Here is a 50,530-nt window from a genome sequence, read left to right on the forward strand (position 1 = left end):
CAGCAGTGTCTGTTGGAATGCTGTGCAGATTAAGAGCAGAATGCGGTTAGTAAGAATGTTGTAGGGAATAATTATGTTACTCGAAATGGGGTTTTTTGATGAGCAGTGTAGACACGGAGTAACAGCACGTAGACGTGTATGAAAGTGAAAGAGATTTATCGTACTCGCAGCTTGTAGAAGAAAGAGGCAGGGAAGCCAAGCAGGGGGCCATAGGGGAGGAGCACCAAGGGAGCTGGCTCAAACAAGCAGGGGGGGAGCCGAGAGAGTGAGGACGGTGGGCAGAGGCCCTTATGAGGGTCAGTGTGGAGGACACAGGCAAAAGGCTTGAGAGGACTTCACTGGTGTGTTTGAACGTCACTGGGTCACAGTCAGGGCAGGGCAAGAAGGGGAAATTGTGGCCGGGATGAGCCTTCTCACACTGGTGCATCTGGTCTCCTGGGCAGGGGGCTCATAGCCTGTTTGTGGGGCTATTGAGGCAGCAGGAAAATATGAAGTTTAAAAAATTTACAATACATTAAGGAACTCGGGCTTGGAATGAAATAGACTTAGGTTCATATCTATCTACCTTTTCATTTGACAAAGAGTTACTAATCGCCTCTCATGTGCCAGACACCGTGCTGGGTCCCCAGAGGTTTGTCGATAGCCACACCCCAGGTGGTCTCATTCATTCCAATGGCTTCAACTATGAAATCTATACTTCCAGCCTAGACTCTGCTGCCTGAGCTTAGTCTAACCCATATATCGAACCGCTTCTGGGACATCCCTCCCCATTTGGCTATCTCATAGGTAACGTCAAAGTCAATCTGTTCAAAAACGAATTCATCATCTGTAAACAAGCCCTGAATCTGCTCTTCTTCCAGCGTTGCCTGTATCTTACGGAATGGTCTCAGCAACTCAAGGTAAACACCTGGGAGTTCTCCTTGACCCCCTCTCTTCCCCAGCATCCACCCAATGCAGTACCAAATTCTGTCTGTTCTACTACCTTAGGATAGACACATTTGTCAACTGCATTCATTTATTATTCATTTTTGCATTTATTCAATGTCTTTTTATGCCAGAGCCTGGGGAAATAAAGACAAACCAGTGCTTCTTAAACTATCTGTGGTGAAGGACGATTTCTTTTTCTTTTTCTTTATTTTCAATCAGTCATGGATGGATTCTTTTGTAAAATACAATGAAAATCAATTACTAGACAAATAAAATGCAAAAAGGAGATACAAAATACAAGCTTTAGGGGCCGGCCCGGTGGTGCAAGCGGTTAAGTGTGCGCGCTCCGCTGCGGCGGCCCGGGGTTCGCAGGTTTGGATCCAGGGCGTGCACTGACGCACCGCTTGTCAAGCCATGTGGGGCGGCGTCCCATATAAAGCAGAGGAAGATGGGCACAGATGTTAGGTCAGGGCTAGTCTTCCTCAGCAAAAAAAAACAAAAAAAAGAAGAGGATTGGCAGATGTTAGCACAGGGCTGATCTCACACACACAAAAAAATTCAAGCTTTAGTTTTTCATTATTAATTCAATAAACAAAAATTACTCACCAATTTGCTATAAAAGTTTCTAAATGCTTCTCTCAATTTCTGTACCTATCTCATTGCAGACTGGTACAGTTTGCAAGCTGATGTCATCCATGGACTGCACTTTGAGTAGCAGAGAACAGGGAGAGACAAATACAAAACAACAGGGTGTGTATATGTGGGCCTCAGAGTGGGAGGAGGGAAGGCAGAAAAGGAAGATTTTTAAGCAAATCCATAAGAACCCTAGTATCAAGAGTAAAGGCAATTAGTTTTCTGTGCTAAGACGTGGGTATCCCAGGGCAGTGGGAGGCACCCAACCCAGCCTGAGTATCAGGGAAGGCTACCATACAGGAGATGCAAGACAGGTAGGAGTTAGTTAGGTTGGGGATGCTCTAGTCACAGTGGGAAGGATATTCCTGGCAGAGAAACAAGTACTGGAGGCATTAGGGAGCATTCGGCTTGAGGAATTACCTTTCCCATGAGTTGAGGGGCTGCTTTCTCCTGAGCCTCAGCATCAGTTTCCACGTGTATAAAATGGATACGAGAATCCTTTCTTTGAAAGATGAAAGAAGAGAAAGCATGAAAGGTGCCTACAACAGTGTCTGGTGCTTGGTACTCTTGCTGTTTTGTAGAGATACTCGCAGGAATCAGAACTGCCTCCGACAGTGAGGTGCAGTGGGTGGGAGGACAGCTCATTGACCCAGGACTGAAGCCCAGAATGACCCGGCTTCTGGGGAGTGACAGGAAAAACAGGCAGATGGGCCTGCCCCTGAGTCATTCCCAGGTCCGAGGCGTGTCTCTCTAGGATGGTCAGCGGACAATGGGGTGTAGTTTCGGGTTGAGAGAGGAGGCAGGACCCCAAAGTAAGCTCCTCTTCCCCACAAGCCCCTGGAATTCCAGAGGTCCACAACAAAATTAGGCTCTAAATTAAAAAGCTGAAGGGTGGGGCTAGCTCTGTCCTGGGTTTGATGGAATAAAGACATTAATGGATCATTAATAAATCATGAAGCTCATCCTCTCAGGTGCTGGTTGCTAATAAAGAAAGTGAGAATCAGGAAGATTAAATCACAGTTTCCAAAATCTCAGAACCAGAGCCAATGCTGGGATTCAGACCCAGGCCCTAACTCTAGACTTCAGCTCTTAATCAGAGGGTGCATTTAGAAAACTTTTCTGACCACGGCAGTCACGTGGAGATGAAATCCAACTGATCCCTGCGGTTCACCCAAGGACCACTCCTGGGAGAAGGGCGTGGAAGTGGAGCAGGGGCGGCAAAGGCTTCCCGGAGAAGACGACCCTAAGCTGAGCGAGAGGGAGTAGCCTACAGTGGACATTCATTAAATCTTGGTTTAAGAATGTGGAGTTAGCAGATGCAGAAATGGGGGAACAGTATTATTCCAGGCAGAAATAATGCAGGTCACCTGAGCACAGGTGCAGAGGCGGACTCAGATCATTTGCCTGCTTCATTCATTCTGGTGGTGGTCTGTCCCAGGTGCAGGTTTTAAGGGGTGCATATCTGTGGAGAGCTTAAAAATAATATATCCAACTAAAAGTTGGTCTGCTTTTTGTTATTACCATGGGCCAGAAATTTAAAATAATGTCTATGATAAAATACTCTTTTTTTTTTTTTTTTTGGTGAGGAAGATCAGCCCTGAGCTAACATCTGATGCCAATCCTCCTCTTTTTGCTGGGGAAGACTGGCCCTGGGCTAACATCCGTGCCCATCTTCCTGTAATTTATATGGGACGCCGCCACAGCATGGCTTGCCAAGCGGTGCGTCGGTGCACGCCCGGGATCCAAACCGGCGAACCCTGGGACCACCAGAGCAGAGCGTGGGCACTTAACCACTTGTGTCACCGGGCCGGCCCCTAAAATACTTCTCTTTAAAAAATTTTTTGTTGGTCTAAATTCTAAACAATTGCTGTGGATATTATTGAGTTTATTTAGTTTTATTAATACATAAAAATTAGGAAACCATCAACAAAATGAAAAGGCAACCTACTGAATGGGAGAAAATATTTGCAAATCATATATCTGATAAGGGGTTAATATCAAAAATATATAAGGAACTCATACAACTCAATAGCAGATTTTTAATCTGATCAAAAAATGGGCAGAGAAGTTGAATAGACATTTTTCCAAAGAAGACACACAGATGGCCAACATGCTCACCGTCACTAATGAAAAAGTGTTCGGCATCACTAATCATCAGGGTAATGCAAATCAAAACCATAGTGAGATACCATCTCATACCTGTTTGAGTGGCTGTTATCAACAAGACAAGAGATAACAAGTGTTGGCAAGGATGTGGAGAAAAGGGAATCCTTGTGCACTGTTGATGGGAATGTAAATTGGTGCAGCAACTATGGAAAACAGTATGGAGGTTTCTCAAAAAATTAGAAATAGAATCACCATATGATCCAGCAATTCCACTTTTGGGTATTTATCTGAAGGAAAAGAAAACACTACCTTAAAAAGATATCTGCACTCCCATGTTCATTGCAGCATTATTTACAATAGTCAAGACATGGAAGTAACCTAAGTGTCCATCAATGGATGAATGGATAAAGAAAAAGTGGTGTATATCTACAATGCAATATCATTCAGCCATAAAAAAGAAGGAAATCCTGCCATGAGCAGCAACATGGATGGACCTTGAAGGCATTATGCTGAGTGAAATAAGTCAGACAGAGAAAGACAAATACTGTATGATCTCACTTATGTGTGGAATCTAGAACAAAACAAAACACTGAACTCATAAATACAGAGAACAGATTGGTGATTATCAGAAATATTTTACCAAATTTGAATCATACTTTTAAAATGGAAATTTATTCTTTTAAAAGTGTTAGTTGTTTTAAAATGAAAGATGAATCAGGAAAATAAACGTTACATCAGTGGTGCAATTTAGCAGTTTTGGTTTTATTAAAATTCACTTGTTAGTTATTGGAGGATCATTTGCATAAGGCATTATATCAGACTGTAATGAAAGGATCAAAGTTCAAACAATCAGATAGACGTGAAAATGATTAAAATAAATAGTTGTACTTTTTTCATATTTTTGGACCATCATATTAATTGTATGTATTTATTTTACTGGCATGAATATACATACAAAGCTTTGTAAAAGAAAAATTTCACTTCTATATTTCTTTTCTAGCCATTATTATTATTCATTTCATTTCATGATCATTTGAACATATGAAATTTGAATTACAAAAATAATTTTATCCTATAGAGGAATGAGATATTAAAAGATCTGCTCCGTGTGTCAAATATGACTCATTCCACAAATACTTTCTAAGTGCCATGTTGGGAGAAAACTAGGTATACGGGAACCCGAAGAGGCATCAAATGAGAGCCAGAGATGGCCCCAGGAGGAGGTGAGACCTAAGCTGAGACCTGAGTAGGTGTTCGTCATAGAAGCATAGCCACCATTTCTCAAGGGCTTGCTCTCAGGCCTACCCCAAGCTATGTAGCTCGAGACACTAAGATACTTAAGACTCTTGTTACCCCATCTGTTATGATAGAGCAAAAGTCCTTGCTGTCACCAAAAGCCTTCTTGTCATTTGTACCCTGGTCCTGTCCTTTCTTGATTTATCAATGTCACTCCTATAATTAAGCCCTCTCTCTGCTTTGATATCAGTTTCTTTTTACTGGTGGATCTCCATCAGCCTCCCTTCATTCTCCTTTCAACTACCACCTCAATTCTTTGCCCCCATTCATAGCAAAAATTCTTTGAAAGAGTTGTTTACCGACAGTGTCTCAGTGTTTCCACCACATCAACTCCTGTTCTCTTTTCACCTACTCCCATAAGGCTTCTATCTCCTTTGTAACTATTTTTGTCAAAGTCACCCATGACCTCCATCTCGCCCAATCCAGTAGGCACTTACCTGGTTCTTATCTCAGCCACATTTGAGGCAGTTGAACTCTTTTAAATATGTGCTTCTCTTGGCTTCTTCTTTTTTTTTTTTTTTGGAATTTGAATTATTTTATTGGTTAATCCCTATATACAAGGCCCATAATAAGTACATCAAAATGAGTTAATTTGTCTTTAAAACCCAAGGAATAATTTAAGAATCTGTCATCAATAAAAGACAAAAAGCTGCTTATTACTTGCTTTACTTTATGCTTACTCTTAATTGTCTCAAGTGGTTTCTCTTGGCTTCTTAACATATAGTCTCCTGACTTTCCCCTACTTCTCTGGCTGTTACTTCTCAGTCTCTTTGGATGATCTCACTGCCCTGCTGGCCCTTAAATATAGGAGGTCCCGTGGCTGTGTCCTCACTAACTATCTCCCTAGTTGATATCAACCACTCTAAATATAACCAATATCTCTCTGCTGACAACCCCCAGATTTACATTTACAGTCCTGGCATCTTCCTAAGCATATTTAATAGACGTCTCAAAATCAACATGTCTAAAAGGGAATTCTTGTTTCAGCTGCCTCCAAATTTGCTCCTCTTCCCATTTTTCCGTAACACCAAATGGTGCAGTCATCACTCAGTTGCTCAAGCCAATAAATCGAGGAATCATCTTTGATTCCTCTTTTCCTCCCAGCCCTTTACTATTCCAATTCATTACCAAGTCCTGTCCCATTTAATTGTAAAATATTCTCTAATCACCATCACCAACCCCCACCAAACACTGACATCTCTTTCTGGAGAGCTCCTTTAGCTTTCTAACTGGAATCCCTCTTGTGGCTTCCATCTTGTCCCCTGTAATCCATAAGCTTCAAAGGAGCCAATGATTATTTTAAAAACTTAAATTTCCTGCTTAAAATCCTTCAGCAGCTTCCTATCACACTTAGAATAAAATCCAAACTACTTTCCATGGTCTCCAAGACCTGCCCATCTCTGTCCTCATGTCAATCTACTCTTCTAGTGCTCAAATCACTGAGGTCACCTGGCCATCCTATATTCCCTCCCCCATGCCAAGCTCTTTCTTGCCTTAGATCCCTCCAATCTTCCTACGGCTGGTTCCTTTCAGGCACTTGGTTCTCAGCTTACATTTTCCTATTTTGTTTTCTCCATAACGCTCACCACCATCTAAAATTATATTAACTATTGACTTTATTATATTCATTTCTTGTCTGCCCATTTAGGATGAAAATTCCTTGAGAGCAAAGACTTTTTTCTGTCTTGTTTGTCATTGTATCCCTAGTTCCAAAACACAGTGCCTGCCACACAGCAGGTACTCAGTACGTATCACAGAATAAAAACACTGTGCCGTGGTGCACGCACACACGACAGAGCTCTGTCCTACAGCGGAGAAGATCCAGGCCTCTGGGAGCTTATGGCAAGAGCCCTGACCTGGTGGGGTGGTGGTGGAGGCTCTCCTGTCTGCAGAGGCCCTCTCCAGACTCCTTCCCCGTTTCCCCACTCGGAGGTCAACAGGGCTCGGCCGGAGTCTGAAATCTGGGTGTCCCCATCCCCACTTGGACCAAACGGAGATGCTCAGACTGAAGAGCGGATGGGGTAGGTAGAGTGGGGCAGACGTAAGAAATAAGAAGTGGTGAGGGTCTAAGGTCCCCTGTCAGCGACCCTGCTGCGACAGGGCAGAGGACCTCCCGGAGCGGGGCGGGGTGGGGCAGCCCCTGCTGGGTGGGTCGGTGGGTGCGGCCCTTGGCTCCGCCCCCTGGCGCCGCGGGCTGTGGAAGCTCAGCGCGGTGATTGTGGCGTGGTGCTGCCGGCCGCCTGACCTGCGGCGCCGCGGCGGCCCGGCTCAGCTCTGGTCTCATGCGGGTCTGGACCCGCACACAGTCCCGATGTGCAGCTGATCCCAGGCTGAGATGGAGCAGGAGGCCGAGGGGCTGAGCCAGTGGCAGGCGGCTCAGCACCGGCTCGAGGAGGTGAGCACGAGCATCAGCCCGGGGGCCGGGGGTGTGGAGGGTGAGGGTGTGGAGGGAAGCAGACAACATCTTGGGCATTAGGAGCCCGAGGGACTGGGTTGGGAAGGGGAGGGATGGGAGATCGAGGACATAAATCATATGTCGTTTATTCAATTAATAGCCAACCGAGCATTAGCTCCTGTGCTGGGCGCTGGGGGTAAAAAGGTTCCAGGTGACTTCCGGTGGAGAGACTTGAGTACTCAGGAAAGAGACGAAGTTAGGAAGTCAGCGGGGAGCGGCCAGAGAGAAGAAATTAAATATTTATTGGAGCCCTACTAAGTGGAAGGCCTTTGCCAGATCTTGAGAATTGCAATGGTGAATTTAGCGTAAGATATTATACCATTTTATTAATAAATAGCCGAACGATTGGAAGTGTACCGATTGCTGTGAAGAAGTACGAGGGCCCCGGGAGCAAACAGCAGAGGTGTTTGATCCGATTTAGGAGGTGGAACACAGCGGAGAGGATTTGGTCTGGGATTGGAGAACTGGCGAAGGGTTTGCAGGTCCTGAGACCGAGATAGTACGCCTCCACCTTGGAGGACGTGCAAGATGGGACTGTGAGACGAAGGCCAAGAGAGCGATGGGAGTGTGGCCCAAGGGGAGGGGAGGCGGGGATGCCGGGCACCATCGAGGTCCTCCAGGGCTTGAGTTGGTTATTCCAAGAGCAGTAGGAAGCCACCGATGAGTTTTAATGTGATCAGTGTTAAAACTGATTTGCATTTTTTAAAGAGTGCCCCGGCAGACGTGGACAGAATTCAAGGCAATAATTAGAAAGCTATTGCGATAATCCAAGCGAGAACTAAAATGGCGGCCTAACTAGAGAAGTGAGAGTGGAGACGGAGAAAACTGAATAGATTCTGGAGAAGTTTTGGAGGCAGACACCACCAGAATTGGTAATTACTTGGATCTAGGTGGTGAGGGAGGCATCCAGGATAAATTAGCAGGTTTCTGGCTTGCACAGTTGGGTGAGAATAGTGGTGACATTTTCTGAGAGAGCAACAGATGAGAAGGAACAGGATTAATAGTTTTTTTTCCCCCTAGGGGTGGGTGGGTAAGGATGATGGTAAATTTTGGACATACTAATCCATTGAAGAGCCTGTGGGCTATCCAAATGGACCGAGCGTTTGGCAGCTGGAAGATTATGGAGAGGTCTGCCCTGGAGCTATTGATTTAAGAATAATTGGGATATAAACAGAAATGGATCCATTAGCATGAGAAAGATTGCCCAGAGAGTAGCATAAGGAAAACCTGCAAAGAAGATGGAGAAAGAGGAGGGCCAGAGAGAAGGGAAGGAGAAGAACCAGGCAAGTGTGGCAGTGTGTTCCTGAAACCAAGGGAAGGAGATACTTAACGAAGAGCCTCAGAAGCTCCTGAGAGGTCGAGCAAGGAGTCTGACAAGTGTTTGGATTTGGTGACATGGAGGTCATCGGTGACCTTTATGAAAGTTGTTTCCGTGGAGTGATGGGGGCCAGGGTGAGTTTGGGGGAATAATAAGGTGAGGTAGTGGTGAAGGTGTGTTTAGACATCTCCAAAGAAGTTTGCCTGTGAAGGATCAGGAAAATAAAAGAGGACCGTTACTGAGAGGGAGAGAAAAGGGGCTGAGCACTCCAGAAATACCCATCCAATAGACAGTTCTTTGGGGCCTGTATGTGCTTACAATTATGCCAGTTGCTTAGCGTATAGTGGTGAGTAAAACAGATAGGATCTCCCCAATGCTTTTAGGCTTAAAAAGATTAATGATACTTTCTTAACATCATCTTAGATATAATTCTTATTCACATTCTCCTAGTTGTCCCTAAAATGGCCTTTACAGCTGATATGTCCAAATCAGGATCCAATTTAAGGCCACACACTGCATCTGGTTATTATGTCTCTTGAATCTCTTTGAAATTAGAATAGTTTTCTTTTTTCCTGTCTGCCTTTCCATTTTTCATAATCCTAACTTTTGTCTTGCAAGGTATTCCTTTTCCGGATTTGTCAGATTGCTTTCTCATGGTATAATTTAGCTTGATCTTCTTTCTCTTGTATCACCTCTAAATTGGAGTTAGATCTTAAGGCTTAACTGAATTCCAGATTTTTGGTAAGAATGTCTCGTATAAACGTAGGCTTCATCTTGCATTACATTAGGGGACACATCTGGCTCCTCGTGTTTGGTGACACTAGGCTTGGCCCTTGAATTAAGGTAGTGAAAAGCCTGATGGATCTCTCTATTCAAACTTCTCTTTTAGTCTTGTGGTCAGAAGGTAATCTGTAAGGTTCCCTTGGAAGCCTCCCAATGTCCAGTTCCCCACCAATCACTCATCTACTGGTTTCAACCAAATATTAATTTTTCCTCAACCAAAAGTTTCATTAGGGGTTGTAAAATAATGATTTTCCAATTTCACCATTTCTTCTGCGTTTATTAGTTTGTATTCTTCCATAAAGTAATATTTTTCTTAAACAGCTGGAATCACTTGGGTGATTTTGAAATAATAGTTTCCTACTGGAAAGACAGAATAAATGCTTAATTCTTTCACTTCAGTTAGCAATATTCAAAGCGGGGATAGCTGACCTTTTGTCACTTTGGCTCATGAATTTTCATAAATTCAATCTATTAAGATCAACAATCATTATTCTTTTTGATTCTCAAATTGTTACAAATTTGCCCAGTGGGAATCCCTTCCCTGTCCTTTTTTAACATTAAAAAAATTGTGGTACAATCTACATAACATAAAACTGTCATTATAACCATGTTTAAGTGTATACTTGAGTGGCATTAAGCACATTTACGTTACTGTGCAACCATCACCACCATCCATCTCCAGAACTGTTTTCATCTTCCCAAACTGAAACTGCTAAACCATTAAACAGTAACTTCCTAATCCCACCCCCTTCAGTCCCTGGCAACCACCATTCTACTTGCTATCTCTTCGAATTTGACTTCCTTAAGTATCCTATGTAAATGGAATCATACATTACGTGTCCTTTTGTGACTTGCTTGTTTTACTTAACATAATGTCTTCAAAGTTCATTTATATTGAAGCACGTGTCAGAATTTCCTTCCATTTTAAGGCTGAATAATATTCTATTGTATATATATACCACATTTTGTTTATCCATTCATCTGTTGATGGACACGAGGATTGTTTCCACATTTTGGCTGTTGTGAATAATGCTGCTCTGAACATGGGAGTACAAACATCTATTCCAGTCCCTGCTGTCAGTGCTTATAGGTATATACCCAGAAGTGGAATTGCTAGATCATATGGAAGTTCTATTTTTAATTTGTTGAGGAACTGCCATACTGTTTTCCATGGCTGCCCATGCTACATTTCCACCAGCAGTGCCCAAGGATTCCAGTTTCTCCACCTCTTACCAATGCTGTTGTTTTGATAATAGTCATTTTAATGGATATAAAGTGGTATCTCATTGTGGTTTTGATGTACATTTCCCTAATGATTAGTGATGTTGAGCATCTTTTCATGGACTTATTGGCCATTTGTATGTCTTTGGAGAAATGTCTATTCAAGTCCTTTGCCCATTTTGAATTGGGTTTTTCATTAAGTTTTAGGAGTTCTCTATATATTCTGGATATTAGTCCCTTATCAGATATGTGGTTTGCAAATGTTTTCTCCCACTCTGTGGATTGCCTTTATACTGTTGATAGTGTCTTTTGATGCACTAAATTTTTAATTTTGATGAAATCCAATTTTGTGTAATTTTTCTTTTGTTGCCTGTGCCTTTGGTGTCATATCCAAGAAGTCATTGCCAGATCCAATGTCATGAAGCTTCCTGCTTATGTTTTCTTTTAAGAGTTTTATAGTTTTAGCTCTTACGTTTAGGTCTTTGATCCATTTTGAGTTAATTTCTGTATGTGGTGTTAAGTAAGGGTCCAACTTCATTCTTTTGCATGTGGATGTCCAGTTGTTGAAAAGACTGTCCTTTCTGCCTTGAATGGTCTTGGCACCCTTGGTGAAAATCATTTCACCAAATAAGTGGGTTTATTTCTAGGATCTATTTCTTTCTGTTGATCTATAGATCTATCCTTAATGCCAATACCATACTGTTTTGATTACTGTAGGTTTGTAGTAAGTTTTGAATCAGAAAGTGTGAATTTTCCAATTTTGTTTTTGTTTTTCAAGATTGATTTTGGCAATTTGGGGTCTCTTGAGATTCCATATGAATTTTAGAGTGGATTTTTCTATTTTTGCAAAAAGGGATTTTTTGCTTTAGATTGCTTTGGGTAACATTGACGTCATAACTATTAAGTTCTCCAATCCATGAACATAAGATGTCTTTACATTTATTTATGTCTTTAATTCCTCTCAGCAGTGTTTTGTAGTTTTTAGTGATTAAGTTAACCTCTTTGGCTATTTCTAAGTATTTAATTCTTTTGGATACTATTGTAAATTGACTTGTTTTCCTAATTTCCTTTTCGGATTGTTTGTTGTCAGTGTATAGAAACAACTGATTTTTGTGTGTTGAATTTGTATCCTGCCTCTTTGCTGAATTTGTTTATTCCTTCTAACAGGTTTGTGTGTGTATGTGTGTGTGTGTAATATTTAGGATTTTCTACATATAAGATTATATCATCTGGGAACAGGGATAGTTTTACTTCTTTTCCAATGTGGATGCCTATTTCTTTTTCTTGCCTAATTGCTCTGACTAAAAGTTCCAATACAATGTTGAATAGAAGTGGTGAAAGTGGGTATTCTTGTCTTGTTCCTGATCTTAGAGGAAAAGCCTTCACTCTTGCACCATTGAGTGTGATGTTAGCAGTGGATTTTTCATAAATGCCTTTTATCATATTGGAAGTTTCTTTCTATTCTTAGTTTTTTGAGTGTTTTTTTTTTTTTTGATCATGAAAGGGTGTTGGATTGTTTCAAATGCTTTTTCTGCATCAAGTTGAGATGATGTGTTTTTTCCGTTATTTTACTTATGTAGTATATTGCACCAATTGATTTTCGTACATTGAATGACCCTTGCATTCCTGGGATAAGTTCTACTTGGTTATGTTGTATAATTGGCTTAATGTGCTGATGGATTTGGTTTGCTAGTTTTTTGTTGAAGATTTTCACATCTATATTCAAAAAAGGTGGTGGTCTTTTTTTTTTTCTTTGTGAGGAAGATCAATCCTCCTCCTTTTTTTTTTTTTCCCTTTGTCTCCCCAAAGCCCCAGTATATAGTTGTATGTCATAGTTGTACATCCTTCTAGTTGCTGTATGTGGGACGCTGCCTCAGCGTGGCAGGACAAGTGGTGTGTCAGTGTGCGCCCGGGATCGGAACCCTGGGCTGCCCATAGTGGAGCGTGCGCACCCAACTGCTAAGCCATGGGGCCAGCCCCAGTGGTGGTCTATTCTTTTCTTTGCCTGTGATGTTTTTGTCAGGCTTCGGTATCAGGGCAATGCTGGGCTCACATAAGGAGTTAGGAAGTATTCTCTCTTCAATTTTTGGGAAGAATTTGGAGAAGCATTGGTATTCTTTAAATGTTTAGTAGAACTCACCATGAAGCTATCAAGTTCAGGGCCTTTCTTTGTCCTGGAGGCTTTTGATTATTGATTCAGTCTTCTTACTAGTTATGGGTCTATTCAGACTTTTTATTTCTTTGTGATTCGGTGTTGATAGGTTTTGTCTTTCTAGGAATTTATCCACTTCATTTAGGTTATCCAATTTGTTGGCATGCAATTGTTCATAGTACTCTCTTATAATCCTTTTAATTTCTGTAGAGTCAGCAGTAATGTCCTCACTTTCATTTCTGACATTAGTAGTTTGAATCTTCTCTTTTTTTCTTGGTCAACCTAGCTAAAGATTTGGCAATTTCGTTAATCTTTCCAAAGAACCAACTTTTGCTTTCATTGATATTTCTCTATTATTTCCTTCCTTCTGCTAGCTTTGGCGTTAGTTTGTTCTTCCTCTACAAATTCCTTAAGGTGTACAGCTATGTTGTTGATTTGAGATCTTTTTTTTATTGTAAACATTTACAGCTGTAAATTCCTTCTTAGCACTGTTTTGCTGTACCTCTTAAGTTTTTCGCGTGTGTGTGAGGAAGATTGGCTCTGAGCTAACATCCATTGCCAATCCTCCTCTTTTTGCTGAGGAAGATTAGCCCTGAGCTAACATCTGTGCCCATCTTCCTCTATTTTTTGTATATGGGATGCCGCCACACACGGCTTGATGAGCGGTGCATAGGTCGTGTCCGGGATTCGAACCTGCAAACCCTGGGCCGCTGAAGCAAACTTAACCACTATGCCACCGGGTCAGCTCCAAGTTTTTTTATGTGTGGTGCTTTTGTTTTCATTCATCTCTTAAGTATTTTCTAATTTCCTGTGATTTCTTTTTTGACCTATTGGTTGTTTAAGAGTATATTGTTTAATTCCACAGATTTGGGAATTTTCCAGTATTCTTGCCATTATTATTTTCTAACTATCTTTTTAAATCTATTGAGACTTAATTTGTGACCTAACGTATGATCTATCCTGGAGAATGTACCATGGGCACTTAAGAAGAATGTGTATTCTGTTGTTGTTGGGTAGAGTGTTCTGTATATTTCTATTAGATTTAGTTGGTTTATTGTGTTATTCCAGTCCTCTACTTCCTTACTTATCTTCTGTCTGGTTGTTCTGTCCATTACTTAGTGTGAAGTGTTGACATCTCCAAGTATTGTTGTAGAACTGTCTGTTTCTCCCTTTAAGTCCGTCTGTTTTTGCTTCATATATTTTGAGGGTCTGTTATTAAGTACATATATGTTTATAATTATTTTATTTTCTTGCTATATTGAACCATTTATTAATATACAATGTCCTTTGTCTCTTGTAACCTTTTTTGATTTAAAGTCTATGTCTGATGTTAATATAGCCACTCCCACTCTCTTGTTTACTATTTCCATGGAATATCTTTTCCCATATTTTCAACCTATTTGTGTCTTCAGATCTGAAGTGAGTCTCTTGTAGGCAACATATAATTGGATCATGTTACTTTTAATCCATTCTGCCAATCTCTGTCTTTTGACTGGAGAGTTTAAATCATTTACATTTAGAGTAACTGCTAATAAGGAGGGCCTTACTTTTGTCATTGTGCTATTTATCTATATGCTTTTTACCTCTTTTTGTCCCTCATTTCCTACATTATGTCTTTTGTATTTAGTTGATTTTTTATACTGAAACTTTAATTTCCTTTTCATTTCCTTTTGTATGTATTCTGTAGCTGTTTTCTTTGTATTTATGATGGGGATTACATTCAACATCCAAAAGTGATGACACTCTAATTTGAATTTATACCAGCTTAACTTCAGTAGCATACAAAAACTGCCCCATCCAGTTCTATTCCCCACCCCATTTCAGTTACTGATGTCACAAAATTACATCTTTATGCATTGTGTATCCAAAATGTGAACTAATAATTTTTTTATGGATTAGTGTCTGAGAAAAAACTCTCTGACACCAGATGTGTGGTTTTCTACACCAAGCAACTCTGACACTAACTGCCTGGAGTTAGTGTCCAGTCCCATAAGACTACTTTCCTGTCCCCACCCGCCACCACCATTTCAGACACCAGTCGCAAGTCCAAGTTGTTACCTGACTGATTGGCTATAAATCATGGTTCTGGGCCGGCCCGGTGGCTTAGTGGTTAAGTGTGCGCACTCCGCTACTGGCGGCCCGGGTTCGGATCCTGGGCGCACACCTACGCTCCACTTCTCCGGCCTTGCTGAGGCCGCGTCCCACATACAGCAACTAGAAGGATGTGCAACTATGACATACAACTATCTACTGGGGCTTTGGGTAAGAAAAAAAGGAGGAGGATTGGCAATAGATGTTAGCTGAGAGCCGATCTTCCTCAGCAAAAAGAGGAGGATTAGCACCGGTGTTAGCTCAGGGCTGATCTCCCTCACAAAAAAAAAAAAAAAAAAAACAAAATCATGGTTCCTACAACCCCCGCCTTGGGTTCTATAATTTGCTAGAGCAGCTCACAGAACCCAGGAAAACAGTTCACCCACTACTGCTGATTTATTACAAAGGACATTTTAAAGGATACAAATGAACAGCCAGAGAAACAGATACATAGAATGAGGTATGGGGAAGAGGGAAGTACGGGGAAGGGGCCCAGAGCTTTCATGCCCTCTCCAGGAGCACTGCCTTCCAGCACCTCCATGTGTTCAATAACCCAGAAGCTCTCTGAACTCTGCACTTTAGGGATTTTTATGGAGGCTTTATCATGTAGGCAAGATCAATTATTAACTCATTTTCCAGCCCTCCTCCCCTCTCTGGAGGATGAGGGATGTGGCTGAAAGTTCCAAGCTTCTAATCATGGCTCAGTCTTTCTGGTGACCAGCCACCATTCAGGAGCCCACCAAGATTCACCTTGTTAGAACAAAAGATACTCTGTCACCCAGGAAGTTCCAAGGGATTTAGGGGCTCTGTGTCAGGAACCTGGGAAAAGACCAATATATAGATTTCTTGTTTCACAGTTAGTCTCTTAAATCATGTAGAAAACAAAAAGTGAAGTTACAAATCAAATTACAGTAAGACTAGCTTTTAAAATTGTCCAAATATTTACCTTTACCAGAAATCTTTATTTCTTCATATGGCTTCAAGTTACTGTCTTGTTCTTTCATTTCCATTTGTAGGACCCCATTAGCATTTCTTGCAGGGCACAGCTAATGGGAATAAACTCCTCAGCTTTTTTTTTTTTTTTTTTGAGGAAGATCAGCCCTGAGCTAACATCCATGCCAATCCTCCTCTTTTTGCTGAGGAAGACTGGCCCTGGGCTAACATCTGTGCCCATCTTCCTCCACTTTATATGGGATGCCGCCACAGCATGGCCTGACAAGTGGTGTATCAGTGCATGCCCGGGATCCGAACCCCGGGCCACCAGCAGCGGAGCACGCACTTAACCGCTACGCCACGGGGCTGGCCCTAAACTCCTCAGCTTTTATCTGGGAATGTCTTAATTTCTCCTACATTTTTTTTTTCTTGTGAGGAAGATCAGCCCTCAGATAACATCCATGCCAATCCTCCTCTTTTTGCTGAGGAAGACTGGCCCTGGGCTAACATCCGTGCCCATCTTCCTCCACTTTATATGGGACACGGCCACAGTATGGCTTGACAAGCGGTGCATCAGTGTGCGCCAAGGATCCGAACCTGCGAACCCTGGGCCGCTGAAGCAGAGCGTGCACACTTAACTGCTTGCGCCACTGGGCTGGCCCCTCTCCCACATTTTTGAAGGAGAGTTTTGCCCCATATAAGATTCTTGGTTATCAGTTTTTTTTTTTCTTTAAGCATTATGAATATATCAACCCACTGCCTTTGGCATCCAAGGTTTCTGATGAGAAATTTGCAGATAATCTTATTTTGGATCACTTATATGTGATGAGTTGCTTCTCGCTGCTCTCAAGATTCTCTCTTTGCTTTTGGACAGTTTGATTATAATGTTTCTTGTGTGGGTTTCTTTGAGTTTATCCTACTTGAAGTTCATTAAGCTTCTCGTATGTCTATATTTACCTCTTTTATCAAATTTTGGGCATTTTCAGCCATTATTTCTTCAAGTAATCACTCTGCTCCTTTCTCTCTCTTCTTGTACTCCCACAATGCATATGTTGGTCAGCTTGATGGTGTCTTACAGGTCCTTTAGGCTCTGTTCAATTTTCTTTTATCTTTTTTCCTTCTGTTTATCAACTCGATAATTTTAATTCTGCTATCTTCAGATTAGCTGATTTGTTCTTCTGCCAGGTCAAATCTACTTTTGAATCCCTCCAATCAGTTTTTAATTTCACTTTTCAGCTCTAGAATTTCTTTTTGGTTTCTCTTTAGGTTTTCCATCTCTTTAATGAAATTTCCATTTTGTTCATACATCATTTTCATGACTTTGCCCACATCTTTTAGCTCTTTGAGGGTCTTTAAGACAGTTTTAAATTCTTAGTGTTGGGCCGGCGCCATGGCTTAGTGGTTAAGTGCGTAGGCTCTGCTGCTGGCGGCCGGGGCCCGGATCCCGGGCGCGCACCGACGCACCACTTCTCTGGCCATGCTGAGGCCATGTCCCACATACAGCAACTAGAAGGATGTGCAGCTGTGACATACAACTATCTGCTGGGGCTTGGGGGGGAAAAATAAATAAATAAAATCTTAAAAAAAACAAAAATAAATAAATTCTTTGTGTAGTAAGTCCACCATCGGGTCTTTCTCATGGATGTTTTCTGTTGACTTTTTTCCCCTTGAATAGGTCATATTTTCCTGTGTCTTTTTATGCCTTGTGATTTTATTTTTGTTGAAAACTGGACATTTGACTCTTATAATGCAAAAACTCTGGAAATCAGATTCTCCTTCCTTCCTCAGGATTTGCTGTTTTCATTTTTTGTTTGTTGATAGTTTTTTTTGATTGTTGTGTGTTGTGTTTGTGCCAGGATCAGCCTGAGGTGTAGACTTAAGATCTTCTCAGATCTTTTCTGAGCCTGCATCTTTTCTTGGGTATGTGTGGTGACTTGCTAAATTCCCCGGTATGTGTGCTTGTTTCTGAATATCCCAATCCTTGAAAGTCTGGCTCCCAAAGGGGGAAAAAGGGGAAAAATGGAGGGGGAAAGAAACAGGTGCCAGCCCTTTAAATATGCTGAGAGTTTTGTCAGTTGGAGGAGGAAAGTTTTGTGACAATGGCAGTAGGAGTTGCAGCAATGGCTCCCCACCTCTGTGTCTGCACACATGATCAGAAGTAGCAATCAGTGATCAGAACACAGATCCCCAATATTTGAAGCACAAGATTTTTATGGCCCACTCTGGCTCCTGCAAGCTGAGTGCAAGCTGCTCCAGGAACATGTCCATAGTTGCCTACCATGGGACCAGGGGTGTTTTTGGGTAGCCAGGAGCTAAGAGCTGAAATTAACTGCAATTTACCTTCCAAGTCTTCCCCTGGAAGTTGCAAGCCTTTAATAGACTCCATTGTTCCAAAATAGCTACATCAGACAAATTCTTCAGGTGTAATTGTTATCTTGGTGGGGACGTAGATTGCTGGTGCCTCCTACTCTGTCATCTTCCATGGCATCACTTCCTGTGTCCTTTTAACACAGTCCTAATCATCTTTGACAGTTTCCTTATTTTCTGGCACAGTAAGATGTACCCGGCTTACTTATTCCTTCCTTGTTCTAGACTTGGAGTCTGGAGATTCTCCAAGGATGACTCTTCCTTTTAGTAAGGAATGGAATTGCAGACCAAAATCTGAACATAAGAGTTTTGTGAGTTTATTTCTATAGACTATCTCCTATTTAAATTTAGCATCATTTTTACTTCTTTGATTTTTTGTGTGTGTATGAGGAAGACTGGCACTGAGCTAACATCCATTGCCAATTCTCCTCTTTTTGCTGAGGAAGACTAGCCCTGAGCTAACATCTGTGCCTGTCTTCCTCTAATTTGTATGTGGGATGCTGCCACAGTGTGGCTCGATGAGCAGTGCTAGGTCCACACCTGGGATCTGAATCTGCGAATCCTGGGCCGCCGAAGCAGAGTGCACAAACTTAACCACTACGCCACCAGGCTGGCCCCTACTTCTCTGATTTTTATAATAGAATTTTTCACTTATACTTAAAATCCTGATTTCTCACAATATTATTTTAAAACCATTTTACTGTGAAAAAATTACACTCAAACAGAAAAGTGAATACAAGTGTACAGCTTAATGAATCATTACAAAGTAAACACCTGTGTAACATTGCCAACACCACAGAAGCCTCCCCGGTGCCTTTTATCATTGCCCCCTCGTTCCCCTCTGATATAACTCACAGCCTTTTGTCTGGATGTAACTTGAGTTCCTCTATTTCTGCTCTATGATGTTCCTATAATTGGTGTAAAAGCTGCAATTACTTTTTTCTTTATTTGTGTTTGAATGTTGCTAATTTTTCCTTGATCTGTGGCAACATTTTTCTGGTGAATTTTCTTTTTCTTTTGGCAAATTACAATCTTCAGTTTCTGTTTTGATGTGTTAGTATTGTTTATGCATACTGTATTTTTAACTTATGTTTTGGTGTTCATATTTGAATGGATTGGTCTTTTCTGGACTGTCTCAATGGAGAATTGGATGGGGGACGATGGGGTAGCTTTCCCAGTTTCTCAGCTCAAGAGCTCTCTCTCTATTGCTACAATAATGGACATCTTAAAAAAATATTCTATTTGGATTCTTCTTGGATACTATCCTGTTTCAAGAGCTTCTACTACCAACCCCTTCTTTCCTTCCCTTCATACCAGTCATGGAGGGATACTGCTCCTGACTTCCAAGACAATCCTCCACCCTTTTTTAAAGTGCTTTTTATAGTCTGCCTCTTTTCCTTATCTCCCCCAATGTTTGATCTCAGACCTCCACACAGCAGTTCTCATTCAGGTGAGACCCTCTTCTGTAGGTAAATATTTGCAGATGGTTTCTAAGTCTTGCTAAAGCCAGGACCCCTCTGAGGCCTCCATTCTTCCCACTTTTGTGGCTTTCGGCATCCATCCTGCTGGTTTGGGATGTTCTTTCACCCTTACGCTTACATATAACCTGGAGTTTTGAGGGTTTTCTCAGAGTTTTGCTGAAGGTGTAGGTTGTGGGATATTTTATTTACTCTCTTTGTTGCTTTTTATGAAATAAAAAACAAAAACATGCCAAAGAGGAAAAATGACGTGAGTCAGATCTAGGCTTGCACCTTGCTCCCTGCATCTTAGAAAGCCCGAGCTGGAGAATGGCCTGGAGGCAGGATAGTTCGGGCAAGAGATGATGTAGGCCAAGCTTAGGGTGGGATTTGCAGATGGGGAGGAGGGGCATGTGGGACTGGAATTTGGGCTAGGGTGAATTTCACCTGACTCTCTCTTTCCAAGGATACTGAGAAGTTAATGTCCATCTTGGACGTGTCTCCGTCTCCGGGAAGCAGTGGAATGCACACCTCTTGGAACGATGGCCCACCGGTCATTCAACATGTCCCGCAGTGCACAGAGCTGGGGAGGATCCCCTTGGTCTTTGCTGAGGCACCCAGGCAGAATGAGAGTGAAATGGGGCTGCAGTTTAGTATGTCGCTGCCTGAGCATGGTGTGAGCTACTGCCCCCAAGTGACTCTCACTCCTTCCCAGATGACTTACTGTCAGGCAATGTCTCCCTCCCAACCAAGAATGATGACTTTCAAGGGACTCCAGACAATGCCTTTAGGAGAGCCCAGTATTCCAGGGGTGGCCAGGACCTTTGAGGGGAATCTAAGGATGTCCCCCAATGGGCCAGTCTCAGCTCCCAGTGGAACCTCAATGATGTCCCACATCACGGCATCAACAATGCCTTATTCTGGCCCCCCAACAGTACCTTCTAACAGAGACTCCTTAACACCTAAAATGTTATTGTCCCCAACCATGCCTTCCACTGAGGCCCAAGCAGCGCTTCCCTCTTTGGCTCAGATGTTACCCCCTAGAGATCCCCACGACCTTGGAATTCCCCCAACTGGCTCCCCAACATTGCTGGCTTTCAAATGCCAGGACTCTCTTGTGAGCCAGCCAGCCTCCCAGGAAGACCTCTTCCTACCCAAGCAGCCCTTTCCTGCTCCACAGAGAGCAGAGCAGAATTTCAGACCCCAGGAAAGGGCTCCCAGGAGGAGATCCCCGGTTTCAAGGCCTTACCACTGTCAGTATGAGAACTGTGGAAAAGCATATACTAAGCGCTCCCACCTCGTGAGTCACCAGCGCAAACACACAGGTGAATGAGGTGTCAGACAGGTGGGGTGGGGTGGAGAAGTCTCTGGGCTTTAGATTTGTGCTGGACCACTGGTTTATAATGGTTCATCATCCTTCAAGCTTCGGGTCAAGCTATACTGGTCCCACCAACTTGCTTTCCCACAGTCCAGTATGACTGTGTCAAGATGTTGTGGCAGGGGGCACCGCTGATTGTGTTGCCTCCTTACTGCTTGCCTAAGTTTTTCCTTTTGATTCCTCACCCTTGACTGCTCTGCCTCATAGAGTCAGACCCCTTCATTCCTGGCCCATTCCTCTACCTAATTCCTTCTCTGCCTTGTCTCTCCCCCCAGGTGAGAGGCCCTATAAATGCATGTGGGAAGGCTGTACATGGTCTTTCTTTCGTTCTGATGAGCTTGGACGACATACGCGGATACACACCAGATATCGACCATATAGATGTGATCAGTGCGGCCGACAATTCATGAGATCTGACCATCTCAGGCAACACCACAGGACTCATCTGCAGATGCTAGGATCCACAGACCCACAGGACAACAATGGACAGATGGCTGGTCCTCCTGCTCCTGGTCTTTAGGTCATTCTCCTCTTCCTCTCATTTTGGCATCTCCACCCAGATCCTGCCTGCCTCTGACCCTTTGGTAGGTATAGGCTTAGATGAAGACAGAGATTATGAGGCAGTGTTGAAGCCCACATGAGCTCTGGACCCAGTCAGGGACTCTTCAAAAACTGTCTTCTGCCGAGTTAGCCACGTGGGAAGATGAAGCAAAGTGGAGATTGGGAGCTTTATTAAAAAGCTCTTTATCTTATGTCACTCCCCAGCTTGAAACCCTGTAGTGACTCTCCTTTGTCTGCTACATAAAATCCAAGTGCCTCGTCTTGGTCGTCCACAATTTCCAGAGCCAGACTAGGTTCAAATTCTGAATTTACCACTTAGTAACCTGGTGACCTTGGGAAAGGTCTGAACACTGCCATGCTTCCTCTTCCGGTAAATGAGAAGAACGATATTGGACTGTTTAGGACACATCTCATGTACCAAATCAGATTCTCTCTGGCACTTACCAGCCACAGGCCCAGAGTTTCTGTCTCTTCCCACCACTTCCAGACTTGGATGGAATGCCTCACCACAGGGCATGGGATCTGGGATCTCAAGTAGCCACTAGCAACCCAGAAGTGTGGGGGAGTCACTGCTCTTAGGGTAAGATTTGACCAATGGAGATGGGAGAGAGCCAGGCAGATAGAGTCCTTCTTCTTCCCTCCCTTCCGTGAATTGCTGCAAGGCACCATTTCTCCAAACAGTACAGCCAATGGGGAGATCTCCCAAGTAGCCAGGGGACACACCTGCTATGCCTCTTGGAGGCTTGTCATGGATCAGGACCCAACCTACTGTCACCCTGCATTACCCCCAGTTCTTCCCTGCCTCACTTCCTTCTTCTCACTCTCAGTGCCCTGGGTCTGCACCACCCAAATAAAACATTGGTACTTTGTTCTCGTTTTAGGCTCTGTTTTTGGCAGAGAAGGATGAACCCCACTGTAACTTCCCCTGCTCCCTGCCACCAAGTCCAGGTACCTGGACTTCCACATACGAGGTATTAAAGGCCCTGTCCTGCCCTGCTTCTCTGGGGGTGAGGGCATAATGACTATCCTGGCAGTCAGCCAGGAAGTTCAGAACCTCTTTCTGGACTTCTCAGCCAGCCATTTTACTGACCAGCAACTAATCAAAAGGAACTTGCCGAAGCTCTCAAGTGGCAGAGCTGGAATCCCAAACAGCCTCTGTGTACTCCTGATATGATGCCTTTTACAGGTGTTGTCTGCACCCAGTCCAGTGCCAAGCACTGCCAAGTGATGGCCACAGAGAGATGAATCAGGTCTCGCTCCTGTGGTCAAGGGGCCACCTTGGTCTAGGGACTGAGGAGTCCACATAGGTGCAGTGGCCGTGGGGAGGAAGTGCTCCTAGTGGGGAGGTCAGAAAGGCTTTCTGGGGGAGGTGACCTTTGAGTAAGCGAGTGTATGTAACATCTAGTAATCCCTTAAATGTGGAGGTAAACTGAGCAGGTGAATAAAGAGGAAAGAGAATTCCAAGCAGAGAGAATGCTGGACCGAGCAAGTGCTCAGAGTCAACCTGGAAGCTTCCATTCATTCGACGAGTGTTTTTTGATCCCACAATACAAAGAACACCACAGCCATGGGGACTTCAGGGGGCACAGAGACAAGGAAGGGATGTGTCAGAGAAGAAAGACTGGTCAAGGAGGCACCTGAGTCAGAGCTGAGAGCTCATGGGGGTTAGCTGGACCTCCTTTTCCCTCTCATTTCCTGGACGTCTACCCTTGGTCATGCCCTGTGCTGGACACAGGATTCAGAGCGTGACGGTGCCTTGCTGCAGGGCAGAGAGATCACGGACAGAAATTCTGAAGGTACTCAGTGCTGCTAAGGACAGGAGCCGAACCTCTGTGCACTGAAACTTATTCTGGGCATCCGGGGAAGTCCCACAGACTTGGCTGTGCCTGCCCCTGCCCCTCCCACCTCCACCCTGACTCCGGCCTGCACAGCCACCTCGGCCTATTCCCCTAGTGGCCCCAGCATACCTGGGCTGGGCATCCAGGTGCCTTCTACCCAAACTCCGAGCAAGGAGAGTGGACTTGATGAACAAAATAAGGCCAGGGGGTGCTCGTTTGTGACCCAATTACTGGCCTCAGAGACTGAGGTGTTGAGTACCCAAAATCTCTTTCATTCCCACCTAGGGCACTAGGTCCCTTCTGTGGAGCAGGACGTCTCAGGCTCAGTGGGCCAGGGTGGTCTCTGCCTTCCCCATTCCCCAAACCCCCTCCCTACCTGGCTCACATGCAGCCAGGCAGGTAGGGTCAGCAGGCCCGATTGCTTTATTGTTGGAATGCAAGAGAGATCTGTTGGTGCCCCATCACTTTCACTGAGGAATGGAAGAGGGAGGAGCCAGAGAGGGCAGGGATGTGCTATGTACGTTGCAATGGTGGGCAAAACAGGTCTCTGCCCTCGTGGAGGTCAAAATCTCGTGGAAGAGGGATGATAGAAATGTACAGAGTGCTGTGAGGACAAATATCAGAGACTTGCTGCAATTGACCAAGGGAGTTAGGAAGGCATTTCTTGGGAACTGTGGTTTGAGCTCAGAGATTAGGACTAACCAGGAGTTAGGCAGATAAAAGAGGTGAGGGGGTGATTGGAGAAGAAATCAATCTATCCTTTATCCAGCGATTACCTGATGGCAGGCCACTAAGTCTTTCCCGGTATTATCTTATGCAACACAAGGCAAGATGGGAGGTGGGTAAGACATCCCAGGCTCTCAAGTAAGACTAATAGATTTATCCTGTTGCTGCCTTTCCTGGCTGTGTGGCTCTTGAGCAATTCACATCTCTTTGCTTCAGATAGCTAGTGGGGCAAGACTGATAGATTCACGCTGAAGAGAGAGAGTTAGTCACACTTAAAAATGGTTTCTTTGACTGGCTTAGGGTAGAGGGAGGGGTTTCGATGCTCCAGGTGAGAGTGGAAGGTGGCTTCGAGCAGGGTGCAGCTGTGGAGATGGAGAGTAGTAGAAGGACTTAGGAGAGAGAATTAACCCTGGTGATAATTAATTGGATTTGGTTGGTGAGGGGGTGGTCAAGGATGACTCTCAGGTTTATAGTTTGTTATAAGTAACACAGAAGGAGAACGAACATGTTCATTAATTTATTTTTCTATTTTTTATTGTAATACCTATTATATGTGCAAAAAATATTTTGTCTGTATGCTATTTAAAGAATACTTAAAAAAACACTTATTTACCCTTTATGCCACTTAAGAAAAAGAACATACGAATACATTTGAAGCCTTTGAGTTCCCCTCTCTGATCACATCCGCCCTCCTCCTCACAGAGGTAGCCACTATCCTGAATTTTGGTTGATTCTGCCTGTGCCTCTGTTGTTTTTACCATATATGTATCTATTCTTAGACAATATAGTGATTCGTTTTATGTGGTTTTGAACTTAATTCTGTTTGGGGTTCATTGAGCTTCTTCCATCCAAAGGTTTATAGTCAATAAAATTTGGAAAAATTTGACCATTTTCTTGTCAATTTTTTGTCCCTCCCTGTCTCCTCTGACACATACTCTGCCCGTATAATAGATCAGTTGATATTGTCCCACAGGTCACTGATGCTCTGTCCATTTTTTTCAGTCTTTTTTTCTTTCTCTGCTTCATATTAGATGTCTTCAAGCTAACTGATCTTTTCTTCTGAAGTGTATAATCTGCTGTCAGTTCCAACTAGAATGTTTTACTGAATTTTTCAACTTTAGAAATTATGTCTGGATCTTTTTTTTGGCTCAGGAAGATTTGCCTTGAGCTAATATCTGTTGCCAATCTTCCTCTATTTTGTATGTGGGTTGCCGCCACAGCATGGTCACTGGTGAGTGGTGTAGGTCTGTACCCGGGAACCAAACCCAGGCTGCCAAAGGGGAGCACACTGAACTTAACCACTAGGCCATCAGGCAGGCCCAGGATCCTTTTTTGTATCTTCCGTTTCTCTCGTTATCATGCTTATGTTTCCCTTACCTTCTGAACGTATGAAGCATGGTTATAAAAGCAGTTTTAATGTCCTCAGGTGCCAATTCCATCACGTTTGTTCCATCTGAGTCTGTGTCAGTTGATTGGCTTTTCTCCTGGTAATTGTCCTTGCTTTCCTCCTTTGAGGCTGCTAGTTTTTACTGGATGCCAAACAACTGTGAATTTACCTGGTTGGTGGCTGGGTTTTGTTTTATTCCTGTAAATAGTGCTGGCTTTTATTTCTGGTGTGCATTTTACTTTCTTAGAATTAGTTGGATCCCTTGGAGGCCTACTTTTTTTTTTTCTTAGGGAACTTTTATTTATGTGGGGCTTACTTTTAAGCTTTTTTAGGACAAGCCCAGAGCTGCCTTTTTTTTTTTTTTCTGGGGCTAATTTAGCCCCACTACCAAGGCAATATCTTGAGGATTCTGCCTGATCTCTGTATTATGCCTTTGCATTCTGGCTATCGGAAACAAACTATTTCCAGCCCTGTGTGAGCTCCAAGAACTGTTCTGCCTATGTCTTTTCAATGATCTTTTTTCTACTCTTGAGTAATTTCTTCTCATGCTTGGTCAGTACTCGGTCAAAGACTTAAAGGGACACCTCTCCAGATCTTGAGCACTCTCTCTGCAAAACTCTATTCTCTCGAGTACTCCGCCTCATAAATTCTAGCTACCTTCGCTTTCCCGAACTTCAGTCTGTCTCCTCAACTCAGTGAGACTTTTACCGTCTGTTTTGGTTTCCATCCCTCATCTCAGGGGTCACAGTCCTGTTCTGCCTACTGTCCACTGCTGAAATCCACTGCTTCATATATTTTGTCTGGTTCTCTAGTTGTTTAAGGTGGGAAGGTAAATCCAGTGTCTGTCACTCCATCTTTATTTAATTTATTTATTTATTTATTGGTGAGGAGGATCAGCCCTGAGCTAACATCTGCCAATCCTCCTCTTTTTGCTGAGGAAGACTGGCCCTGGGCTAACATCCATGGCCATCTTCCTCCACTTTATATGGGATGCCGCCACAGCATGGCTTGCCAAGCGGTGCGTCGGTGTGCACCCGGGATCCAAACTGGTGAACCCTGGGCCGCCGCAGCAGAGCACGTGCACTTAACTGCTTGCGCCAGCAGGCCGGCCCCATGTCACTCCATCTTTAAAATGCATTTAAGTGGAATCATATTGTAACCAATTCTGTGAATTTAGTTTTTGCTCACAATTATGGTTTTGAGATTTATTAATATGCATGCAGATGGAGATTGTTCATTTTCATTGTTGTGTAGTATTCCATTATCTGAATACACAGTTTATCTATTCTATTGGATCACTTCCAGTTTTTTTTTGTTATTAAGAACAGTGCTGCCCTGAATATTCTTGCCTAAACCTTCTGCTGCTCTTGTGATAAGTTTCTCTTTGAGGCATTTTTCAAAGGGTAGTTGTTGACTCATTAGCGGGTTGTGAGCTGACTAGAGAAAGATAGAGATTGTAGGGCGAGGTTGAGATCCTGGCTGAGCTTGGGGACCATGAATTGATAGAAGTGTCAGTCTTCCTGGTACAGGGACTTTCTCCTGTGGCATGAGTTCCTTCTGTAGTTGTGGAGGAGTTGGTTAGAGTCAGCAGGGGTTAGGGTTTTGTCAGGTGAGTGCCACAGCAGGACAAAGGGATAAGGGAGTGGAGGACAATGGCAGGAGAATCAAGGGACTCTGGAATCTAAGATGGGGTGAGGTGAGGGAATGTGAAGTCCAGAGGAGGCTGAAGAGTAGGCACAGCTGAGCTATTGATAGGTTCCAGTGAAGTCAGATAACTGGTAGATTAGGAATAGTTGAGTGAGGCTGGAAAGGTGGTGGTGGAGATAAGGGTGTTAAGTAGGTATTTTTAGAGGTAGAAGGATGATGAGATCCAAGATATGGCCATAGAAGTGGGTGGCTGGGGTGGAGTAGAGGTGAAGGTTTTGTTTTGTTTTGTTTGTTTTTTTTATACTTTATTTTTTTTGTGAGGAAGATCAGCCCTGAGCTAACATCCATGCCAATCCTCTTCTTTTTGCTGAGGAAGACCGGCCCTGGGCTAACATCTGTGCCCATCTTCTTCTACTTTATATGGGACGCCGCCACAGCATGGCCTGACAAGCGGAGCCTTGGTGAGCGCCCAGGATCCGAACCCGGGCCGCCAGCAGTGGAGGGTGCACACTTAACCACTTGCCGGCTCCGAGGTGAAGGTTTTCGGAAATGCAGAGAGTGAAGGGTGTTATCTAGGTCATTCTTGCATGGTGCCCGGGACTATGGCTAAACCCTGAGTGGAGAGAGAGTACATGAAGCACGTGACAAATTCCAGGAATGAGCAAAAGTGCCCAGGGAGGTGAGTGGAGAATAGTGACTAGGAGCAGAATGGTGGAGTATCCAATGGAATAGGGTTTTGGTGGGGAGGGAGAATAATGGTTTTATGTAGCACTGTGGTGAGAGATCCAAAGGTAGATGGGGTGGGGAGAATGAGAGGTCTCCACAAGGCAGACGTGCAACAGGATATGAAGGCAAGCAGAAGAGAGAGCTTCTTGGAGGAGGTGGAGCATGTGAGAGAGTTCCCAGATTATGGAGCAGGAGTTCCAGAGAGTACAGTGGAATAGTTTGGGAAGGAGTATGGGGGAAGGATGGGAAATAAGAACTAGAAATGGGGACGCTTTCCAAAGGTCTTTGGGGCATTGCCCCTGCCATGTTGGAACTCTCATTTTATTCATTCTCGTTCATCAAAAATTTACTGGGTATCTACTGGGTTCCCAGGGATCCCAATGATGGGGATACAGTGGCCAAGGGGTCAGGTGGATCTTAGCTCCTCCTGGAGCTCTGAGCTAAGTGCAGGGAAGGCTGACTCAGAAACAGATGATTACAGTTGCATTTGGAAATCCCATACTGGTTGCCTTATGTGGAGGATGAATGGAGGATTCTGGGCCGAAGAGTAGGCATGTGCTTATGGGGAAGGTGGCAGATGGTGATCTGCATGGTCAAGCAAAATGTAAGGAGCAGTGTTTGGGATGAGGTATTTGAGCTGAGAAGAACAACTTCAGACTACATTCTATCGGTCCGCCCTCAACCCCAGCCATGATCCCTGGCAAGTCCCCCGGTGCTGAGTGCATATGATGATGATCCCACTTCTGTCAAGAAAGTGCTGGAGGCTGCCTGGCTTGGGGATCTGGGGCTGCAGCTAATGCCCTCCCAAAGGCAACTTCCCTAGTCCTGGCCCAGGTCCGGAAGAGGACACCCCCCTCCTCTGTCTGGGCTGGTGTAGAATTCAGCCACCCTCCACAGGCTGGAGAGACAGTTCTTAAAGAGAATCCTAGGTTCTGGGAAAACTGGGGGATGGAAGCTGCCTTCAGAATGAAGCCCTGAATGGTTACAGAAAAGGTGTGTGGGGCGGGGTGGGGAGGGGCTAGAAGGAATGACATGTGAAAAGGCTTTTAGAAAACACTGGCACATCTAGTCCACGCCTACATATAATGTAGCAAGAAAATAATGCCTCTTCAGTAAGTCAGTCTGTCTCTTGGCTTTCATGTGTTCATTCATTCATTCATTCATTCATTCAATTCTCACTTGCCAACTCATACCTCAGGCTATGAATCATACCTTTACTTGTGCTAAGTATTGGGATAAAAGATAAACAAGCTCTCTAACTTTCAGTTTTCTCTTCTCTCCTTTCCTTCCTTCTTTTCCTTTGCTTACTTCATTAAAAACATTTTAAATAGATAAGATGTACATATAGCACAAAATTCAAAAGGTAGAACATAGCATTCAGTGAAAAGTCCGCCTGCCACTTTTGAACTTCTCTACTTGGAAGTGATGCTACTTTTTGTTATGTGCCTTCCAGACCTATCTATAATACACAAGTAGCACATTATTCACACCTTTGGGTCTCTTGCTGTTTTCACTTATCAGGACATCCTAGAGACTGTTCTGTATAAGCAAATGTAGAACTACCAGAATCTTTTTTAAATTGACACACAGAATTCCATCATCTGGATGTACCATATTTATTTCATCAGTCTTCTATTGAAGGACGTTCAGCTCATTTGCTATGAAACAATACTACAATCTTGAGAAAGTTGTTTTTCTTTTAATAGATGAATTTATTTCCATTGCATTTATAAATAGTCTCACTGATTTATTTTATTGCCATGTGGAGGGCTGTTAAATAAACTTTATTTTAGAGCAGTTTTAGAAAAACTGGGATGATGAGTCCTCGTGTACTCCATACCCAGTTTCCCCTACCATTAACATCTTACATTAGTATGGTATATTTGTTACAATTAATAAACCAATATTCACATATTTTTATTAACTGAAGTGCATAGTTTATTTAGATTTCTGCTCCAGGATTCCATCCAGGATAGCACATAACATTTAGGAGTCATGGCTTCTTAGATTCCTTGTGGCTGTGACAGTTTCTCAGCCTTTCCTTGTTTTTGATGAGTTTTGAGGAGCACTGGTCAGATATTTTGTAGAACATCTTTCCCTCAGTTGGGATTTGTCTGATGTTTTTCGCATGATTCAGCTTGAGTTACATGTTTTTAGGAGGAAGACTGCAGAGGTAAAATGCCATTTCCTGCAAATCATAGCATGGATACACACTATTCACATGACTTATTACCGCTGTTGATGTTGACTTTGATCACCTGGCTGAGATAGTGCTGAGTTTCTCCGTTGTAAAGTCGCTCTTTCCTCTATACTATACTCTTTGGGAGGAAGTCACTAAGTGCAGCCCGAAAGTAAGGAGGGGGGCTTCAGTTCTACCTCCCTGAAGGTGGAGTTTCTACATAAATGATTTGGAATTCTTCTGTGTGGAAGATTTGTCTATTCTCTGTTTATTTATTCATTTAATAATTTATATGCAAATAATATAATTCACATGACAAAATTAATCCTTTTTTTTAAAGCATACATTTGGTGTTTTTTAATATATTCATGAAGTTGTTTAATCATCACCAGATTGCTGCAAACCTTTGGTTAATTTCCTGAGTTCTGAAAATGTTAATTCTAACCATTTTTGCCGCTCTTCTCATTGCTTTTACGGAGGAGAGAATTTTGGGAGGTCCTTATGCCACCATTTTCACTGACTTTGTCATTGCAGTTTTATTTTGCATTTTTCAAATTATAAGTGATAATTAGATTTCTTTTCATATAATTATGGGCTATTAAATCATTTTTTGTGAATTGTCTGTTGATAATTTTGTCCATTTTTCCTCTGGGTTTTGGTGTATTTTCCCCTCAATTTTTAAGAGTTTGCCAGTTGTCTGTTGATTTTATCTCTTTTTTTTTTGCCATTTGTAAGATTTTTATTTTCATGCAGTCAGTTTTACCAACGCTGATCCCTTTGGACTTTACTCTTACGTGTGGAATGAGGTATAGATCGAATTTAGCTTTTGCTAGTTGGTTCAGCAGCTGTCCCAGCACCTTTTCTTTCTTTTTTTTTTTTTTTTGTGAGGAAGATCAGCCCTGCGCTAACATCCATGCTAATCCTCCTCTTTTTTTGCTGAGGAAGACCAGCTCTGAGCTAACATCTATTGCCAATCCTCCTCCTTTTCTTTTTTTTTTTTTTTACCCCCAAAGCCCCAGTAGATAGCTGCATGTCATAGTTGCACATCCTTCTAGTTGCTGTATGTGGGACGTGGCCTCAGCATGGCCAGAGAAGCGGTGCGTCGGTGCGCGACCGCGATCCGAACCTGGGCCGCCAGTAGCGGAGCGCATGCACTTAACCGCTAAGCCATGGAGCCGGCCCCCAGCACCATTTCTTAAAGTTCATCTTCACTACAGTGATTTGAGTTGTCGCTCTTATCATATACTTATTTTCCCTATGTACTTGTGTCTTTTTATGGACTTTCTATTTTATTCCACTGGTCTATTTTTGTCTATTTGTTCACCAGTTCCACATTAGTCATTGACCTTGCAGCCCCCAGCCCAGCCTGGTGATCACCTTCCTGCAGCCCTCTCAATGGAGACACTGCACACTCCAGGCCTCCCACCCACACCAGTGCCCTTCGTCCCTCTGCTAACTCCAAGGTGTCTCTCCTGCCCCTCCCAACACCATGGCCCTTCCATCATGGACACTGTGTGTTCCATGCCTTCTGCTCACACCAGCACCCGCACTCCCTCCCTTGCACCTGGCTCTTGTCTGCAGCTCACTTGCGCCCTGGAGGGTTGCTTCCTGCTTGATCAATGACCGGACCAGGTCTGCTTCTCAAGTGACTACGAACCAACAAACTTCTCTGCCATCCACTTTCTGCAACTGCATATTCTTCAATGAGATCTGAACCCCCACCTTAGAGACAGAGCTCATCTTTCAAGCTTGCCCTTCCTTAGGCACTCTCTCTCAGCCCTAGGGTACCATATAGTGTTCTCTTACATCTTATAGTGACTCCTGTATCATAGTTCAGTCATTCTTTATATTAAACTTCCCCTGTGTAAATCACTGTGTGCTTTCTCTCTCCTGATTGGACTAAGACTGATGCAATCACAGAGTGTGTTTGTTGTGGAGAATGCAACTAGCATCCAATACTGTGCAGTATCATTGCATACTGCACACCACCATGTCTACTAATGAGTTCCTTACGTTTTAAATAAATATGTAATTGAGGGTGTTAGTGCTTTATATAATGTGAAATCCTTGGTGGGTTGTTATATGAACGTTTTGGTGAAATTTGAGGAAAGTGGTTGGGGTTTTTTGGATGGGTTGGGAATGTGTTACTACATTTCATATTTAGGTTAATGTCTAAAAATTCACTGTGCAGCAGATTAGATTTGGATAATGAGGAATGGCTCATATTATCTTTTTCTTTTTATGGTGGTTGCACTTAACATCATACCCAAGTTCACTCTCATATCTCTTTTGTCTCCTCCTCACCCTAGTGTGTTGATAATGCATGGAAGTTTTGTTTGGGGTTGTTATGGAATGTTTTTTTTTGGTCCTAGCAACAACGTAGATGAATCTTAGAAATATAATGTTGAGTTGAGAACAACCCAGTTCCAGAAGACTATATAGAGCTTAATATAATTTATATGAAGCTCAAAATAAGAAAATGTACATTTTTTTTGAATAAATACATTTGTGATAAATCTATACAAGGAAATCAAGGGAATTTCTATATACAAAATTCAGAGTAGTAGTTAATTCCGGAGGATAGACAGAGGGTTGGATGGGGGAAGCACATAGGTAGATACAAAAGTATCAATAATATTCCAATTTTTAGATAAGGTGAAGAGTCTGGCTTCAGGCCAAAAGCCTATGTATGATTTTTTTTTTAGGCCTGACCATAAGTCTTTGACTGGCTAATCTCACGTGAGGGGAAAGCTGCTCTCCTCATACCAGACCTGGCGCACAGCCAGAGCGCTGCAGTTTTCTGCAGGGAGTTGCAAGGACTCAGGGCCCTGGTGGGCCAGATGTGCTCATATGCACATTTGCGTTTTCAGCCCGGTCACCCCCACTCTGAGGCCTCCTTACTGGGGGCCCTGGTGAGCCACTTTTCCTCACTCCGCCTCGGAACTTTCCCACTCCTAGCCCTTCCTCCTCTTCCTCCCCCAGGTCCATAAGAAGGCAGGAGCAGTGAGGTAATTCCCCTGTTGCCTGCACTGATCTGACCTTGCCCTGTGCTGTTCCTCGGGGAAAAATGGAGCATTAGGGAGACAGCACCTTGTTTTCACCTCTCGCTTGTGCTGTCACGGTAAGTGAATAAAGCCTCGATTTTCACCTTCACTTTGGCTTGTTGTCCTGATTAACCATCTAGGCACCCAGCAACTCAACAAATTAATGCAGCGAGCATGGTGGCCAATTGAGCATGAAGCTGTTTTTGAAGAATGAACAGTCTGAGTGTCCCGTGGGGGCACCTCCACAGCCATGCCAATGGGCCTTGGGAGTGCTAGTGGGTTATTTACAGAAACTTTTCTGTTCTGAAGGGAACCTTTGGTCCTCAGCTCCCTGGCTGAGCTTGCCCAGTGGGTCAAATTAGAAATCCAGCAGAGGGTCTCTAGGAAAGCTAAGGAAGCAGTTCCCTGGCTACTGCGCAAGGTCCTGCGGCAACGGGACCAGAAGCTGTCAGAGACTCAGCACGCTGAGCCGCATGCAGTGACTGTCGTTGGCTCTGAGCAGGTCCCTGGTGCCAGCAGACATCCTGCGATGCAGCATGTTGTTGAGACTCATGCCTTCAAGAAAAGGGTGTAGAGTCCTTTGGGATCACTTTGCCCAGTGGCTCAAAGAGACCTTAGAGACTTGGTCAGCTTGCCTCCACAATGAAAAGGATGATCTTGTTACAGTTAGTGATGGAGAGTGGTGCCTTGGGGATGCATTACTATAGACTCGCTTTTTTGAAGTGCCCTGACGGTGGCCACCTTGCCTAAGGAGGAAGAGGGGATGAGAGGGTGCAAACGTCCTAGACTGGGTGCTATTCGGCTCTGACAGCTTTGGCCCACCTGTGACAAGTTCCTTGTTTGGACCACACTTGCAGGGGCTATAGCGTCCTTGCAAGCCACCCTTGTGGTCCCTTGATCTACAATGAGGGATTGAGAACAGTAGATGGTAAGACTGTTAGCCAGACTCAAATACCCAGGTTTGTCTGTGCTGTTCCTGCTGGCGCTGGTCACCAGGCCCCATTAAACCTCCTTGTGAGGTGGGGTCAATCCGTCCACAACAGTCTAAGTCTTAACTGACAAATCCCCACACATGGAAAAAAAAGCGGCCACTGGCAAAATAGCAAAGACTGACCAGGACAAAGGGCAGCGTAAAGGGGCCGGCCCAGTGGTGCAAGCGGTTAAGTGCGTGCGCTCTGCTGCAGTGGCCCGGGGTTCGCCGGTTCGGATCCCGGGCGCGCACCGACGCACCGCTTGGCAAGTCATGCTGTGGCGGCGTCCCATATAAAGTGGAGGAAGATGGGGACGGATGTTAGCCCAGGGCCAGTCTTCCTCAGCAAAGAGGAGGATTGGCAGATGTTAGCTCAGGGCTGGTCTTCCTCACAAAAAAAAAAAAGGGCAGCGTAAGAGTAATAACCTGGCGCCCTCTGCCGGGCAACCTGGGCAAAGGCTTCCCAAAAAGATGTGTGAATTTGATCACTGGATGACAGAGTCTCAAAGGAGGAGACTGACAGGCCAAGGAATTCAGGGCCAAGTACTGGCCCGTGGGACACCTGATGGGGCTCCCAGTGAACCTGGAGATGAATCGGGAAAATGACTTTTTCCCATCTGCCAATCTTACCTGGACCTCTTGGCATTCAAAAATAAATAAGACTAGGGGTCATGCCCCCAATGGGGGACCGGAGGCCCTATGCCAAGGGCAAGGTTCAGTGGGGATGTACCGGAGAATTGCACTTCTTGGGCCTTTGGCTGCTAGTGCACGGGTGACTGTGATCCCTGAAACCCCGGCTCCAGGATGAGGGGGAAACAAATAAAGCTCTCTGGTTTGGGGTTTGAGGCCAAGACCACTGGGACCCTTGCCCAAGCCCAGCTATGGGTGGGTCCTTTCAGGTCCCTGCAAACCTCCTTTGCTATGGCTCCCACTACAGAATGTATTATGGGTATAGATGTATTGTCTATGTGTACTCCTACCTGCCTTTGCCCCAGATGCCTAAGAACTGCTGCATTTTAGTAGGGCACATGGATGGCCTGTGAATCTACTCAGTTACCTATCATTGTCTACCCAAAACAATATTGGCTGCTTGGGGGAGAAAAAAAAAAAATAACTGCTCACATTGCCGATCTCAAGGAAGCCAAAGTTTATGAGACGATTTTTCCATTGAGTAGCCCCGTCTGGCCTGCGCTCAAGGCCTTGGGTGTCTGGAGACTCACCATCGATTATAGGAGGCTCAGTGCCATAGCCCTGGTGGACCTGATATTGTGACTATCACCGAGGTTATTGCTCAAGCTGAGGAAACTTCATCCCCTCTCTACCCAGAATATCAGGATCAATTTACCTTTATGTGGAGTGGGTTGCAGTACACCTTTAATGTCCTACTACAAGGTTACCTAGATTCTCCAGCTATCTGTCATCAATGTGATCTGGAAAAAGTTCTGCTCCTGGAGGAAGCACTAGCCTTCCTCATATTGATGACATCCTCCTGGTGGACCCAGACAAGGGCACCATCAAACAAGGACTGGACACCCTGTTGACTCACATACAACAACAGAGCTGTTGCATGGCAGCAACATAGCCAGGCCATTAACATAGGCAAGGCACAAGGACCTAGTGTCCAGAGAAATTCCTGGGCATTATCTGGGAAGGGGCATGATGTCTCATTCTAGAGCTGACTGCCCTGACAAATAAAAAGGAGACCCAGTGATTGGTGGGTCTCTTTGGCTACTGGTGCTCTCATAACCCACGTGGGGATCTTGAAGGCATCTGGGTTACCAGAAAGGCAGCTACCTTAGAGTGAGGTATCTACCAACGAATTCCCTGGAGGCCTTCCAATGGGCCACCCGGCTGCCCTTCCCCTGGGCCCCATGGATCCACATTTGCCTTTGACTTACAGGTCTCAGCAACCTCTCAGTTCACTGATTGGAGCCTATGGCAGAAGAACAGTGCCACAGGCCAGTGGCACCATTTGGCTTTCGGATCCATAAATTCCCAGAGTTGGCTGAAAGGTACGCACCCGTTCAGAGGCAATCATTGGCCTATTAGGGCCTTCCTAGTACCTCAAGTGTACCAAGCTTGTTAATGTGGACATGATACATTGCTGCAACTGATTCTGTAGGAGCAAAACACCTCCCTAAATATAAACTCACTCCTGTCAGAGGAGGCACCCAGAACATCCGGAGGAGGGTGCAGGGTCTGCCCCCAGAGCTATTTTGGCCATACTGGTGGTGGCCTTCTCCCCTACACTCACTCTTGCCCTACACAGACTGTGTGGTTATTCTCACTTCTGGGGTCAACCAATTAAAAAAGGTTATACGCAATCTGTCCTTACCTTGTTGAGGTTATTAATGATACTATCGCAGCTTTGGAGCCACAACAGACCAGCCTCAAGCCTTTGGCCTGAATAGTGTTGGCTAACTGCTGGCCAGCCAAGGAGGGGGGTCTGTGTGATTGCCAACACTTGGATCAATGAGACTGGCCAAATAGAACAGTCCATGAGGATGCTTAGACAGAACCCCTCCTGGCTCTCTAGAGTACACTCTAATGAGCTAAGGGACATCTTTTTCTGGCTTGACAGCCATTGGGGCTCATGACTAAATTCACTCGTCCAGGAAGGCCTGATCGTCCTACTTGGAGTGACTTTGATCACAGCCCTCGAACTGATGACTCAGCTTGGTCACAACCCCTCAATGTCTGGCTCATTTGTGTCCATGGTAGTGTAGCCTATGCTTCCTGCTCAGGCCTTGAAGGATCAAGGGCTGGAGTCAAAGAGCCTAGTTCCAGGCCAAAATCCTACTTGTGATGTTTCAGGCCCAACCATAGGTAATTACAAGACTACCTGGCAGGCCTTACGGGGGGAAGCTGCCCTCCCCACACCAGACTTGGTGCATAGCAGTGCATTGCAAATTTCTGAAGGGAGTTGCTGCCAAGGACACACCACACAGGCCAGCCATGCTCATGTGCATATCTGCATTCCTAGTCTCCTTACTGGGGGCCTTGGCTGAGGCACTATTTTCCCCCATCTGACTCAGTACTTTTCTACTCCTAGCCTTTTCCCTTCTTCCTCATCCATTACCCCACTCCATAAAAAGGTTTTTTAGTTTGGGACAGTGAGAGAATTCCCCCCATCTGCACTGCATGTCACTTAACCCTTGCCTGATGCTGTTTCATGGAGAAAGATGGAACATCGGGGAGCTGGCATCTCTTCTTTTTGCACCTTGCTTGCTCTGTGGCAGTAAACATATGAAGCTTGATTGTTACTTTCAGTTTGTCTCATTGTCCTAATTGACCATCTTGACACCTACCTGCATGCCATTTGGTAATGGGCTCTCAGAGATCTTTTTTTTATACTTATAACTTACAGATATTATTTCATATAATATCAAATACAACATTAAGATATAATTTTTAAAATGCTACCTGGGTTCCTCAAAGACTCAGGGATCTAGCTTCTGGGGCCTCTGTGAGGTGAGAGCTGGGGGTCAAGAAGAAGCTCAAATGCTGCAGCGCAAAGTGAAGCCCAGGGGATCTGCATTCCGCTCCCTTTCAGAGCTCTGGGTGGAAAGCGCTTTTCAATGTGCCCTCCTTGGAAATGAGGAGTGGACCAGATCACATCCTTGACTCCACCCAGATCTTTGTGCCAGGGGCATATTACACGAGCTGGGGATTGGATGGGTCAAAGTCAGAGCTAAGAGGGCAGGGCCTGCAAGAGCTGGGAGAAGGGCCTAGTCAGCAGGGAAAGATGGCTGAGCTCCTCAGGAGCAGTTACCAAGCCGTGCCCACGCAAAGAAACAGACCACAGGTCACCCCGGCTGCGGACGTGTCAGCAGAGGCAGTGAAGAAAAGGGCCCAAGGCCCAGGGGAAAGGCTAGATCCCTCCCCTGGCAGCCTACACTTAACCGACCCCTCCTCCAACGCCACAATGAGAGCACATTGAGGAGGCAGAGGGGAAAGGGAGACACCTTGCCTGAGAGACGAAACAGTCATGACGGGAAGTTCAACTTTTGAATTGATTAAGTACTCATCCAAATACGTTTCATTTATTCTGGGACCATTTAATACCTCAAGTGACCAAGTGTTCCCCTTCTCTTAACCCCATAGAAATGGAGCTCCAAAGAAACATGAGCTCAGATACAGAATACTACATTCTTTACAAATCTGCACTATGTCTACATTTCAATCGTCTACATATGTACATTTTTACATGTACACACAGAGGTAAATGCACAGAGCAAGATCTAGAAGGATTCATAGCGCCCTGATAAAAATAGTCACCCCTGGAGAGGGGAGGGAAGGAAGAGTGCTTCTGATTCTACTGAAATACATACATGTATTCCTTGTATGTTTTAGAAAAAAATAAATGAAAACCTTAAGAGTTTACAAATAATATTTAAGCGCTGACTACATGCTGGCACAGTGCTAGGTGCCGAGCAAACAAAGTCTTAGTAGGGAGACTCTTTCAGCTGTTTTCATTTCCTCGTGGGCTGATGGGTTCATAGTCATTGGCAAAAATTATCTGTGGACTCTTTGATGCTGCTTTAAGTGATCAGATCGTGCAAAAGTCCTGTTGCATTTGGTACACAGGTAGGGTCGCTCCCCACTGTGCTTTCTCTTGTGTCTGCTGAGCTCATCTGAACGGGAGAATTTCCACGTGCATCCCTTCACATCGCATTCGTAGGGCTTCTCCCCTGGACCAGAGAGAGAAAGAGAGAGACTTGTCATGCTTCAGGATAGCGTGGGACAGGGAAGCTGAAAGTGAATGCAGAAGAAAAATGTTTTGAGCATGTTGGCGTGGGAGAGGGAGAGCCAGCGGAGAGGAGACCGGAGGGGGTGAGTGAAAGACGAAGAGAAGGAGGGCACCATGAGCTGGAAGGATAAGAGGAAAACTGTGAAGGAGGGAAAGGAAGAGAAAAAGAAAAATAGGAGGAAAAGCAGGGGTCAGCAGGAAAGTCAGTAGGGGAATAAGGAGGTTGAGGGAGGGGTGTGTCTGTTGGGCCTAAAGAGAGTCCACGGAGTGACAGTCCGAGTAGAGGTAGGGTCAAGACCATCCTAAGAGGGCAAACAAATCCCTCCACTTATTCCCATCATCCCAGCACAGTCAACACCACAAAAGGCTGCAGCGTTTGGCTCTGGCCCAGAACTAGAGTCTGTCCTTAGGACTGCTTTATCCACCCTTTCAAATTTGCCAACCTTTTCTAGTGGTCCCAGACTTACGGGGAGGTGGCAACAATCTCAAATGATCCCAAAACTTTACAAGACACAAATCTTTAGTCATTTGCCTGCCACTCTCATCCCTTGGCCCTCACTCACCAGTGTGTTTGCGCTCATGGATTCGGAGGTGGGAAGGCTTTGTATACGATTTCCCACAGTCCTGGTATGTGCAGGTGTAGGGCTTCAAAATGTCAGGATTCTTCTGGAACTGACATCTCTGGGTCTTGAGGTTCCACTTCTGCTTTTCTAGAGATTGTCCTTGGATCAAATGGGAACTTGGAAAGTACAGGAATCCTGGGTATGGCAATGACGATCGATGTGGCATCATATGGCCTCCACAGAGAGCGTGGTCATCAGTGAAGGCTGTCATATGGTCCCCCTTAAGGGTCATCATCTGACCACCATAGAGGGTCTTGTCACAACCGAAAGTCACCATCTGGCTCCCATAGAAGGTCTGGTCACCACTGTATGTTGTCATCTGGTCCCCAGTGAAGGTCTGGGTACCAGTGAAGGTCACTGTATAGCCCCCTTTAAGCGCTGTCATCTGGCTTCCATAGAGGGTCTGGTCCCCAGTGAAGGTCATCTGGCCTCCATAGAGGGTCTGGTCATCACTGAGGGTATTCACCTGCTCTTCACACACGGTTGTCATCTCTCTCCTATTTAGGGTCTGGTCACCACTGGAAGTCATTGTATGGTACTCAGTGAGGGTGTGGTCCCCACTGAAGGTCATCTGGCCTCCATAGAGGGTCTGGTCATCACTGAGGGTCTTCATCTGGCTACCTTCATTGAGGATTGTCATCTTGTTGGCAGTGATGGTTGTCTTTTGGCAATCACTGAATGATGTCTTCGGGGTGTCAGTGACATCTGTCCTCTGGGAGGTTGCTGTGGGTTTTCTCTGATCAAAGGAGGTCACCTGGCCCATGGAAAAAGTCTCACTTAGGTCTCCAGGGGGCATATCAAGGGCTTTAACAGGGGGTGGTGTTGAGTTCTGGACAAGGACTATCCCAGGGATGTTAGAACAAGCAGAAATCAGAATTGTGGGGGAAGTCATTACCTGGCTCTGGATTGACTCATGTTGGCTGTCCTCACCATGGGCAGTCAGAGGTATAAAGAGCTGTGGCTCTGGTGCAGCTGGGGTTCTTGCCTTAAGTGTCTCAGAGAGGTCCTGGAGGAACTCCTCAATTTCCTCAAATGTCTGAAGGAAAGAATCCATGGAACTCTCATTGCTGTTGCCTGATAACTGAAGTAAATCTTCAGCTGTGGGATCCTGCAAAAAAATTAGAAGTTCAGGCGTCAAATCCCCAATTCCACACACTCTTCCTCTCCACCCCCGCTGACCCTATCCTAGTCTAGCCCACCCTCATCTCTTGCCTAGAAGCCTGCAATTGCCTCTTGATTGGCCTCTCTGAGTCTGGAATTGACTCCATCCAATGCACCCTCCAGACTCAGCCAGGGTAACATTTCTAAAATGCAAACTCTTACCATGCTACTCCTACCTCCTAGTGGAGGTGGGACTCTAGATGAATGCATGAATGCCCCACCATCCCCTGCAGAGATCTTGCCCCAGAGACTTTTCCAAAGATGCCCCACCTCCCCAGACATTGTACTGGAGATTTGGTTAAATTAATGAACTTTCAAACATATCTCATTTCATTCCCACCATGACCCCAGCAGATAGGAGCCACAATTAATCCCATTTTAAAGAAGAGAAAACAGAGGTCCAGGGAGATGAAGTGACTTGGCCCAAGTGGAAGACTCGTAACTTGAATTGGACTTATCTGGCTCTGGGTGCTCACAGACCTGCATCCACTGTGGATCTTCTCCCCAGAGACCTCTCTGGATGCTCCCAGGGACTCTAGCCTCCTGAGAACCATCTTGGAAAGCATCAGTTTCCAGGAACCATTCCAAGAAGTAGTTTCTTTAGAGGCAGAGGTCTAATGTACATATGACTAAGGTTTATACTTCTATTCAAAATGGCCATTATTATGCTTCTAGGTTTCCTATACATCCGGTATCAGGCTTACAGTTATCTCCCAAAAGCCATCATGTGAGTAGCCTCACATTATTTTCATCCTGTACACCTCTTTCCAGATCTTGTCCTACTATAGCCAGACCACTCCACTCAGTTTTGCCATGTCCCTGTCCTGTCTCTTGCTCAGCCTGCCTCACTCAGCCAAGTTACATCATGTCTTATCAAATAGGATCTGCTTTCCTATTCCTGCCCTATCCTGACTCTCAGAGCAGAGAGACAGCCATGATAATTTCCCCAGGCTTTATTCAGAACTTACAACCATACTGCCATTGAACATGGTAGACTGAGGGCACTCTGAAGTCCTCTTCTTCTACACCAAATGCATAGAAGTGATAGATGGCTTTACATTTAATTAAATATACAATCATGCTTGGCAATAAATGGAATTTTCCAAGCCACAATGTCAGAAGGGGCCAGGGTCACTTGAAGGTGTGGGCTGAGGGCACCTCTGTGAGGCCAATGCCACTGTGGTGCCACTCCACCAAGAGGCGCCATCAAACCTAGGGTTTCTCTGAAATGATGGCCTCATTGAAAGTCAACCTCTAACAAGATCTTACTCTGGTACTTCCTTTCCAACCATTCCCATCCTTGTAATAGTGTAATTCTTGTCTACTCCCCTGATGCCACCACTGGACTGGAAGCTCCTCAAGGCCAGAGAACCCTATTTCCCCCTGAGCAGAGTCCAACAGATCCTGCTGGGAGAACCTCAGAAAACAGGGAGCCAGTGAAGGACTTCTGATTCCCACTGCCCCAGCTCTAGGTCTGCATCCACTCCCAACACTCAGGCCTTCAGGACAGCAGTCAGACCCCTCCTGGCTTTAAGGATTTGTAAATCAGTCCTGGATTTTCAAGAGTGAGGTCAGCAAGGCCCCGTGGCTTAGCGGTTAAGTGCACATGCTCCGCTGCTGGCGGCCCGGGTTCAGATCCCGGGCGCACACCGACGCACCGCTTGTCAGGCCATGCTGTGGCGGCGTCCCATATAAAGTGGAGGAAGATGGGCACAGATGTTAGCAAAGGGCCAGTCTTCCTCAGCAAAAAGAGGAGGATTGGCATGGATGTTAGCTCAGGGCTGATCTTCCTCACCAAAAAAAAAAAAAAAAAGAGTGAGGTCAGCAAGATGGAAGAGTAGAAGGAACCATCATTCATCTCCCCCCAACACACACAGAAAACAATTAGACAGCAGTCCTCAAGGAAAATAGCTCTGGGAGGGCTCAAGGATACAATTAAGAACCTACAGCAGAACAGTGGAGAAAAAAACAGAAAATAACCCCACAGAAAGGATCACTGGAAGGTTGTCTTAACTGAGACATCTGGAGATGGCTAGGAACAAAGAAGAAGGGTAAAGTTTATAAGTAACAGGCACACGCAGTTGCCATCACCGTCCCCAGGACCCTACTCTGAGGAGGAATCCAGCAGCCTTTGCCACTGAGGACCTCAATGGTCCCCGTGACACCTGTGGATGACCTGCAGCTTTCATAGCAAAGAATCCCATAATGTTCATAGGCATGGACACAAGTGGCCTGCTCCACACAGGGTACTTGCAGCTTTTGCCCCTGGAGTAACTAATAGCCCTCACCATATGGATCCCAGGAAGGGATAATATAGCTACAATAATTTTTAATGGATACACAATATAAAAAGATGTAAAGTGTGACATCAAAACCATAAAATGTAGGGGAGGAGTAAAAAAGAAGAACTTTTGTATGCATCAAAGTTAAGTTATCAGCTTAAATACAACTGTTATAACTATAAGATGTTTTATGTAAGCCTCATGGTAACCACAAAGCAAAAACCTATAGTAGATACACAAAAGAGAAAGAGAAAGGAATCAAAGTATATTGCTATGGAAAATCATCAAACCACAAAAGAAGACAACAGGAGAGCAAGAAAGGAACAATGGAACTATAAAACAGCCTGAAAGCAATTACAAGATGGCAATAGTAAGTTCTTACCTATCAATAATTACTTTAAATAAAATGGATCTCCAATCAAAAGACATAGAGTGGCTGAATGAATAAAAAATAAGACCCATCTGCAGTCTGTCCCTCAGTATCCACAGGGGATTGGTTCCAGGAACTCCCTCAGATACCAAACTCTGGTGGATGCTCAAGCCCCTTATATAAAGTGGCGTGGTATTTGCACATAAGCTACACACATCTTCCCATATACTTCAAATCATCTCTAGATTATTTATGATACCCAATGTAAATGCTATGTAAATAGTTGTTATACTGTATTGTTTAGGGCATAATGACAAGAAAAAAAAGCCTGTACAGACACAACCATCATAGGCCTTTCAATCCACGATTGGTTGAACACACAGATGTGGAACTCGTGGATATGGAGCCCATGGATACAGAGGGCTGGGGGTATATGCTGCCTATGAGAGACTCACTTCAGCTTTAAGGACACACATAGGCTGAAAGTGAAAGGATGAAAAAGATATTTCATGCAAATGGAAACCAAAGGGAGCAAGGATAGCCATACTATATCAGAAAAGTAGACTGTAAGTCAAAAACTGTAACAAGAGACAAAAAATGTCATTATATAATGATAAAGGGATCAATTAATCAAGAGGGTATAACAATTGTAAATATATGCACCCAACACAAGAGCACCTAACTATATTAATCAAATCTTAACAGATCTGAAGGCAGAAATAGACAGCAACACAATAGTAGCAGGGGACTTCATTCCCCATTTTCAACAATAGATAGATCATCCAGACAGAAGATCAGTAAGAAAATATTGAACTTGAACTACACTTTAGATCAAATGGACCTAATAGACACATACAGAATGCTTCCTCCAACAGCAAGAGAATACACATTCTTCTCAAGTGCACATGGAACATTCTCCAGGATAAATCATGTTAGGTCACAAAACAAGTTTTAAAAATTTAAGAAGATTAAGATCATATCAAGTACTTTTTCTGACCACAATGGTATGAAACTAGAAATCAACAGGAGAAAGCCTGGAAAATTCACAAATATGTGGAAATTAAACAACACACTCCTGAACAATCAATGGGCCAAAGAAGAAATCAAAAGAGAGATTAAAAAAATATCTTGAGATAAATGAAAATGGAAACACAACATACCAAAACTTATGAGATGCAGCAAAAGCAGTTCTAGGAGAGACATTTATAGTGATAAACCCCTACATTAAGAAACAAGAAAGTTCTCAAATAAACAACCTATCTTTACACCTCAAGGAACTGGAAAAAAAACAAAGTAAGCCCAAAGTTGGCAGAAGAAAGGAAATAACGAAAATCAGAGCAGAAATAAATGAAATAGAGACTAGAAAAATAATAGAAAAGATGAACAAAACTAAGAGCTGGTTTTTTTGAAAAGATAAACAAAATTGACAAATCTTTAGCTAGACTGTGAAAAAAAAGACAACATTCAAATAAACAAAATCAAGTATGAAAGAGGAGACAATACAACTGATACTGCAGAACTACAAAGATCATAAGATATTACTATGAACAATTATACAGCAACAAATTGAATAACCTAGAGGAAATGGTTAAATTCCTAGAAATATATAACCTACCAAGGTTGAACCATGAAGAAACAGAAAATCTGAATAGACTTATAACTAGTAAAGAGGTTGAATCAGTAACCGAAATCTCCCAACAAAGAAAAGCTCAAGACCAGACGACTTCACTGGTGAATTCTACCAAACATTTAAAGAAGAATTAATGCCAATCCTTCTCAAACTCTTCCACAAAATTGAAGAGGAAAGAACCCTTTCAAACTCATTACGTAAGTGTCTGTCGACAAGATGAATGGATAAAGAAAACGTGGTATATATACACAATGGAACTTATTCAGCCATAAAAAAAGAAGAAAATCCAGACATTTTCGACAACATGGATGAACCTGGAGTGCATTATGCTATGTGAAATAACTCAAACAGAGAAAGAGAGATACTGTATGGTATCACTTGTATGTGAGGAAAAAAAAGTCAAATCCCATAGGATCAGAGAGTAGAATGGTGGTTGCTAGGGGTTGCAGGGTGGGGAAATGGGAGATGTTGGTCAAAGGGTACAAACTTTCAATTGTAAGATGAATAAGTTCTGAGGATCTAACCTATCACATGGTGATTATAGTTAACAATGCTGTATTGTATACTTGAAATTTGTTAAGAGAGTGGACCTTAAGCGTTCTCACCAAAAAGGCAACCACGTGAGGTGATGGATGTGTTAACTACCTTGATTGTGGTAATCATTTCATGGCATATACATCATCATCATCACATATACAAATCATCATATTGTGCACTTTAAATATATGCCAGTTTATTTGTCAACTGTACCTCAATAAAGCTGGGGAAAGTAAAAATGAAAAGATTTTCAGAGAAGGAAGGAAGGAAGGAAGGAAGAAATCAGTCCCATCTGCACCCTATGCCTCCCTCTCTTGTATCTAATTTTTAACAGAACCCACCCAGACCCCTCCACCTCATTGGCCTTGCATTCTGCGCATCCTTCCATCCATTCCACAGATGTTCCAGTCACCCAGGACCAGGCAGTGGTGTGGGGACTCCGGGGCGACCAGCCAGGCAGCGGCCATGCCCTCGAGGAGCCTTCAGGGACAGCAGCGATAGGACCAGCCCACCACTGTCTCCTCTGCAGGCCCCGTCTGTCTGCAGGAGGGCACCCCCTGGGCAGGGCAGGCACGTGGGGGTGCTCAATAAACACGTCCCAGAAGAAATGAACCATTTCGGATGTTTCGGCCCCTCCTCTCTCATGAGTGGACCCCCTGCGAGGATTCCTGACAGTCCACCTGGGAGCTTCTGACCTCCCACCCCAGGACCCGGACTTTTGCCACCGCGTTTGAAGGTGCAGACTCACCATAAGTGGATCCACCGTTGTAGTCGGGGCCTGCGCCTCCGTAGGCTGAGGGCAGCCAGCACTGAGCTGCTGGGCCCAGGGCCTCGCCTCTTATAGCGCCAGGGAGGAAGCGCTGGGGTCACAGATTCGCGCCTTTGGTCGGCCACGCCCTTCAGGGCGGAGCCCAGGGCACCATCCTCGCCACCTGTGTAGTCTCGACCTCTCCGGACACAGACCGATTGATTGCGTCATCTACAAGGCGCCTCCGGGCGTTACGACAATCATTTCCCAAGTGTTCCTACTGTGCAGGGAAGTAATTTACAGGAATTAGCCCATTTCATCCTCGCCACAGTCCTATGAGTTGGACTTTATGACTGTCATCACACGATGCAAAAACTGAGGCGCAGAGAGGTTAAGTAATTTGCTGGCGGTCACAAAGAGAGTCAACCTCAGATTCTAGATTTGAACTCAAAAGGCTCGTAGTCTGAGTCCTTAAACACACACGAGGCCTCAACCCTAGATCCAATCAGCTGCTCGGTTATGCAAATCCCATCTCTTTGCTGTAAATCTAATCAGAATGACTTCCAGGGTGAAATCCCAAATTCGATCAGGTCAACTAGAAATGGTAATGGCGTTTTTTAATGCCCATGTCCCCTCCCCCACCCGTCAAGTCCCAGAGACTGTTTCACTCCAGCAGGTGACACATGCCTGGGGGCCATGAGTGACTCTGACCCTCTTCGGACTCTGCCCTAGGTCTCCATTGGGTCCCCACCGCTAGGGCCCATCCATCACCAACAAGCCTTGGGGCTTTAGCGATTGTGGAAAGTCCAGCCCAAGGGCCACCCTGCCAGCTTCTGGTCTCTAAAATTTTTAACGCAAGCCGCCCATGCCTCTTCGCCAGGGTCCCTTGGTGGGTTGAGAGGTGAGGCGAGAGAGGCTGTAGGAGCCTGAGGGGCCAGGACTCCCAGACCCTGGCTTCTGCTCTTGGTGCTGGCAGGCCTATCCTTGTCCACATCACCGGTTACCTGTTCTCCCTCCCAGCTGTCATGGGATAAATTTATAATCTGTACTGTTTCTCACTCCCACCCCTCCATCCCTAGGCAGCCACTGATCTGCTTTCTCTCACTATTCCATATATATAAATGACAAAGTATAGTGTTTTCATGTGCTTTTAAATTCATATAAACGGGATTATTTAGCACATATTCTGAAATCTGCCTTTGTTCACTGGACGGTATGTCTTGGGATCTACCCGTGTGTACAGAGAATTAGCGTACTCCTCTTAGCTGCAGCTTTCCCTTTGTGAGAGCAGGGAGAACGAGGAGGGTCATCCCGGGGGGGCTGGCCCCGGAGAGACTCGCTTTCCTGGTTCTGAAACAGGACGAGGATGGAAGCCTTCAGGGTGAGCGCACCACCAGGGCAAAGGAGGAAGTTACCTTTGAATAAGTTGAGAAATTTCCTTTGAATAAGGCAGACCAATCCACCTTCATAAATGTGTAGAAAATCAAGGGCATAAGCCTCCCAAATTCAGTGTCCCTGACTGAATTTACCATGACTGGTTAAAGAAATACAGTAAGTAGGTTGAAGAAATTAGTCTTTAGTAGTCTGACTCTTACGATGATTTTCTGTTTGAAGAAAATGTGCCCACCAAGTGAAAAAAAAATTAAATTGGACTAGAACGAGTTCTAAAACTTTAAAAAGGTAAACATTACACTCTAATAAAAATTTAGAATTTCATGTAAATAATCACGTAAACAATTAAGTTATTTGCAAAATTTTAAATTGTATTCCTCTAATATAATTCCCTCGCCTAAAGAGTTTGATAAGAAAAGAGAAAAGCTGTCTTTGGCTGTTGGCTCTAGTGTTCCTGCTGAGTTGAAGGTAAAGAATGAAGATGTGCAGGTTGACAGCAGGTCAGCAATGAATAGTCGTAGAAAAGGTTTTAAGAAACTCTTTTGTTCTAAGACTTTGAACTGAGATTTAGAAAGTAAACTAAATCAAGGAAATTAAAATTTCATCAAAATTAATTCAATACACCTAATCAAGGCAAACCCTTTGGTAAATTACATTGTTAAGGGCCTGGGGCTTCAAAGATGGCTATTTGGCTTCTTGATTTTACCACTATGAGGAATAGACATTCGGGCCGCTCCGGCTTGGGGGTTACGTGCGCGCAGTGTGCTGCAGGCGGCCCGGGTTCGGGTCCCGGTTGCGCACCGACGCACCGCTCCTCTGGCCATGCTGGGGCTGCGTCCCACATACAGCAGCTAGAAGGATGTGCAGCTATGACACACAACTATCTACTGGGGCTTTGGGGGAAAATAAATAAATAAAAAATCTTTAAAAAAAGAAATAAACATTCAAATACGTCCTTTTAATTTATGTAATTCTCCGGATTTGGTTCAAATAAAAAGAATCACCTAAATTCCTTAAAATTGCCTTATGAGTCATATAGTTTATTATTATTTACACTAATATTTAAGAATTCTAAATGTAAACATGGGTGTACAATTAAGTTGAATCATAATTTAAATAACTAGTCTCTTTATAAATTTTGTCCTAAATAAATCTCAGACAAAAATGAATCTTATGTGAGCCTGTGGAGTTCTGCTAACTGTACTAACTGGGTCAAGTTTTAAGGGATCATATTTCTCAGTCAGATTTCTTATTATTAACAGTGATTGGATTATTCTTTAAGAATAATTATGTTATCTAAAATTGCTAACTGACCTTAGGATCTTGGACTAATACAAAATTGGGATAATTAATGGTCACTGTTTACCTTTAGCTCCAAAGAAATTAAAATCCAGAGAGGGGGAGAAAATAAAATTCTTAATTGCCTCAAATGAAGTTTTGACCTATGTATTCTTGACTATATATTTATTCTTCATAATGTTCAAATTAAGATGTAAAGTCAATCCATGTCTTAAAATCATTGCCCTAAAATAGTTCATCTTTGCATTAGCTTTAGAGTTTATAAGAATTGCCTGGAGAGCTTATTAAAATACAGATTCTTGGGCCCCACCTCTGGAGATTCTGCTTCAGTAGGTCTGGAGTAGGACAAGAGAATTTGAACCCAACAAGCTCTGAGGTGGTACTCCTCCTGTGGGTCAGTGGTCTGTTTTGTGTAACTCTGCCCAAGAATGAGACTGATTAGATTAATTTTGTTTTAAAACCAGAGTTTAAAGCTTTAAATGATATAATTTAAACACATTGTTTGATTTGACTATATAAATCTGTGAGGATGTACATACTTAAGTATGAATGTATAATAAAGTTAGCAAATATTAGAAATGTATAAAAGAGAGAAACTGGTAGCTCAGAGAAAAAAGATTTGGGCTCTGGGTACACAATCTGTGCTCAAAACTAGGTAGAAAAATGTTCTTTTTCTTTTATCTCTTCTGCCTAGATGGCCTCCTCACCCAAGCATACATCCTGTCCTCAAGCGTCTGTTAACATTTGGACTGACTTGCCTTATATTTTTGGATAGTTCAGCTTGAGACATTTTGAAACAACCAGCTTCTCACACTTGAAGGAATCGAAATTTCTAATGCTCCTTATGTTACTTTCTGTCGGGATGTAATAAAATATTGTCACTGACGAATAACATAGCCAAGGCTGTAGCCATTTCTCATTCACAGTCATCTTTGCTCTTATTGTTGTGAACTGACCGGTTTTTTTCTGGCAACTTTTTCTAATCCTGCCTTGCTCTATGATCAAGGTCTCTCTTGCACCTGGATTATTTTTGCCTGTGCCCCTGCCCAGGGAGTCACTGAATATCACCAAAGGTTTGCTCCTCATCTGGCTCGTGCATCCTAAGGCAATGCACCCTCAAAGCGGTTTTAGAAAAAAATTGCTGTGCTCCTAATTCTTCCAGAGTCGTTCAACAGTGCAGTAAAAACTGCCTTGTTTGTCACCCCCATAATGTGGGGAAAACTGTCAAGACAAAACTTCAGAGCTGTCATAAGTTTGTTTCTCTCCAGAACAGTAATAAGTCATGTTCATATCATGTACCCCTAATAGGGCACTTCTCCTCTGTGGTATTCTTCCCCCAAATACAGAACCCCAATCTAATCATGAGAAAACCAGAAAAACCTTAACTGAGAAACATTCTACAAAATAGCTGACCAGTACTCTTCAAAAATGTCCAGATTATGAAAAACAAGGCAACATGCAGAAACTAGGAAGATTGGAGGAGATTAAAGGAACATGACAATTAATACAGTATCCTGGACTGGATTCCAAAAAAGAAAAAGGA

At 44.0% G+C, this 50,530-nt stretch overlaps 2 protein-coding genes across 3 annotated transcripts; one reads left to right on the top strand and one right to left on the bottom strand.

Moving 5' to 3' along the window:
• Positions 1-7,210: 7,210 nt before the first annotated feature.
• Positions 7,211-25,173, top strand: KLF17 (KLF transcription factor 17). The gene is made up of 4 exons (XM_058552197.1): positions 7,211-7,357; positions 20,206-21,064; positions 21,393-21,637; positions 22,560-25,173. Exons 1-3 carry the CDS (start codon positions 7,298-7,300, stop codon positions 21,635-21,637), a joined length of 1,164 nt encoding a protein of 387 aa, XP_058408180.1. The 5' UTR covers positions 7,211-7,297; the 3' UTR covers positions 22,560-25,173.
• Positions 25,174-38,157: 12,984 nt separating this feature from the next.
• Positions 38,158-40,671, bottom strand: LOC131412391 (Kruppel-like factor 18). 2 transcript variants are annotated; one of them, XM_058551970.1, is made up of 3 exons: positions 40,464-40,671; positions 39,509-40,322; positions 38,158-38,886 (listed from the first exon to the last, which is right to left on the bottom strand). In XM_058551970.1, exons 1-3 carry the CDS (start codon positions 40,620-40,622, stop codon positions 38,711-38,713), a joined length of 1,149 nt encoding a protein of 382 aa, XP_058407953.1. In that variant the 5' UTR covers positions 40,623-40,671; the 3' UTR covers positions 38,158-38,710. The 2 variants fall into 2 exon arrangements, with proteins under 2 accessions (XP_058407953.1, XP_058407952.1); XM_058551969.1 differs by having other exon boundaries at positions 39,509-40,671.
• Between the last annotated feature and the right edge of the window lie 9,859 nt (positions 40,672-50,530).

Source organism: Diceros bicornis, chromosome 13, assembly GCF_020826845.1.
Source record: "Diceros bicornis minor isolate mBicDic1 chromosome 13, mDicBic1.mat.cur, whole genome shotgun sequence".
In the NCBI taxonomy this organism is placed as follows: domain Eukaryota; kingdom Metazoa; phylum Chordata; class Mammalia; order Perissodactyla; family Rhinocerotidae; genus Diceros; species Diceros bicornis.

Excerpts from the sequence above, each read along its gene's own strand:
- KLF17 (XM_058552197.1), top strand. The coding sequence starts at position 7,298 with ATGGAGCAGGAGGCCGAGGGGCTGAGCCAGTGGCAGGCGGCTCAGCAC. Across the intron at positions 7,358-20,205 it reads CTCAGCACCGGCTCGAGGAG|GATACTGAGAAGTTAATGTC; the intron begins GTGAGCACGAGC and ends TCTCTTTCCAAG. Across the intron at positions 21,065-21,392 it reads TCACCAGCGCAAACACACAG|GTGAGAGGCCCTATAAATGC; the intron begins GTGAATGAGGTG and ends CTCTCCCCCCAG.
- LOC131412391 (XM_058551969.1), bottom strand. The coding sequence starts at position 40,622 with ATGGATTCTTTCCTTCAGACATTTGAGGAAATTGAGGAGTTCCTCCAG. Across the intron at positions 38,887-39,508 it reads CCATGAGCGCAAACACACTG|GGGAGAAGCCCTACGAATGC; the intron begins GTGAGTGAGGGC and ends TCTCTGGTCCAG.